Source organism: Aulostomus chinensis, chromosome 1 (genome assembly GCF_037954235.1).
Source record: "Aulostomus chinensis isolate RoL2024-O1b breed Wild chromosome 1, RoL_Achi_v1.0, whole genome shotgun sequence".
Taxonomy (NCBI): Eukaryota; Metazoa; Chordata; class Actinopteri; order Syngnathiformes; family Aulostomidae; genus Aulostomus; species Aulostomus chinensis.
Window position 1 is genome coordinate 47163694 of NC_141320.1, and position 72089 is coordinate 47235782.

Here is a 72089-nt window from a genome sequence, read left to right on the forward strand (position 1 = left end):
TGCAAAGGTGATGTGATGAGAGTTGCTATGAACCTAAGAAATGACGCTACAGTGATGTAGGGAGAGTTGCTACTAACCTAAGATATAATGCTACAGTAATGTAGTGAGAGTTGCTACTAATTTCAAAATGATGCGAAAGTGATGTAATGAGAGTTGCTATTAACCTAAGAAATGATGCTACAGTGATGTTGGGAGAGTTGCTACTCATCTCAAAATGATGCGAAAGTGATGTAATGAGAGTTCCTACTATCCTCAAAATGATGCCACAGTAATGTAGTGAGAGTTGCGACGAAACTCAAAATGATGCTACAGTCATGAAGTGAGAATTGCTACAAACCTCAAAATGATGCTGACAGTCATGTAGTGAGAGTTGCTACTAACCTCAAAATGATGCTTACATTGATTTGGTGAGAGTTGCGACTATCCTCAAAATGATGCGACAGTGATGTAGTGAGAGTTGCTACTCATCTCAAAAGTATTCCAAAGTGATGAAATGAGAGTTGCTATTAACATATTAAATAAGGCTCCAGTGATGTGGTGACAGTTGCTACTATGCTCAAAATGATGCTGACAGTAATGTAGTGAGAGTTGCTACTAATTTCAAAATGATGCCAAAGTGATGTAATGAGAGTTGCTACTATCCTCAAAATGATGCTACAGTGATGTGGTGAGAGTTGCTACTATGCTCAAAATGATGCTACAGTCATGTAGTGAGAGTTGCTACAAACCTCAAAATGATGCTGAAAGTCATGTAGTGAGAGTTGCTACTAATTTCAAAATGATGCTAAAGTGATGTAATGAGAGTTGCTCCTCTCCTCAAAATGATGCTACAGTGATGTAGTGAGAGTTGCAACTCATCTCAAAATGATGCTACAGTCATGAAGTGAGAATTGCTACAAACCTCAAAATGATGCTGACAGTCATGTAGTGAGAATTGCGACTAACCTCAAAATGATGCTTACATTGATGTCGTCAGAGTTGCTACGAATCTCAAAATGATGCTAAAGTGATGTAATGAGAGTTGCTACAAACCTAAGAAATGATGCCACAGTAATGTAGTGAGAGTGGCGACGAAACTCAAAATGATTCTTCAGTGATGTGGTGAGAGTTGCGACTCATCTCAAAATGATGCTAAAGTGATGAAATGAGAGTTGCTACTTACCTAAGAAATAATGCTACAGTGATGTGGTGACAGTTGCTACTATGCTCAAAATGATGCTGACAGTGATGTAGTGAGAGTTGCTACTAATTTCAAAATGATGCTAAAGTGATGTAGTGAGAGTTGCTACTAATTTCAAAATGATGCTTACATTGATGTCGTCAGAGTTGCTACGAACTTCAAAATGATGCTAAGGTGATGTAATGAGAGTTGCTATGAACCTAAGAAATGACGCTACAGTGATGTAGGGAGAGTTGCTACTAACCTAAGATATAATGCTACAGTAATGTAGTGAGAGTTGCTACTAATTTCAAAATGATGCGAAAGTGATGTAATGAGAGTTGCTATTAACCTAAGAAATGATGCTACAGTGATGTAGTGAGAGTTGCTACTATCCTCAAAATGATGCTACAGTGATGTAGTGAGAGTTGCTACTCATCTCAAAATGATGCTACAGTGATGTGGTGAGAGTTGCTACAAACCTAAGAAATGATGCCACAGTAATGTAGTGAGAGTTGCGACTCATCTCAAAATGATGCTAAAGTGATGAAATGAGAGTTGCTACTTACCTAAGAAATAATGCTACAGTGATGTGGTGACAGTTGCTACTATGCTCAAAATGATGCTACAGTCATGTAGTGAGAGTTGCTACAAACCTCAAAATGATGCTGAAAGTCATGTAGTGAGAGTTGCTACTAATTTCAAAATGATGCTAAAGTGATGTAATGAGAGTTGCTCCTCTCCTCAAAATGATGCTACAGTGATGTAGTGAGAGTTGCAACTCATCTCAAAATGATGCTACAGTCATGAAGTGAGAATTGCGACTAACCTCAAAATGATGCTTACATTGATGTCGTCAGAGTTGCTACGAATCTCAAAATGATGCTAAAGTGATGTAATGAGCGTTGCTACAAACCTAAGAAATGATGCCACAGTAATGTAGTGAGAGTGGCGACGAAACTCAAAATGATTCTTCAGTGATGTGGTGAGAGTTGCGACTCATCTCAAAATGATGCTAAAGTGATGAAATGAGAGTTGCTACTTACCTAAAAAATAATGCTACAGTGATGTGGTGACAGTTGCTACTATGCTCAAAATGATGCTGACAGTGATGTAGTGAGAGTTGCTACTAATTTCAAAATGATGCTAAAGTGATGTAATGAGAGTTGCTACTTATTTCAAAATGATACTTAAGTGATGTGGTGAGAGTTGCTACAAACCTAAGAAATGATGCCACAGTAATGTAGTGAGAGTTGCGACTCATCTCAAAATGATGCTAAAGTGATGAAATGAGAGTTGCTACTTACCTAAGAAATAATGCTACAGTGATGTGGTGACAGTTGCTACTATGCTCAAAATGATGCTGACAGTGATGTAGTGAGAGTTGCTACTAATTTCAAAATGATGCTAAAGTGATGTAGTGAGAGTTGCTACTAATTTCAAAATGATGCTTACATTGATGTCGTCAGAGTTGCTACGAACTTCAAAATGATGCTAAGGTGATGTAATGAGAGTTGCTATGAACCTAAGAAATGAAGCTACAGTGATGTAGGGAGAGTTGCTACTAACCTAAGATATAATGCTACAGTAATGTAGTGAGAGTTGCTACTAATTTCAAAATGATGCGAAAGTGATGTAATGAGAGTTGCTATTAACCTAAGAAATGATGCTACAGTGATGTCGTGAGAGTTGCTACTATCCTCAAAATGATGCTACAGTGATGTAGTGAGAGTTGCTACTCATCTCAAAATGATGCTAAAGTGATGTAATGAGAGTTGCTACTTATTTCAAAATGATACTTAAGTGATGTGGTGAGAGTTGCTACAAACCTAAGAAATGATGCCACAGTAATGTAGTGAGAGTTGCGACTAAACTCAAAATGATGCTTACAGTGTTGTGGTGAGAGTAACGACTCATCTCAAAATGATGCTAAAGTGATATAATGACAGTTGCTACTAACCTAACAAATAATGCTACAGTGATGTGGTGAGAGTTGCTTATAATTTCAAAATGATGTTAAAGTGATGTAATGAGAGTTGCTACTAACCTAAGAAATAATGCTACAGTGATGTCGTGAGAGTTGCTTATAATTTCAAAATGATGCGAAAGTGATGTAATGAGAGTTTCTACTAACCAAAGAAATGATGCTACAGTGATGTGGTGAGAGTTGCTACGATGCTCAAAATGATGCTAGTCATGTCGTGAGAGTTGCTACTAATTTCAAAATGATGCTGAAAGTCATGTAGTGAGAGTTGCTACTATCCTCAAAATGATGCTACAGTGATGTAATGAGAGTTGCTACTATCCTCAAAATGATGCGACAGTGATGTGGTGAGAGTTGCTACTCATCTCAAAAGTATTCTAAAGTGATGAAATGAGAGTTGCGATTAACATAATAAATAAGGCTCCAGTGATGTGGTGACAGTTGCTACTATGCTCAAAATGATGCTGACAGTAAAGTAGTGAGAGTTGCTACTAATTTCAAAATGATGCCAAAGTGATGTAATGAGAGTTGCTACTCATCTCAAAATGATGCTTACAGTGATGTGAGCTTCATAAAGACCCAGGCCACTATTTGTGGTCATGCATCATTGTAGCTGACCAATGGTCCAACTTCATCAGTCAGTCAGTCAGAGACATTAGCATTTGTCGGCCTGGCCTGCTGCCAAAGACTAACTCTGCTTTAGTTGATTTACCTGTGCAGCCATGTCACGCTCCTCTCGGCCACCTCCACGGTCAGACGCCAGGTTAAACCAGCCAATGGCGTAAGAATCACTCTCAGAATCTGAAGCGCTCGTAGCTGCAGGGTTTTTCCACACAGCTTCTGTTGAGAGACAAAGTCCATCACTTGATTAACTCTCACCAACAGAAATGTGCAGTTTTCCACTCAGGACAGCTGCTGCATGCTGCTGTTTGTAAAAAGAAGGTCCAGTGGATCCGTTCAGTTCTACATTATTCAGCAGAGAGATGTCACCATTGAATAATGACCATATTTCCTAAAATTATAGCTCAACCACAGAGGGACCAGGCTACTAGAATGACCTCTGTTTACTAGAAGTGCTTCTCCTATGGTGGTGAACTCCTCAGCTGTCAGTGGAGTCAAATCTGTCTTAGAGAGGCCAGAGGTTCCCACACTGGTTCCCTCTCATCATGCAGCCCTGACAGCTGTGTGTGCTGTTCCAGCGTGTTGGCACCTCACTGATGAGTTTCAGGGTTGGCCCTCCCATCTGTTGCTGCACCTGAGCCAGCTTCTCCTTGGCTGTAGTGCTGATCTGAAGGATGTGACAGTGTTCCTGGCTTTGTGTCTGATGATGGAAGTGGGGATCTGATCACAGGATTTTCTGACTCCTAGATTCAGACGATGTGCAGTGCAGACTGAGTGGTGAATTTGGAGCTGTCTAGTGGATGCTGTCATGTTTGGTGCTGCATCGCTCACAAGACACTTGACTTTGTTGGTGATGGCCCAGTCCTCCATCATGCCTCTTTGGACTGGGGCCAAACTGTCAGCAGGGTGACTTTGTGGAAAGTCTTGCACTCCCAACACATTCATTCTCACGAATGCAGTGACAGGTCAGAGCCAAGGGAGCCTCCATGTCCACAGATGTCCACATGGCAGCTGGACTTCCTTTTTCACTCCTTCCTGTTCCTCCTGGTACTTTTTGGCCACCGTTTGTTTGATGGTCTGAAAATGACACCCAGAGTAAATCAATACATTGAAATTCAAGATGAAATAAACTGGAGATATCAACGACTGCTTTAGATCATTTCCACACAAACCTTTCTGGTTGGCAAACATATGAGGCTCAAGGACCTGAACCAGTTCCCTGAACCCTTCCCTCTCAACAGTGCTGAGGGGCTGGCAGTCCTTCAGGATCAAATTCAGCAGAGCCTCATCCAGCATCTGCTTCCTGGAAGCTGGATGGTTAAAGATGAAGGAGAGAAGAAATGAATAGGAATTAATTCTCAATGAAGCAACTGTGAGTCAGTTGGAGAGTGGCTGTATACCTGAGTTCATCCCGGTGGATCTGGGACTTCATTCTCATGCCTGGCCCCATCATGCCTCAGCACTGAAGAGGTGCTTTTGTTGAGATGAGACGCTTCTGTCCAACAAATGAGACATTCAACCTGCAGAAAAGAACATGAGTACTCAGCTAAAAGTTCCTTTCTTCATGGTGACTGGTGTTTCTTAGTCTTAGACCACCAGGTTTCCAATGAGGTGTATCGGATACGTTGTTGTGTGCCGCTGAAATCCGTCCAATTCCGGCGTTGTTTCCTCATGAAATATGTTTGCCTTAAAGCTCATTAAAGTGTTGAACCACAATATCGTTCACCATAACTTAGTCAACTTCAAGATAACCTACTTCTACATTCCAGTCCCGGCTGCTCCTGTTCTGCTGCAGTCCAGAAAACAACAACCCGATACAATTGGCGCTCCTTCCCACAGCTCCGGCCCGGATCCGCATGGTTCCGCTGACTGACTGTGAGACGCGCTCCCTCCAGAGAGGCACAGCCCGATGGGGGTCCTTATCTGGCACGGGGGCGTAAAACAGGTGCGACTGGAAAGCCTGGTTTATTCTGAGTCGAGGGAACGCATTGCTCTGCAATTCACCGCAAGGCCGCGAGGGGGTGTGGCTTTGTCTTTGTATTGTTTACGGGGCTCTTGTCGGATTCCTCGGTTTTCTTCCGGTCACAGACGACAATTGTTGGCCATTTGTCAGTCTTTGTAGTGCCGCCAATAATCCTTTCTTCATCTTGGTCCATTTTTTCTTGGAGCTTTCACCACAGAAACTTTGAAAATGGCGGTGTTGTGTTGCGACTGAACCGGAAATGACGTTCTGAGCGGACCAATCACAGTCCTCGACGTTGACGTCACCCTGCGTCGACGCGATGCGTAGGCAGGATTTTTTGGAGGCGCGTGTCAGGCTACGGCGTACGGTCTGCGTCGACGGCGTAGTTACGAATACTACGCAACACAGAAGCATAAATCAGGCTTTATAGTCCAACAGGAAGTTAGCATGTCAGGGATGAGACACGCTTATCGTCCAACAGGAAGTTAGCATGTCAGGGATGAGACACCCTGATAGTCCAACAGGAAGTTAGCATGTCAGGGATGACACCCTTATAGTCCAACAGGAGGTTAGCATGTCAGGGATGAGACACCCTGATAGTCCAACAGGAAGTTAGCATGTCAGGGATGAGACACCCTGATAGTCCAATAGGATGTTAGCATGTCAGGGATGAGACACCCTTATAGTCCAACAGGAGGTTAGCATGTCAGGGATGAGACACCCTGATAGTCCAACAGGAAGTTAGCATGTCAGGGATGAGACACCCTGATAGTCCAACAGGAAGTTAGCATCTCCATGGTTCCCTTGACCAGAAGCCAGTGGGATCGATACATTCTGACATCTTGATTGACATTTGTCCTTCTCTGAGCTAAATAGCTGGCAATCATTTGAAAAAAAAACCTTGATTTACTTTTTCTATTTTGATCTTCAGCTTATTTGCATACTTTTGTTAAAATTCTCCCCTTTTTGTGTTTGTTTGTTTTTTGCTGCTGTTTTTAGCACAAAGTCCACCTGGTGCCTAAAGACCAGTTCAGCATGGACTACGTTGAACCTTCAGTCCGCTACATCAGCACCCATGGACGGTTCCCCCCTGACAGGTGGATTCTGGTGAGGAATATTAGTGGGACAGCACTCTTGTTAGAACGGTTCTGATCCACCTTCCCTCCCCCTGTAGCTCCTCCTGTGTCCCCTCAGCGCTCTTGTTAGAAGGGTTCTGATCCACCTTCCCTCCCCCTGTAGCTCCTCCTGTGTCCCCTCAGCGCTCTTGTTAGAACGGTTCTGATCCACATTCCCTCCCCCTGTAGCTCCTCCTGTGTCCCCTCAGCGCTCTTGTTCGAAGGGTTCTGATCCACCTTCCCTCCCCCTGTAGCTCCTCCTGTGTCCCCTCAGCGCTCTTGTTAGAACGGTTCTGATCCACCTTCCCTCCCCCTGTCGCTCCTCCTGTGTCCCCTCAGCGCTCTTGTTAGAACGGTTCTGATCCACCTTCCCTCCCCCTGAAGCTACTCCTGTGTCCCCTCAGCGCTCTTGTTAGAAGGGTTCTGATCCACCTTCCCTCCCCCTGTAGCTCCTCCTGTGTCCCCTCAGCGCTCTTGTTAGAAGGGTTCTGATCCACCTTCCCTCCCCCTGTAGCTCCTCCTGTGTCCCCTCAGCGCTCTTGTTAGAAGGGTTCTGATCCACCTTCCCTCCCCCTGTAGCTCCTCCTGTGTCCCCTCAGCGCTCTTGTTAGAAGGGTTCTGATCCACCTTCCCTCCCCCTGTAGCTCCTCCTGTGTCCCCTCAGCGCTCTTGTTAGAAGGGTTCTGATCCACCTTCCCTCCCCCTGTAGCTCCTCCTGTGTCCCCTCAGCGCTCTTGTTAGAACGGTTCTGATCCACCTTCCCTCCCCCTGTAGCTCCTCCTGTGTCCCCTCAGCGCTCTTGTTAGAAGGGTTCTGATCCACCTTCCCTCCCCCTGTAGCTCCTCCTGTGTCCCCTCACGTTTCCAAACTCCCTCCCACTGGCTGGTGCTGAAGGAGGGCCAGAGCTCCTCCTACAGGAGCCCATCCTGGACTCCCCTGCTGCAGCTCCTCCACTGACCTCCCACCAGAGAGATGAGCCCCCTGGTTCAGAGGTGACAGACCACCTCTGGGAGCAGACAACAGAGACCACATCAGGCTGGACTCCGTGCAGGTACGGAGGCTGATGGCCTGAGTGAGTGAGTTTACGACGCTCCCACCACTGCTGCTGGATTGATTTAACACATCTGGAATATTTAGATTTATTCTGGGTCAACATCTGCATCTGTTGAAGTCCTCAGTCTCCATGCAGGTGGTGTTGTTCCAGATAAAAGGTCTCAATAACAGCATCACTCCAGGTGAAACCATTCCAAAGAAGGCTAAGTGGAGCTGGCATATCAGCCTCAATGGAAGCCTGCTGCTGCTGCCAAGCTCTCCATGTCATCATGGAAAAGTTGATTGTTCAACTCAATGTTTTTCCCATTGGGAGGAGATTTGTTGTTCCACCATGAAGTCTTTTCTGGTGATGAGTTTGTGTGTTGTAGTAGCATGAAGATATCTTGTTATCATGATCAACTCCTCTGGCCTGGTGGAAGAACGCTGCTGTGTTTGGATTCAGACGAGTCAAATCTGAACCAGGGACTTGTAGTTTTATCCTCTGTCTCCGGACTCATAAAATGGAGACCGGCCCAGTTTGACACTTTTGAACTCCTCCATGATGTTCAAATCTCATGACTGAGATTCGTGATTGGAAACATCGGCGGTTCAGGAAAGAAAACATGTACCATTGAACATCGCTCTCATCCTTCTACTCAGAACGCTGCGGTGGACTCCACCGTGTCCAGGCTTTGGGCAGATACGTCTTCATCCTCCACCACCACCAGCCGCTCCACCCCACCCACCCTGTGCAGGTCTACATTACCAGGGTCGGATCTGGCAGGGTGGAGGATCTTTGATTCATCTTAGCTTTCCTGCTCCGGCTGTTTGAGAAACATTCAAATGGAGATGGTTGTTTGTGTCTTTCAGGCCACGCCAACGCCTCCTTCTGTCCCCACGCTTACGGCTGCCGAAACGTGCCGGTGTCTGAAAACCAGATCATTCTGGATGTGCCGGACCACCAGGTCCTCCTCACCTGCAGGTTCCTGCAGGCAGAGCCCTGTGGTGGTAGGTTTCCTGCTCCTCTACTGGACTGATACCCTCTCCCTTTCCCGACACGTATCTGCTGTTTCTACTCTGTGCCTCCTTCTCCTCTGTCAGGCCTGGACTTCTTCCTTCTGTCTCTCCAGGATTACGTCCTGGTGGTGCCTGAGAGCAGCTCCAGCTCCAGCTCCCTGAACCAAGAACCACTGGAGAAATCTGACCACTTCATCAGCAAGTGTGGCCTCAACAGCTTTCATGTCATGTTGGTGTCTCTCAGCCTGAGTTGGTCCCTGTTCTGTATCCCTGAATGTTCTAGAGGAACTAAACTGGGCCTGACTGGGACACTTCTATCTGCTCAGATTTGGGTTGTGAATGCATTCAGATGTCATTTACAAGCATTGGAACTAAAGACCTGAGCCTCAAGAATATTTAGTTCTTGATTTACTTTCTCTTGCAGGGTTTCATTTTGTGCAAATTTTCTTTTGAAGATCTTTGTTTTTTTGTTGTCCTTCCATTTAGCAAGTTTGGCTAAGAACCTTTTCCCCACTAAACTAATTTTCCTAAAATGTCTCGCTAACGTTTCCTTTTTCTCTGTCGTCCCTCCTGTCCTTGGTCTCCATTCTGTCTCAGCTCAGCTGTGTCTCTTGGGCTCTCTTCAACAACGGCGCCCTGCCTTGTGCCTGCCATGAGGTTGGAGCTGAGAGTGACACCTGCGAGTCATTTGCTGGTCGGTGCCGCTGCAGGCCCCATGTGATTGGTCGAGACTGCTCCATGTGGGCCGCGGGCTGCAGGGGATTCCCCTCTGCAGACGTGAGTGTCAGATTGGATGAATGATGAGTAATAAGGGCTTTTAATGATGAGTGAAAGGACGGACCAAACCAACCTGTCCAACCATCAGAGGACAGTTTGTTGTTCTCGTTTCAACTCTTACTACATTACTGTCAGCATCATTTTGGGATCTTTAGCAATTCCTATTACATCACTGTCAGCATCATTTTGAGTTTATTATCAATTCTTACTACATCACTGTCAGCATCATTTTTGAATTCATTAACAATTCTTCCTACATAACTGTAGCATAATTTTGAGGTTTTTAGCAGCTCTTACTAGATTACTGTGAGCATCATTTTGAGGTTATTCGAAAATTTCACTCCATTACTGTTAGCATCATTTTGAGTTCATTAGCAATTCTTACGCCAGCACTGTCACATCATTTTGAGATCAAAAGCAATTCTTCCGACATCAATGTAGCATTATTTTGAGGTTAGTAGCAGCTCTTACTACATTACTGTCAGCATCATTTTTAGGTTACTCGCAACTTTCACTATATAACTGTTTGCATCATTTCGAGTTCATTAGCAATTCTTACTACATCACTGTCCCATCATTTCAGATCATAAGCAACTCTTACTACATCACTGTCACATCATTTTGAAATTCGTAGTAACTCTTACTGCATTACTGTTGTATTATTTTAAGGTTCGTAGCAACTCTAACCACATGACTGTCAGCATCACTTTGAGGTTGTTCAAAACACTTACTACATTACTGTAAGCATCACTGAGTTAATTAGCAACTATCACTACATGACTGTCAGCATCACTTTGAGGTTGTTCGAAACTCTTACTACATTACTGTAAGCATCACTGAGTTAATTAGCAACTATCACTACATTACTTTTAGCATAATTTTGAGATCATTAGCAATTCTTCCAACATCACTGTCGCAATATTTTTAGGTTCGTAGCAACTTTTACTACATTACTGTCGCATTATTTTTAGGTTCGTAGCAACACTTAGTACATGACATTCAGCATCACTTTGAGGTTATCCGAAACGTTCACTCCATTACTTTTAGCATCATTTTGAGTTCATTAGCAATTCTTACCACATCACTGTCGCATCATTTTGAGATCATTAGCAATTCTTCTGACATGACTGTCGCATTATTTTGAGGTTTGTAGCAACTCTTACTACATGACTGACAGCATACTTTGAAGTTGTTCGAAACACTTCCTACATTACTGTAAGCGTCACTGAGTTTATTAGCAACTATCACTACATTACTGTTAGCATCATTTTGAGTTTATTAGCAATTCTTACGACATCACTGTAGCATTAAATTGAGTTCATTAGCAACTCTTACTACATGACTTTCAGCATCACTTTGAGGTTATTCGAAACACTTACTACATTACTGTAAGCATCACGGAGTTGATTAGCAACTATCACTGCATTACTTTTAGCATCATTTTGAGTTCATTAGCAATTCTTCCAACATCACTGTCGCAATATTTTTAGGTTCGTAGCAACTTTTACTACATTACTGTCGCATTATTTTTAGGTTCGTAGCAACACTTAGTACATGACATTCAGCATCACTTTGAGGTTATTCGAAACGTTCACTCCATTACTTTTAGCATCATTTTGAGTTCATTAGCAATTCTTACCACATCACTGTCGCATCATTTTGAGATCATTAGCAATTCTTCTGACATGACTGTCGCATTATTTTGAGGTTTGTAGCAACTCTTACTACATTACTGTAAGCATCACTGAGTTTATTAGCAACTATCACTACATTACTGTTAACATCATTTTGAGTTTATTAGCAATTCTTACGACATCACTGTAGCATTAAATTGAGTTCATTAGCAACTCTTACTACATGACTTTCAGCATCACTTTGAGGTTGTTCGAAACTCTTACTACATTACTGTAAGCATCACTGAGTTTATTAGCAACTATCACTACATTACTGTTAGCATCATTTTGAGTTTATTAGCAATTCTTACGACATCACTGTAGTATTAAATTGAGTTCATTAGCAACTCTTACTACATGACTTTCAGCATCACTTTGAGGTTATTCGAAACACTTACTACATTACTGTAAGCATCACGGAGTTGATTAGGAACTATCACTACATTACTGTTAGCATCATTTTGAGTTCATTAGCAATTCTTCCGACATCACTGTCGCAATATTTTAGGTTCGTAGCAACACTTACTACATGACTGTCAGCATCACATTGAGGTTGTTCGAAACACTTACTACATTACTGTTAGCATCATTTTGAGTTCATTAGCAATTCTTCCAACATAACTGTCGCCTTTTTTTGAGGTTCGTAGCAACTCTTATTACATGACTGTCAGCATCACTTTGAGGTTATTCAAAACTTTCACTCAATTACTGATAGCATCATTTTTAGTTTATTAGCAATTCTTACGACATCACTGTCACATCATTTTGAGGTTACTCGCAACTCTTACTACATTACTGTTGCATTGTTTTGAGGTTAGTAGCAACTCTCACTACATGACTGTCAGCATCACTTTGAGGTTATTTAAAACTCTCACTCCATTACTGAAAGCATCATTTTGAGATCATTAGCAATTCTTACGACATTACTGTCGCATTATTTGGAGGTTCGTAGCAACTCTTACGACATTACTGTTGCATTGTTTTGAGGTTAGTAGCAACTCTTATTACATTACTTTTGCATCATTTCAAGGTTCGTAGCAACTCTTACTACATTACTGTTAGCATCACTTTTAGTTTATGAGCAACTATCACTACATTACTGTTAGCATCATTTTGAGATCATTAGCAATTCTTACGACATTACTGTCGCATTATTTGGAGGTTCGTAGCAACTCTTACGACATTACTGTTGCATTGTTTTGAGGTTAGTAGCAACTCTTATTACATTACTTTTGCATCATTTCAAGGTTCGTAGCAACTCTTACTACATTACTGTTCGCATCATTTTTAGTTTATTAGCAATTCTTACGACATCACTGTAGCATTAAATTGAGGTTAGTAGCAACTCTTGCTACATGACTGTCAGCATCACTTTGAGGTTGTTCGAAACTCTTACTACATTACTATAAGCATCACTGAGTTCATTAGCAACTATCACTACATTACTGTTGGCATCATTTTGAGTTCATTAGCAATTCTTCCAACATCACTGTCTCATTATTTTGAGGTTCGAAGCAACTCTGACTACATGATTGTCAGCATCACTTTGAGGTTATTCGAAACGTTCACTCCATTACTGTTAGCATCATTTTGAGTTCATTAGCAAATCTTACTAAATCACTGTCGCATCATTTTGAGATCTTTAGCAATTCTTCTGACATCATTGTCGCATCATTTTGAGTTCATTAGCAACTCTTACTACATGACTGTCAGCATCACTTTGAGGTTGTTCAAAACTCTTAGTACATTATTGTAAGCATCACTGAGTTTATTTGCAACTATCACTACATTACTGTTAGCATCATTTTGAGTTCATTAGCAATTCTTACGACATCACTGTCGCAATATTTTGAGGTTCGTGGCAACATTTACTACATGACTGTCAGCATCACTTTGAGGTTATTCGAAACTTTCACTCCATTACTGTTAGCATCATTTTAAGTTCATAAGCAATTCTTACTCCATTACTGTAACATGACTTTGAGATCATGAGCAATTCTTCCGACATCACTGTCGCATTATTTGGAGGTTCGTAGCAACTCTTCCTATATTACTGTTGCATTGTTTTGAGGTTAGTCGTAACTCTCACTACATGACATTCAGCATTACTTTGAGGTTATTCGAAACTTTCACTTCATTACTGACAGCATCACTGAGTTTATTAGCAACTATCACTACATTACTGTTCGCATCATTTTGAGTTTATTAGCAACTATCACTACATTACTGTTCGCATCATTTTGAGTTTATTAGCAACTATCACTACATTACTGTCAGCATCACTTTGAGTTTATTAGCAATGCTTCCAACATCACTGTCGCATTATTTTGAGGTTGGTAGCAACACTTACTACATGACTGTCAGCATCACTTTGAGGTTATTCGAAACTTTCACTACATTACTGTTAGCATCATTTTGAGTTCATTAGCAATTCTTCCGACATCACTGTAGCATTATTTTGTGGTTAGGAGCAACTCTTACTACACGACTGTCATCATTACTTTGAGGTTGTTCGAAACACTTACTACAATACTGTTAGCACCTTTTTTAGTACATTAGCAATTCTTAATCCATTACTGTCACATCATTTTGCGATCATTAGCAATTCTTCCAACATCACTTTCGCATTATTTTGAGGTTCAAAGCAACTCTTACTACATGACTGTCAGCATCATTTGAAATTGTTCGAAACAGTTACTACATTACTCTAAGCCTCACTGAGTTAATAAGAAAACTATCACTACATTACTTTTAGCATAATTTTGAGTTCATTAGCAATTCCAACGACATCACTGTAGCATTATTTTGAGATCTTTAGCAATTCTTCTGACATCATTGTCGCATCATTTTGAGGTTAGTAGCAACTCTTACTACATTACTGTTAGCATCACTTTGAGGTTGTTCGAAACTCTTACTACATTATTGTAAGCATCACTGAGTTTATTAGCAACTATCACTACATTGCTGTTAGCATCATTTTGAGTTCATTAGCAATTCTTACGACATCACTGTCTCAATATTTTGAGGTTCGTAGCAACTCTTACTACATTATTGTCGCATTATTTTGAGGTTCATAGCAACACTTACTACATGACTGTCAGCATCACTTTTAGGTTTTTCGAAACACTTACTACATTACTGTTAGCATCATTTTGAGTTCATTAGCAACTATCACTACATTACTGTGAGCATCATTTTCAGTTCATTAGCAATTCTTCCGACATCACTGTAGCATTATTTTGTGGTTAGTAGCAACTCTTACTACACGACTGTCATCATTACTTTGAGGTTGTTCGAAACACTTACTACAATACTGTTAGCACCTTTTTTAGTACATTAGCAATTCTTAATCCATTACTGTCACATCATTTTGCGATCATTAGCAATTCTTCCAACATACTTTCGCATTATTTTGAGGTTCAAAGCAACTCTTACTACATGACTGTCAGCATCATTTGAAATTGTTCGAAACAGTTACTACATTACTCTAAGCCTCACTGAGTTAATAAGAAAACTATCACTACATTACTTTTAGCATAATTTTGAGTTCATTAGCAATTCCAACGACATCACTGTAGCATTATTTTGAGATCTTTAGCAATTCTTCTGACATCATTGTCGCATCATTTTGAGGTTAGTAGCAACTCTTACTACATTACTGTTAGCATCACTTTGAGGTTGTTCGAAACTCTTACTACATGACTGTAAGCATCACTGAGTTTATTAGCAACTATCACTACATTGCTGTTAGCATCATTTTGAGTTCATTAGCAATTCTTACGACATCACTGTCGCAATATTTTGAGGTTCGTAGCAACTTTTACTACATTACTGTCGCATTATTTTGAGGTTCATAGCAACACTTACTACATGACTGTCAGCATCACTTTGAGGTTATTCAAAACTTTCACTCAATTACTGATAGCATCATTTTTAGTTTATTAGCAATTCTTACGACATCACTGTCACATCATTTTGAGGTTACTCGCAACTCTTACTACATTACTGTTGCATTGTTTTGAGGTTAGTAGCAACTCTCACTACATGACTGTCAGCATCACTTTGAGGTTATTTAAAACTCTCACTCCATTACTGTTAGCATCATTATAAGTTCATTAGCAATTCTTACTCCATTACTGTAACATTGTTTTGAGGTTAGTAGCAACTCTCACTACATGACAATCAGCATTACTTTGAGGTTATTCAAAACTTTCACTTCATTACTGACAGCATCACTGAGTTGATTAGCAACTATCACTTCATTACTGTTCGCATCATTTTGAGTTTATTAGCAATTCTGACTACATGACTGTCAGCATCACTTTTAGGTTTTTCGAAACACTTACTACATTACTGTTAGCATCATTTTGAGTTCATTAGCAACTATCACTACATTACTGTTAGCATCATTTTCAGTTCATTAGCAATTCTTCCGACATCACTGTAGCATTATTTTGTGGTTAGTAGCAACTCTTACTACACGACTGTCAGCATTACTTTGAGGTTGTTCGAAACACTTACTACAATACTGTTAGCATCTATTTTAGTACATTAGCAATTCTTAAACCATTTCTGTCACATCATTTTGCGATCATTAGCAATTCTTCCAACATCACTTTCGCATTATTTTGAGGTTCAAAGCAACTCTTACTACATGACTGTCAGCATCATTTTAAATTGTTCGAAACACTTACTACATTACTCTAAGCCTCACTGAGTTAAGAAGAAAACTATCACTACATTACTTTTAGCATAATTTTGAGTTCATTAGCAATTCCAACGACATCACTGTAGCATTATTTTGAGGTTAGTAGCGACCCTTACTACATGACTGTCAGGATTACTTTGAGGTTGTTCGAAACTCTTACTACATTACTGTAAGCATCACTGAGTTTATTAGCAACTATCACTACATTACTGTTGGCATCATTTTGAGTTCATTAGCAATTCTTAAGACATCACTGTCGCATCATTTTGTGATCATTAGCAATTCTTACTACATCACTGTCGCATTATTTTGAGCTTCGTAGCAACCCTTACTACATGATTGTCAGCATTACTTTGAGGTTATTAGCAACTATCACTACATTACTGTTAGCATCATTTTGAGTTCATTAGCAATTCTTCCGTCATTACTTTCGCATTATTTTGAGGTTATTCGCAATTCCTACGACATCACTGTCGCCTTATTTTGAGGTTCGTAGCAACTTTTACGACATGACTGTCAGCATCACTTTGAGGTTATTCGAAACTTTCTCTACATTACCGTCAGCATCATTTTGAGTTCATTATCAATTCTACCGACATCACTGTAGCATTATTTTGAGGTTCGTAGCAACACTTACCACATGACTGTCAGCATCACTTTGAGGATATTCGAAACGTTCACTCCATTACTGTTAGCATCATTTTGAGTTCATTAGCAATTCTAACTAAATCACTGTCGCATCATTTTGAGATTATTAGCAATTCTTACGACATCACTGTCGCATCATTTTGAGATCATTAGCAATTCTTACGACATCACTGTCGCATTATTTTGATGTTACTCGCAACTCTAACCACATGACTGTCAGCATCACTTTGAGGTTGTTCGAAACTTTCACTACATTACCGTCAGCATCATTTTGAGTTCATTAGCAATTCTTACGACATCACTGTCGCATCATTTTGAGATCATTAGCAATTCTTCCTACATCACTGTCGCATTATTTTGAGGTTACTCGCAACACTAACCACATGACTGTCAGCATCACTTTGAGAATATTCGAAACGTTCACTCCATTACTGTTAGCATCACTTTGAGTTCATTAGCAATTCTTACTACATCACTGTCGCATCATTTTGAGATTATTAGCAATTCTTACGACATCACTGTCGCATCATTTTGAGATCATTAGCAATTCTTACGACATCACTGTCGCATTATTTTGATGTTACTCGCAACTCTAACCACATGACTGTCAGCATCACTTTGAGGTTGTTCGAAACTTTCACTACATTACCGTCAGCATCATTTTGAGTTCATTAGCAATTCTTACGACATCACTGTCAGCATCATTTTTGAATTCATGAACAATTCTTCCTACATCACTGTAGTATTACTTTGAGGTTATTAGCAGCTCTTACTACATTACTGTCAGCATCACTTTGAGTTCATTAGCAACTATCACTACATTACTGTTAGCATCATTTTGCGTTTATTAGCAACTCTTACTACATCACTGTCAGCATTATTTTTAGGTTACTCGCAACTCTAACCACATGACTTTCAGCATCACTATGAGGTTCGTAGCAACTCTTACTGCATGATTGTCAGCATCACTTTGAGGTTATTCAAAACTTTTACTCCATTACTTTTTGCATCATTTTGAGTACATTAGCAATTTTTAATCCATTACTGTCGCATCATTTTGAGATCATTAGCAATTCTTCTGACATCACTGTCACATTATTTTGAGGTTCGTAGCAACTCTTACTGCATTACTGTCGCATCATTTTGAGATAATTAGCAATTCTTACGACATCACTGTCGCATTATTTTGAGGTTAGTAGCAACTCTTACTACATGACTGTCAGCATCATTTGAAATTGTTCGAAACAGTTACTACATTACTCTAAGCCTCACTGAGTTAATAAGAAAACTATCACTACATTACTTTTAGCATAATTTTGAGTTCATTAGCAATTCCAACGACATCACTGTAGCATTATTTTGAGATCTTTAGCAATTCTTCTGACATCATTGTCGCATCATTTTGAGGTTAGTAGCAACTCTTACTACATTACTGTTAGCATCACTTTGAGGTTGTTCGAAACTCTTACTACATTATTGTAAGCATCACTGAGTTTATTAGCAACTATCACTACATTGCTGTTAGCATCATTTTGAGTTCATTAGCAATTCTTACGACATCACTGTCTCAATATTTTGAGGTTCGTAGCAACTCTTACTACATTATTGTCGCATTATTTTGAGGTTCATAGCAACACTTACTACATGACTGTCAGCATCACTTTGAGGTTATTCGAAACTTTCACTCCATTACTGTTAGCATCATTATAAGTTCATTCGCAATTCTTACTCCATTACTGTAACATTGTTTTGAGGTTAGTAGCAACTCTCACTACATGACATTCAGCATTACTTTGAGGTTATTCGAAACTTTCACTTCATTACTGACGGCATCACTGAGTTGATTAGCAACTCTCACTACATTACTGTTCGCATCATTTTGAGTTTATTAGCAACCCTTACTACATGACTGTCAGCATCACTTTTAGGTTTTTCGAAACACTTACTACATTACTGTTAGCATCATTTTGAGTTCATTAGCAACTATCACTACATTACTGTGAGCATCATTTTCAGTTCATTAGCAATTCTTCCGACATCACTGTAGCATTATTTTGTGGTTAGTAGCAACTCTTACTACACGACTGTCATCATTACTTTGAGGTTGTTCGAAACACTTACTACAATACTGTTAGCACCTTTTTTAGTACATTAGCAATTCTTAATCCATTACTGTCACATCATTTTGCGATCATTAGCAATTCTTCCAACATACTTTCGCATTATTTTGAGGTTCAAAGCAACTCTTACTACATGACTGTCAGCATCATTTGAAATTGTTCGAAACAGTTACTACATTACTCTAAGCCTCACTGAGTTAATAAGAAAACTATCACTACATTACTTTTAGCATAATTTTGAGTTCATTAGCAATTCCAACGACATCACTGTGGCATTATTTTGAGATCTTTAGCAATTCTTCTGACATCATTGTCGCATCATTTTGAGGTTAGTAGCAACTCTTACTACATTACTGTTAGCATCACTTTGAGGTTGTTCGAAACTCTTACTACATGACTGTAAGCATCACTGAGTTTATTAGCAACTATCACTACATTGCTGTTAGCATCATTTTGAGTTCATTAGCAATTCTTACGACATCACTGTCGCAATATTTTGAGGTTCGTAGCAACTTTTACTACATTACTGTCGCATTATTTTGAGGTTCATAGCAACACTTACTACATGACTGTCAGCATCACTTTGAGGTTATTCAAAACTTTCACTCAATTACTGATAGCATCATTTTTAGTTTATTAGCAATTCTTACGACATCACTGTCACATCATTTTGAGGTTACTCGCAACTCTTACTACATTACTGTTGCATTGTTTTGAGGTTAGTAGCAACTCTCACTACATGACAATCAGCATTACTTTGAGGTTATTCAAAACTTTCACTTCATTACTGACAGCATCACTGAGTTGATTAGCAACTATCACTTCATTACTGTTCGCATCATTTTGAGTTTATTAGCAATTCTGACTACATGACTGTCAGCATCACTTTTAGGTTTTTCGAAACACTTACTACATTACTGTTAGCATCATTTTGAGTTCATTAGCAACTATCACTACATTACTGTTAGCATCATTTTCAGTTCATTAGCAATTCTTCCGACATCACTGTAGCATTATTTTGTGGTTAGTAGCAACTCTTACTACACGACTGTCAGCATTACTTTGAGGTTGTTCGAAACACTTACTACAATACTGTTAGCATCTATTTTAGTACATTAGCAATTCTTAAACCATTTCTGTCACATCATTTTGCGATCATTAGCAATTCTTCCAACATCACTTTCGCATTATTTTGAGGTTCAAAGCAACTCTTACTACATGACTGTCAGCATCATTTTAAATTGTTCGAAACACTTACTACATTACTCTAAGCCTCACTGAGTTAAGAAGAAAACTATCACTACATTACTTTTAGCATAATTTTGAGTTCATTAGCAATTCCAACGACATCACTGTAGCATTATTTTGAGGTTAGTAGCGACCCTTACTACATGACTGTCAGGATTACTTTGAGGTTGTTCGAAACTCTTACTACATTACTGTAAGCATCACTGAGTTTATTAGCAACTATCACTACATTACTGTTGGCATCATTTTGAGTTCATTAGCAATTCTTAAGACATCACTGTCGCATCATTTTGTGATCATTAGCAATTCTTACTACATCACTGTCGCATTATTTTGAGCTTCGTAGCAACCCTTACTACATGATTGTCAGCATTACTTTGAGGTTATTAGCAACTATCACTACATTACTGTTAGCATCATTTTGAGTTCATTAGCAATTCTTCCGTCATTACTTTCGCATTATTTTGAGGTTATTCGCAATTCCTACGACATCACTGTCGCCTTATTTTGAGGTTCGTAGCAACTTTTACGACATGACTGTCAGCATCACTTTGAGGTTATTCGAAACTTTCTCTACATTACCGTCAGCATCATTTTGAGTTCATTATCAATTCTACCGACATCACTGTAGCATTATTTTGAGGTTCGTAGCAACACTTACCACATGACTGTCAGCATCACTTTGAGGATATTCGAAACGTTCACTCCATTACTGTTAGCATCATTTTGAGTTCATTAGCAATTCTAACTAAATCACTGTCGCATCATTTTGAGATTATTAGCAATTCTTACGACATCACTGTCGCATCATTTTGAGATCATTAGCAATTCTTACGACATCACTGTCGCATTATTTTGATGTTACTCGCAACTCTAACCACATGACTGTCAGCATCACTTTGAGGTTGTTCGAAACTTTCACTACATTACCGTCAGCATCATTTTGAGTTCATTAGCAATTCTTACGACATCACTGTCGCATCATTTTGAGATCATTAGCAATTCTTCCTACATCACTGTCGCATTATTTTGAGGTTACTCGCAACTCTAACCACATGACTGTCAGCATCACTTTGAGAATATTCGAAACGTTCACTCCATTACTGTTAGCATCACTTTGAGTTCATTAGCAATTCTTACTACATCACTGTCGCATCATTTTGAGATTATTAGCAATTCTTACGACATCACTGTCGCATCATTTTGAGATCATTAGCAATTCTTACGACATCACTGTCGCATTATTTTGATGTTACTCGCAACTCTAACCACATGACTGTCAGCATCACTTTGAGGTTGTTCGAAACTTTCACTACATTACCGTCAGCATCATTTTGAGTTCATTAGCAATTCTTACGACATCACTGTCAGCATCATTTTTGAATTCATGAACAATTCTTCCTACATCACTGTAGTATTACTTTGAGGTTATTAGCAGCTCTTACTACATTACTGTCAGCATCACTTTGAGTTCATTAGCAACTATCACTACATTACTGTTAGCATCATTTTGCGTTTATTAGCAACTCTTACTACATCACTGTCAGCATTATTTTTAGGTTACTCGCAACTCTAACCACATGACTTTCAGCATCACTATGAGGTTCGTAGCAACTCTTACTGCATGATTGTCAGCATCACTTTGAGGTTATTCAAAACTTTTACTCCATTACTTTTTGCATCATTTTGAGTACATTAGCAATTTTTAATCCATTACTGTCGCATCATTTTGAGATCATTAGCAATTCTTCTGACATCACTGTCACATTATTTTGAGGTTCGTAGCAACTCTTACTGCATTACTGTCGCATCATTTTGAGATAATTAGCAATTCTTACGACATCACTGTCGCATTATTTTGAGGTTAGTAGCAACTCTTACTACATGACTGTCAGCATCACTTTGAGGTTGTTCGAAGCGCTTACTACATTATTGTAAGCATCACTGAGTTTATTAGCAATTCTTACTACATCACTGTTGCATTATTTTTAGGTTATTAGCAACTCTTACTACATCACTGTAGCATTATTTTGAGGTTCGTAGTGTGGCAAGGCGAGCGGTGGGGAACAGTTGCCGACAACGCCACCTGGGGGCTTTCACCCAGGATATAAACAAAATTTCAAAATGATCAGGCTTCCATTTGAACAAAGGCACGCAGTTCGAGAGACACAACAGGACAGTACAGTGATTCCCAATTATAAAAATACTTTTATTAGAAAAATAGTTTAAAATTAGCAACAGACTAAATGAATACCAATGGATATAATAAGGAGTGCAAGAGGAATTTCCGAAAGGAAAAGGGGACAGGGCTGGGGCTTACCACGACAGCGGTAACGAAAAGGGGAGGAATCCAAAAAAAACTACACTGCACCCGTGACACAGCAAACCAAAAAAACACGTATAAGGAACCACCACCAGGGGGACCGCTGCCGCTCTGGGCCCTCAACACCTGTCAAAGAAAAGAAAAGAACACCATCAAAAACATGAAATCAAGGCAACCCTCACACACGAACTAAATATCGCTACCCCAAATAACCCAACAGAAACTATTTTAAATCCAAATGATCAAAATTAAGGAAATGTCTGCCCCTCTAATTAAAACCAGGCTCCAAGGGGGATGGCTCAGCGCCGATGAGGGTCGGGATGCCCTCTCTTGGCCCACGTTGAGGCTCTTATAAAGGCCGTAGTGCACGGCTTTAACCGCCGTCACTGGGAGCAGAGCCGTTATGAGCCGAATCAGCAAGAATCCAGAATGAAGACGAGGAGAAGAGAAGAGGAAGAATCAAAACAACAGCGAGGCTCACAGCAGCAATTGACGGCTGCGCACTGCAAAATAAACAAGTTCACCTAATTAAAATGTGGATGAAGGGCATGACAGAATAACAAAAGCTAAGAATAAACATTTCCTACCGGAGAGCAGAATCGTGGCGTCAGACGAGGCAGGAGGAGGAAGCCCGCAGCCCAGACTACACAAACGATGGCCGGGAGAGGATAATCAGAACACCACAGACCATCGGCAGCTTGATATGAAAGGCAGACAACTACGCGTCTTACCCACAGAAAGCGCACCACGCACACACCGGCCCAAGGGAGACAGCCCAGCTCCAGGTAACACCACACCGCTGGACGGAGCAAAACTGGAGTAAACAGGGGGCCGATGACACTGAATAATTGAGCAGAGCAAGCATGCATACCTTTGTTTGTAACCGATCTGCTGACCAGCGAGACGCCACCACGCACGGCTGTAGGCTCCGTAAAGGAGGGAGAGGAAGCGGAAAGGACGGAGAAGGGTCGGACCAGGTCTACTGCTAGGTGACCACTCACTATCGTCTGCCACACTGCCCCTCATGGTGGGGAGTGTAGCGCTATCCTGACACAACACTCACACACACACACACTCACACACACACACACACACACACTCACTCCCAGTCACTAACCCATATTGTCACCACTTAAACACCACTGGAGTATTGACAGAGATTCCACATGTTGGTCAACCAGAGAAGCTCCAACTGGTGAAGGTCATCCAACCCTGCATGAAGGTCAACCTGAGGATGGTTTTGATCCATCAACCTCTGGGTTCTGGGCCCACCTCTCTTCCTCTGCTCTACCATTTATTAAATAGGCCTTGATTTAGTATTATTTATTTCTATTATAATTATTATTAATTATTTTATTGACTTCACCCTGATAACCAGGAGGTAACGTGGTAGTCAGAGCAGCGGTGCTCAGGTCTGTGGACTCAGAGGAGGATTATGTCTGGATCTTTTCTTTTGATGTCCTGCTGTCTGCTCTTTGCTTTTGGAGCTTCCTTCAACAACTACCAGGCCTCCTGGGTACTGTAGGAAACATGGTCAAGTTCTTCTGACTTCTCCAGGAACGTCCTGCTCACATTGGTCTGTCTTCATTTTGACTCCTCCCACTGCCACAATGACCAGCCTTTATACTCTTGGTGACTGGGGCCCTGGTTGCTGCAGGCCTCAACACCAGCCTGTGGTTGAGAGCAGGGCAGAACAGAACTGACAGTATCTCCCATGCAGGACCTGGGTCAGCGCCTGGTGCCAGCTGGGGCACCGCTTTAACCTGGACCCCTAGAAGATCTTCTCCAGGAACTGGCCTTTTTGGTTCCATCAAGGCCTGAGAGGATGGTGAAGAGTGATCCTCCACCAGGCAGCACAGTCAGCAGCAGCCATTTTGTTCCACTAGAATCAAGTATGATCGTGACAGACTGGTGAGTACTTGCTAACTAACACTTCCTTTTTTTACTGCTATTCTTCCATGAATGTGCTCATGTTGGCTGCTCCCCAACCACAGTTTCAAAGCCATGATGACATCTTTCATCAACAATCAGACTTATTTTTTCTCTATTAGGACAAATAAGGTTTCAACTGACACGGCTGGCCAACGTCCTGGAGTTCATTCAGCCTGGAGAACCAGGTGCTGGTTCCTTCTTTTACCAGGCAGGAACAGGCAGCAGATCCAAGATCAGTAGGTGCGGATGTCTGCTTTGACTGGTAGGAGGAAAGAGAGCAGGAGAGCTGGTCAGAGACAAAGACAGATCATGAAGAAGGAGTGCTGTATTCTGCTAGCACATGCTAGTGACAGTCAGAGATCAGGAGTCTCAGCAGGGAAAGATTCATCTCTTATTTCAGAGGATCGTTGGACGTTCACTGGAAGACAGTGACGTGTGGTGAGGTTCATGGCTGGTGAGGCACCGACTCCATCACAATCAGATCTGTCAACATGAAAAAAAACCTGCATTTGATAATAAAAAACAGTCAAAAAATGTTCTCCATGTTTTGGCTTCTGTCTGCCACAGCTTCTTCAGCGCTCTGGATACTTTAGCGTGAACCTCCTGCTTCCATTGAAAATCCAATTTAGAAAATTGTTTTAGCTTAGAATTGGAATCCTCCATTGTGCCATTACGGCCACTCAGGAGAAAAACAATAACTGAATGACTGCACTTGACTTTCCTAACAGTAAATTGTAGCTCGCTGTCACTTCTTCTTCTGCAGTGGACCGGAGGAGGCGCAAGCAGAATCCCTGGGCTCACTAGCGCCTCCTCCATGAGGCAGGAGAACTGCGTGCCTCACCCGGCACCTTTTCGCAGCCGTTTTATGATCGCTCAGCACAAGAAACACGTTACACTCAGTGTATACAAAAACACTCTACATGATATTCACCAGCTAAACTATAGAAATGTAGTTTGTTTAGCAGAAGTATTTGAACATTTTAATAGCGCCATAGAAAGAGACAGCAATACGGGCTCCCTGCATAGCGCGCAGCACAGTTTGCCGAGTCATTGAGCAATGCCTGGTGAGGCTCAGCTGCCTGGTGCCTCACCGCACGTCTCTTCTCAGTATTTGAACGATAAATATGAAAAATCTGTGATTTTGAATAAAAAATAACTTAAAACTGGTTGAGTTAAGCAGCTCACAGTAACTGCCTCAGTCACACAGCAGATAGACTCCTTTCTATAACAAGATAAGCAGTAGAAAATGGATGGAAGTGATGATGAACTGATGAACAGGTGATTTGTCCAAAAGTCAACATCAGATTCATTTGCAACCTGTGGAAGCAGTTTCATCTTGAGGTTCCAGGTAAGAACAGCCAGCTGTGGGCTGACACACATCTCTTCAGGAGCACTTCTATGCTCCAAACTTGCCAGGTTGAATTGTGTCTGTATTCTGAGGGCAGCAGGAGGACGGAGGAGTGAGGACACATACATTTGGAACTGAGAGCAGCTGTGTGTGGGATTTCCCCAGCAAAGATAAAACCAGCTCCTTCATGCTGGCTATGAAGGCTCACAGTCACACTGAGCCTGCTACAAATACTTTGATATGCAACAGACTGGTTTCTCTTCTGGTAGTTTGTGATCAACTGTTGTCACATTTATGGATCAATTTAGCTGTTAAGATGAAGGCTCCAAAGGATCAGCTGGAGATGCCGGGGATTGAACCCAGGGCCTCATACATGCGAAGCATGCGCTCTACCACTGAGCTACACCCCCTCTGTCAGAGTCACTGTTTAACTGATCAAACACAAATTTTAGGGATAAAAAGGAAGTCAGCCTGTGATCTCAAAGGCTCTGTGATCTCAGGAGTTTCACTGTGATGTCAGCCCACACAACCTTAGACCACAGAGGCAAGTCAGGCTCCAGGAAGCTGAGGCTGCTCCGTTCTCAGTCCAGTCCAGAGTGAAGGTTTCCCTCTCAGAAGCTTTCCAATCCAGCCCAGATCCTCTCTGACTAGCAGGAGTCTTTGACCAGGAAATGAGAACTATATTGAACGTCTGCTCATCCTCAGAATGAAGTAAAAGTATTTGTGTTCCTAAAATAATCTCCAGATGCTAAGATCAATTATTAACATTGATTGACAACTCTAAACTGAGCCACCATCACTATACAGTTGCAACTGAAATATTTAGAAATATTTCAAGGAAGCAGCAGGCCCTCATCCGCCCCGGTCCACTCGACTGTGTCCCCTGAGACAGATGACAGCTCGCTTCTGGCAGAGGCAGTTAGGTTGAGGACCGTTGCTGATGTCATCAACTGATGTCTCCATCACCAAAGGTGACAGACAGGATGGTCATGGACATAAAACAGAGGCCTAAGAATGAGAAAGAATGGTTGTCCTGACTGAAGTTTAGCTTGAGCTTTTTAATTTGTTACTAAAGAAAGTATTGGTACAAGTAAAGGCAGGCGAACTTTCCACAAATATTCAGAATTAACTTTGACAACCAAAACATGAACCAAGATGACAAAATAGTGAACATGAAAAAGGAACCAGTCCCACCTTCTTGTGTGTTCCTGCTGAAGTAAATGTTTATGAAGATTTGTTGTGTTCTTTTTCCAAAGGTCCAGCCAGCATTGCAGGTCTCAGGAGAAGGAGCCACTTCAGCAGGATCTGTGGGACAAATCCCCCCACGGTGAGACCTGTCCAGCTCCCTGCAGCTCTGCAAGTGTTGCCAACTCTTCATTCCAGCTGTTTGGTTGAATCCCATTTTTTCACCTTTGAACCTTTTGAACACTGATGAGGAGGTGAGGCTGGAGGCAAAACCACAACCTCACGTCATCTCACAGGATGAACCAAAATGCCAGACACTTCCTGTTACTGCTCTAGCACCACCTGTCTCCCCTCCATGTCTTTACCATCTATGCAGCTTCCTGCTGTCCCTGGACCCTCACAGGTGATCGCTCCACCTGGAGCCTCACAGATGGGTTCTAACCTCCCAATACCTGCAGCCCAGCCTCAACCCACTCAGACACAGTCACCCATTCAAGCTGGGCCTGGTACCACACTCCTGTACAGACAGAGAGAAAGAAGACACACGGGATCCTTTGAAGAAAATGTAATAAAGACAGGAAGCCCCCATCACATTGTCAGTGTTTCAGTGACTGGCATTGGGAAGAGACTGAGACAAAGTCAGTTATGAATGGAGGGCTGAGTTGGAGCAGAGGGGGGCAGGATCCTGGGGGTGGACTGTCTTTAGGGGGCTGAGGTGTCTGGTGGTCTTGGTGGACCCTCTGCATCTCAAGCTGAGACCACAGAGTCCTGTGTTGTTGAGTCATTGTCTATAGTCTCTGTTGTTGGAGAGCTCAGTGTGGTCCCTGATGGTCTAGTGGCTAGGATTCGGCGCTTTCACCGCTGCGGCCCGGGTTCGATTCCCGGTCAGGGAATGAGTTATTTAGAGGGAGAGGTGATCAGGTGGTCCACATGATGGTGGAGGTGATGAACTGTGAATCCATCATGGCTCCACTCTCACCCCCATTGTAGTGTTCTTGGTTCACTCTGCCATGGCCCCATGTTGAAGGGTGACTGTCTCATTCAGGTTCAACCCTTTGTTAGACTCTATTAAGTCACTGACTCCCAAACTCTGTAATCCTCCTTAGTAGCTTTGGATCCTTGCAGCACAGAAAGTCTGTTCACTGATGTAGGAACTGGAAAACTTAGAGCTCCAGTCCTTCGTTCCTTCCTCCACTGAGCAGAACAAACACAGAACAGAGAGCAGTTCCTCCTACAGTTCTCAGAGAGTCTGAGGGCACCAAAGAAAGGAGGGAAATGCAATCAATGTTGAATTATTTTACATTTCTTATATTTGATCAAAGATAGAACTTAATAAGCGTCCATCAACCTGCAGGACAAACTCCTTCACTGTGTGGGAGGTTCAGAGTCCCTGGTTTGATTGCAGCTTTGACCTGAGCAGGTGTTCATCCTCATCTCAGTAACAGGGGGACACTTTATCACAGCAGTGGACAAACATCAGCATTCATCACCCAGCAGCTCCACTGATCAACAGAACAAGCTGAAGTATTCTGAGAATGAGGGCATGGATCCCTCTACCTCTCACATGCTAAGCTAGCACTCTACCATTGGAGCTAAGTCCCTGCTAAGGAGCAGCAGATGATGGAGGTTGACCTTCATGCAGGGTTGGATGACCTTCACCAGTTGGAGCTTCTCTGGTTGACCAACATGTGGAATCTCTGTCAATACTCCAGTGGTGGTTTAAGTGGTGACAATATGGGTTAGTGACTGGGAGTGTGTGTGTGTGTGTGTGTGTGTGTGTGTGTGTGTTTGTGTTTGTTTTTGTGTTTGTATGCAGATTTTTCCCTGGAACAACGGATTTTATTTGAAGCAAGAAAGCAAGAGACCCCAGATCAAAGTCAGAATTGATGATGATGTCATCAGGGGGCTTTGATAGTGTATTTATTTGTACCTAGAATTCTGTCTTTGATCTCAGGAGGACATGAAAGAAACCCAACTGAGGAAAGTAGAGGAGAACATTCAGCTTCATTAGAAACACTTGAACTGTGTTGAATTTTTAATATATATATATATATAGATATAGATAGATAGATAGTTAGATATATATATAGATATAGATATAGTATAAATCCTTCTTTAAATATCTTTTCTGTCTAAAAATCCTTATTTCTGTCCTCCACTCTTTATTATGCTATCTCTTGCTACCCCGGGACCAGAGTTCAATTTTCGTACCACCAACATGGAAATGTGTGGTTTGACAATCAAGATCCTTGAATCCTTGAATCCTTGAATCCAAACGTCTACAGAAACATAAAAACTGCAGCATCAAAAACGATAAGGAGAGTGATTTTCATTTCAATGTTTTATTCAAACGTCCCACAAAAGAAAGGAGTTTACTGTTCAGTCCACAAACAAACTCCAACTCTGCTTTCAAGAACTCATCACCCTGGTGAAGCTCTGGTCTCCATGGCAACAAAGCACACGCCTTCATAAAAGCTGTGAACCACTCAGGAGCCAGCCTGCATTTGTGTGTGGAAAGAGATAGAAACCCCAAAAGATGGTGCACATTAGTCTCTCTCCTCAGCTTCAGTGTTCAGACACAGCAGTGTGTGTGTGTGTGTGTGTGAGCAACAGCTTAACACAGGAGAGGAAACCCTAACACTGATCATTGAATGTACAGCCACACTTCAACTCAATGAATGCTCTGCACAGAAGAATCCAGCTTCATTCCTGGATCAACAAGTCTTCTTCCAGCGAGTCAAACTCAATAAAAAAAGCAAACAAATCCAAGCAAAGGACAAGGAACTCCAGCATTTTCCCTCCCTGATGACATCCACTCAGTTTTTAAAGGTGAATGTGGTGCAGACGGTGCAGTTTGGCTGCAGGTCTTGGACAAGGCTCTGAGATGCTGGCTGCTCCACAAGAGAGAAGGGCTGGAGACCAGGAACTAGAAAGCTGAGGACTGCACTGTCCACACTCCTCTGAGACCTGCTTCCTTTCTTCAAGCGTCATCAAGACGTCCCAGCCTCAGATTTTCTGATTGGAGACAATGATGACCACAAGTACAACGAAAAAAAGACAAGACAAAACAAACGCCAAGTCCATCCAAATCCATTGATTGATTGATTGATTGATTGATTGCTGCAGTTCTAATGTGGAGTTTCAAACTCAGAGAACCACTGCCGTAAAACACAGAAGAGGAAGAAGAAGGATTTTTATCCATAACTGAGATAAAAATTGAAAAGTTCAAAATAACATGAAAAATGGCAAATAATGTGTTGTTGTTTGTTGCCTTCAATCATTGCAGGAACAACATGAGATGGAAAAACAAGTCTTTAATCTATTTAAAGTAGAAAGATGTCTGTAGACAACATCCACTCCAAACAGTCAAACACAAGGGTGGTGATCAAGTAGAGCCTCTACATGGAAACAAACTCTTTAAAAGAGAACAGAAAGTTTATTAAAAGACAAGTTTATAAGGACAGTTAAAGGTGTGTAGACGGCTGTTTACACTTTAATTCAGCTGTAGAAGAAGAAGACCTTCACTGTGAAAACTCATCCTGTGTTACAGCCGCCCCTCCAGGACGGTCAGGGACCAACTTCAGTCCTGGTCCCGATACACCGGAAATCCAAGCAATCCCTCACATAGGAACCATGTATTTGTTAAAGCAGCGCTCGCTGTGTCTGTGTAGGAGCCGGTACTGAGCGTATACTGCATGTGTACTACTACTAAAGGTACTTCACCAGAGGCTCCAGCTGATGTCCCATATTTCTCCATCAGCTGGATGACATCACTGATATCAGAGACTCCACCCACTCATTTATTTTCACACATCTAAAAGACAATTCAGTGTTTGATCAGGATCAAAACTTCATTATAAAGATCAGTACTTGGTGCCAAGTGGATCTTTGATGGTGACCTCAGAGAAATCAGATCAGCCCTCACACCCTCCTGTCCAATGGTGGCTCCATGATTTCAGCTTCATCCTGTCTCTTTCCTGATGTGTTTTCCCCTCTGCTTTCAAAAACTCTTTACACCCACAACCCTCAAGTCTGGCCTCCACCACCATGATTAGTTTCAGTTTCTCCTCAGCTTCAGTCACACAACACAGGATGGACAAAGGAAGTTTCTCTGTTGCGTCATCCCACCTTTTCCTTTGTTAACTAACTCAGCAAGACTGATGTCTCTCAGCTGTGTGTTCTCATCATTGTTCTCCATGTAGACACGTTGTCTACACTGACCATAATCCACTCATCTTCCTTCATTCGTTGCAGTGTCCCAACCAGAGACCAGTCAGGTGGTCTCTGTTCCTGCAGTCATACTGGATAGTTCCTGTGTGAAGGGGACCAACAAAGTGGTGGTGGACGTGTTGGCTAGAGTTCCTCAGTGTGGAAATTGATAGTGAACTGTTTTCCTGTCTCTGGTTCTCCTCTTGTCTTTTCCTAGCCTCCTACATCATTGCTTTCTGGGTGCACCGGTCAATGCGGTATCTTGCAACAAGAGATGCTGGACCACCGGAGCAGCCACTGGTTCACCTCCTGATAGGTTTACCTCATCTGTACAGAACAATGGGTGATGTACATGGTTTGAGGGGGTTTGGTTAATCATCATTTTGGCTTTTTTTTTTAAACAAATACATTTAAGGTACTTTGGTGACCCCTTTCTTGTGTGTGTGTGTGTGTGTGTGTGGGGGGGGGGTATAAAGGTCCTGTGGCTGGTGCCTTTCATGCTGTTTCTGGTGTTGCAGCAGGTATCTGGAGGGTGGGGGGCTGTTCGTTCCTCCTAGTTGAAGCACCTGGGCCCGGTGCTCTCTACATACAGAACCCGCCTTGCTGGCCAGGAGCCTCTCTTCCTCCTCATCCATTGTCACTTTGATTTTCAGCAGACAACATCTCTTCCTTCCACCTCCCTTACACACATGCACACATGAACCCACACCACTGACTCTACTGACACACATCACATTGTTGTCTGAGTTCAATTTTGGTTTATCGTTCTTTTCACTAAATAAATTCATTATTTGGCCTTCAACCTGCGTCCCCCACTCTTGTCATGCTTCAAAGCCACTTCTTGCAAAGGTGGTTTCTTCCCAGTGTGCGTTCTCATGTGTCTTTTCAGATCTCCCTTAACTGAGAATCTTTTACCACAAACTGAGCAGGGATATGGTTTCTCCCCGGTGTGCGTTCTCATGTGTCTTTTCAGATTCCCCTTTTCTGAAAATCTTGTGCTACAAACTGAGCACGGGAATGGTTTCTCCCCAGTGTGTGTTCTCATGTGTCTATTCAGATATCCCTTTTCTGAAAACCTTCCGCCACAAACTGAGCAGGGAAACGGTTTCTCCCCAGTGTGCGTTCTCATGTGTGTTTTCAGATCTCCCTTAACTGAGAATCTTTTGCCACAAACTGAGCAGGGATGTGGTTTCTCCCCAGTGTGCATTCTCATGTGTGATTCTAAATGTGCCTTAATTGAGAATCTTGTGCCACAAACTGAGCATGGGAATGGTTTCTCCCCAGTATGCGTTCTCATGTGTCTTTTCAGATGCCCCTTTTCTGAAAATCTTGTGCCACAAACTGAGCACGGGAATGGTTTCTCCCCAGTGTGTGTTCTCATGTGTCTATGCAGATATCCCTTTTCTGAAAACCTTCCACCACAAACTGAGCAGGGGAACGGTTTCTCCCCAGTGTGTGTTCTCATGTGTGTTTTCAAATGTTCCCTGACAGAGAATCTTTTTCCACAAACTGAGCATGTGAATGGTTTCTCCCCAGTGTGTGTTCTCATGTGTATATCCAAACCACCTCTGTAATTAAAACCTTTACTGCATGTTGAGCACCTAAAGGGACGCTCATCCTCACTGACTTCTGTCTCAGATTCAGAAGGACCAAAGGTCACGTTCCTGATGATCTCTGATCCTCTTTCAGTCTTTACTTTTTGCTCTTTTGAGCTGCAATGACTCACTTCCTGTCCTGGGCTCAGTTTCTGAAACAAATTCCTCCTTGAGCCAAGGGGTTCCTTGTGCTCAGAGGTGGCCGTGTTATCAGGTCTGACCCAATCATCCTCACTGACTTCAGTCTCAGCTTCAGAAGAGTCTGACATCTGGTCGTCAGTCTCAGGTTGTACAAATGGATCTGGATCTACCTTGCTGGCTGGTTCTGGTCCTGGTCCTCCACACTCTTCTCCATCAGCTTCTGTTTTCAGAGGATGAACTGGGCTGCTGCTCAGAGACTCTTCTTTCAAGTTCTCCTCAGTTTGACTCTGATGAAGCTGTGGGAACTGAGGTTTCTCTTCGTCCCCTTCACTCTTCACAGGGACCAGAGTGAAGGGGAACGTGGTGAAATCAGCCTCCTCCTGCCCTTGAAGCTGCGCTCCCTCCTCACTGGTCCAGAGCTCCTCCCACTCCTCTTTAATGTGGGGGGGCTCTGGGTGCTGCAGCTCAGGGGGAACCTCTTCTTTAATCACCAGCAGCTGCTCCACATCTGCAGGACACAAACAGCAACATCAGAAATCTCTTCATTTGACTCTGAAACAGCGGAGCAACAGACAGAAACAGAAATCAACTCAATGAAAAGAGACGTCCTGCTACTGACGACCAGTCAGCAAAGTGGGAACAGAAACGCTGGCTTCAGATGCTTGGATCAACGTTGTGTCACCCAGGTCAAAGGTCACTGGTCCCCTCTACTGAATGGTTTTGGTCCATTCATAATCACATTCACGAGTTGGAATGTTAATGTGTCCAGTCAGCAAACTGGACAAAAATCGGAATCGAATCGTGAGAGAGTCAATGATTCCACCCCTGTTACTTAGTATTGGTGTTTCTCTCCCACACAAATACCCAAAGCAGTAGCAATCCAGTGAACAGGTTGGAGGGTCTCAGCAAGATGGCGGCGGCAGGGATGCATCCCAGAAACCTGACGGCGCCACCTACATGTTGATCAGGAAGCAGCCAAGATGGCACCCAGCAGGTCCTGAGCCTGGTGAGGTTTCACGGTTCTAAAAACACCAAATCACCATCAACTATTAAACACTTCCATGTTGTTCCACTCCTGCTCAGTCAGAACACAAGGACCCAGATTATGGACACAACAAGACAGGAGACACTTGCTGGCTAGCATTAGCAGGAGTACCGCCTCCCAGTGTCCTGGTCAGTGTGTGGGGTCCAGTGACGTCCTCTCCACTGGGAAAAGTGGGACAATTCTTGATTCAATTTCTCAGAAACAGAAATCAACTCAATGAAAAGAGACATCCTGCTACTGACAACCAGTCAGCAAACTGGGAATAGAAACGCTGGCTTCAGATGCTGGGATCAACGTTGTGTCACCCAGGTCAAAGGTCATAGGTTCCCTCTGCTGAATGGTTTTGTCCATTCATGATCACATCTGCTGGTCAGAATGTTCATTTCTAGAATGAGACCCTGTAGGAGAATGAGAGTTCAGTCCCTAGAACCAGAGGGAACCTGTACCGATGCTAAACATGTCAGCCCACCTACACTCACAGCCAGGGAGGTGCTGGTCACTGGGAGAAGTGGAATGATTCCCTAATGGCCGGTCCAGCCCAGGCCAACGGGGCAGTGGAGAAAAAAAGGTTGTTTTTAATGGGCTGATATAATTTCCAGTCTACAGGATCATCTTTTAACAAGGTAGCACCGTAGCAGCCTACAGAAGAACGACACAAGGACACCAACATGCACAGCATGCTGGGCCAGCCTGTCACACACGCCTCAGTTAGCAGGAGTTAGCAACACAGTGTGAATGTCCCCTCAGCTTGGTCTTGTCTTGGTTCAGTCCAATGGTAACATGCTTCTGATGCCTGTCAATGGGAGTGTTCTTAACATTGACCACTGACAGTGACTCACACCTCAGGTTCCAGCCCTGGAATGACGATTCCTGAGATCCACTGATGCGTCAGGTCTTTGTTTCTTTCACTTCATGATCCTCATGGCGCCATCAAAAAATAACACAACACAAAAAACACCTACACAGGAAATACTTAGCTCTCTGGCACACATAACGTCTGGGCCAATATTAATATTAATATTTATATATAAAAAAGAATAAATGGCACACAAACAAGCAACCGGCGGCGCTCCCACGCCCCGGGTGCCTCCCTGAATTTTAACTACATTCTAGTCATCCACACCATCACATCTACACTCCCACGCACAACACACACCCTGCACCCATGTTGGGATGGGGGGGCAGCTGGGGCGGGGAGTGAGTCCATTGCTGCCCCTTTTGCTAACTGCACCAGCGCGGGCCTGGGTTGGGCCTGTGGCCTGGGGGGTGGGGTTCCTGGGGCTCCCTGTGTTCAGGGGGTTTCTGGGTGCCCTGGTGGTTTGGTCCTGACCTGCCTGCTATCCTGGACTGGGGGTGTGATGTTCTGGTCCCCCACATCAGCTACAGTCAGCTACCCACTGCATTCAAGACAAACCGTAGCACACACACACACACACACACACACACACACACATCTGGTCTCAAAATACACGCCTCTCTGGCTACAAAGACAGGTCAGTGAGAGTTTTTCTCGACTGATAACTTCTGTTGTTCTGTGTTGTAGAACTGTAATACTCTGAGAAGAAATACCTGCTGGCTCTACTCTCTCTCTCTCTCTCTCTCTGGTCTATTTTTATAGTTTGTCTCTTGGTGACCAGTAGAATTTCCGATCGAACTCTCGATAAATCTCTGTTGTTATTGTTGTTACTGGTTTTTGTTTGTTTGTTTTTCTCCTATTGTTGCCCCCACCCCCCTTGTCCTCCCTGTCCTGTCCCTGCTCTCTCTTCCTGTCCTCTCCTGAGCCTCAGTCCGGTAGCTTCATCAATGAACCAACACATTCCTAATAAAGTTCAACACAGATGGTGATAGGAGGAGTTTATCAGGTTCCTCCGTAACAGAGTAGAACTGCTTCAGTCCAACAAAGCACCAGGAACATGGATGCTGCTGCTGAACAGGACAGGGTAAAAACTACAAAAGAAGGCTGGACAACAATCCACAGAAAAACTAGTTTACCCTTTGATTTTGACCTTTGAATTTTTACATTTTACCTTTCAGACGTTCACACACAACCCGGAAATGGCTTTTTACACCTAAAATCCCCTACAATGCTCTCTGAGGGCCTCTGCAGCTCCACTTCTTGGACTGAATTCTGGGCCCAGCAGGTCCCTGCGGGACTCACCTGCTCTGTCCAGCCTGACTCGGGGCTTCAGCACGGCATCGAGCAGCAACCTCTGCCGGCGGTTCTCCCGCTCGTACTCCGCCACGGTTTCCTCCAGCAGAGCCACGATCTGCTCCGCGGCCGCCGCCAGCCGCTCGGTGAGCAGCGCTCTCAGCACCGGGACTCCAGCCGCTGAGTCTCCTTCTCCCAGCTGCAGCAGGAAGTCTTCAGCGGCGGCGAGGATCCGCTCCTGGACCGACACCCGCAGCAGCTGCGCGGCGCACATGTTGAGGTTCTACCGGCGCCACTCAGCCTTCAGGAGACAAAGACCGAGGCCGGGGCTTCACGGACTTCTCCTTCTTTCCTCGTTGTGTTCAAAGCTTCCCGCTTCTTCTTCTCGTTTTGTGAAGCGCGTATTGATGACGTATGTGGTGACGTCCGAAGCCTCGCCAGCCAACAGTGACCACGTGACTGATTCAGGACCTGCTTCTCCGGCTTGGCGTGAGATTCTAAATGTAAAGCAGTGAAACGCCGTGGTTTCCTCCCTCCTCGTCCAAAAGCGTTCGCTATTTGATCAAAGGAAGGAGAAACAAGTGATTCCATGTTGTGGAGGCTGAACTCAGAGTTGAGAGAACTTTCATTCTGATCTGAGAGCAGCAACAAAGCCACTGAGAAAAACTGAACCACTGTCAGAGTCGGCACAGCATCAGCAGTCAGGCTGTGTTCACACTGGGAGAAACCATCGGACAGAAACCTCCCTCAGTCACACTGAAGGAACCTGAACTGACTGTTGCAGCTGGGACACACACACACACACACACACACACACACACACACACACACACACACACACACACAGCAGGAAACATGAACAGAGAGATAAAAGCACAGGATGCCTCCTCCTCCTCCTTCCAGAGATCAACTGATCTCCAGATTGACTTCAGTTCTTTGATCAGAATTCTTCTTCCTCCTTGATAGATTTATTGATACTTTGTCATAGACGGTCCATTCCTATTGGAGGATGTTAAAGAGCAGAAGAACCAGGTTCCCATGTATGGAACTACAATATTTATATACTGTATTGCAGTCGTTTCCAATATCCATCCATCCATTGTCTTCCTCTTATTCCTGTTAAGGGTCATGGGGGTGGAGCCTATCCCAGATTCTACAGGCGAGAGGCAGGGTTCACCCTGGACAGGTCACCAGTCCATCACAGGACCAACACATAGAGACAGACAACCATTCACACTCACAGTCACACCTACAGTCAATTTAGAGTATCAATCAGCCTCGTCCCCTCTTGATGTCTTTGGACTGTGGGAGGAAGCTGGAGTACCAGAGAGAACCCACACAGGAACAGAGAGAACATGGAGACTCACACAGAAAGAAAGATCCTGTGCTCCAGCCGGGACTGGAACCTGGAACCTTCTTGCTGTGAGGTATTTTTATCTCACAAGTGGAAAAATGGAGAACGTTCATGTCATTACATGTCGTTCTCCATTGGGTCACTAGGGGGCAGCACCTACCTGCATCACCAATATGAGCCTTCAGTCTGTCAGGGGGTAGAATTCAGTCACCACCAATGACATCAGAGTCAGAGTTTAGACATCAAAGACAGACATTAAAGCCTCTCTGATAAAACAAAAATATCCTGCAATATTTTTTCCAAAGTGAGACCCTCTTTATTCTCTAGTTTAATCTGCTGCAATAATAATGAGCATCTTTGTCAGTCTACTGATGAATGTCAGATATCTTTGATGACCAAACCTGGACGTTTGTCTCAGTTTGACTGGAAGTCTCATTCATTCATTTCTCCTCCATGATTTCCTGCAATGATTTCCTGGTTCTGCTCCATTCAGGTTCAGAGAGCTGAGATTAAAATCACTCAGGAATAAAAGAGGAGACACCAACAAGTCAGCATGGAAGAGGAGCAGCTTTTCAAACTGGTCACCCTGGCTGCTGGTCTGGGCCTCCCTTTGCCTCGGTGCTCCTTGAACCAGTGAAGGTCCTGGTCCAGTCTTCTCCACTGAGTCCTGGTCAACAGGGAGCACCTCCCCACCAGAGAGGTGCAGGGCAAAGGAAAGGAAAACTCCAACCAGAATGAACGCTGCACTAAAAACTGCCCTCCATTTCTTGAGGGGAACGTTGGGTCTTCCTCAGACAAATGGCAGTCAGCAGTGGCTCAACATCTGAACTGAGCCCAGACCTGGTCAGCTGATCATTCACCAGCTCAGCCCCTCCCACTCATGACGAAGACCTTGAAAACCCCAACATCACCTCCTCCACCTCAGTCTGGCGTGTATGGATGGAGGGCTGTGATGTCAGCAGCGATGACATCACTGACACAAACACTGATCTCTGACTGGTCTGGTCTGAGTGGGATTCAGTGACATCACACAACCTGCACCAGATGAAGGGGCGGGGCATCCAGGAGCTGTGACATCACTGGTGACTCTTGTTGGGCCGCCTTCTCGGCCAAAGTGGAGGAGAACAGGACCCAAATACAGACGGGGGAGAGGAGCGTTCAACAAAAGGAGGCTTGAATGATGAAAAGACAAAGAACAACAAAGGAACTCAAAGCACCAACAGAGGAGAAAAGACAAAGTAGCAAACAAAAGCCAAACTTCCACTGGAAACTTGGAGGAGCTGGAACAGGAGGGGGAGAACATGAGGCTGAGAACCCTGGAGAATGAGAGGTGGACAAATCCACCAGCGCAGCATCAGGAGAGCAAAGAAACCAGAAGGAGCTTTGAGGAGCTGCTGACATGCAGCCAGGGAGCGTCTGCCTGAGATGGGAGGAGCTGCTCATCCACCCAGATGGAGAAGCAGCCATCTTGCTCTTCTGACGCCGACCGGCAGAAGGAACAGAGGAGGTGAGGGGCCTCACGTTGTCATGGCAACATGGAAACATTCCACTCTGTCAGTGGTGCCTCCATCAGGCGCACTTTGTCTTTGTGAAGATCAAAGTGAAAGGAAAAAATAAAATAAAACAATGAAGGCTGCATGAACTGAGTGACACACTTGAGGATGACATCAGCGAAATGTGTGATGTCACACTGCTGAGTCGTGAGGTCACCACCAGAGAACAAATGAGTGATGAGATGCTGATTATTGACTCTCTACTTTAAATGATCTCACTCTCTTCCAGCTTGAAGAAGTTGGAGGATGAACGAAGTCAAGAACTGGAAAAATGGAGAACGTTCACGTCATTACATGTTGTTCTCCATTGGGTCACTAGGGGGCAGCACCTACCTGCAACTCCTGGGAGCCCTCAGTCTCACCTCATTTTCAGGCTCCAACTAAAATGAAGCTTCAACTCTTCTGAATCCTCTCCACCTGTCAGGTCTGTTTGAAACTTCCAGGTTTGATCAACATCCCAGTCTGAACACATCTACAGGTCAGCAGTGACCACAGCGCCACCTACTGGCAGCAGGAAATGACAGATTTGACACTGAGATGTCCTCATGTAGCCTGTTCATGGTGTCCTGCTCAGATGTGGTCAGACCCACCCTGAGAGTTTGGGGAGAACCCTTGAAGCCTGGGACTTCAGGTCCAACGCTGAGACCACGGCGTGATGGAGAGTTCTGATGATTCATCAGCACAATCAGACTCTGATAACTCCTCCCTCCCTGGTTGATCTGAGTCAAAGTTCCCATGTCTGATCTACTTCCTGTCCTGATGACATCACTACTGCAGGTGAACAGTTAGCATTGCTCTGTTTGATGAAGCTGCGTTCAGGGAATGAGGAAGTTTCCCTTTGTGTCACTGCTTCTCTACTAATCTGATCTCTGATCAGTTCACCAAGAAGAGTCTGGGGTCAGGGGCTTGATGAGTAGAGCTGTTTAGTCAGGAGAAGGCTGCTCTGATTGGTTCCTGACACTGAAACAAGACCTTCATATATTTATGATGACATCACCAATAGGAGCCTTCAGTCTGTCAGGGGGTAGAATTCAGTCAGCACCAATGACATCAGAGTCAGAGTTCAGACATCAAAGTATATTGGAAAATATACTGCAGTATAATAAATATTAGATTTCCATGTATGGGAACCTCACTCTCAAAAGTAAAAAGTATTCTTTGTGCTGGTCCAGGCCAAGATGGTGGTGTATGTGAGCTGCAGGAGGAGGGTGGGTTCTGTTCCTGTGTGTGGAACTCATCAGATCCAGGATCCAGGATCCAGCTGGACTTCAGCTTTCATCAAATATCAGGAGATTTGGACTCATTTAGAAATGTGTGGTGCCACCAGAGAGTCCTGAGTCCTGTGGAAGACGACAAGCTGTTGTTGGTGAACCTGCAGAAGATAAAACGTGTGTGTGTGTGTGTGTGTGTGTGTGTGTGTGTACATACGTTCATGTCTGTGTAGGTCCATGTGTGTATCGTTCAGCATGAGTGTCTATAAACTGATCTTTTGATTGAAAGGAAGGGTGATTTTGTTGAGAATGTGATCATTCAAAGTACACAGTGAAATGCTTTAATATATAAGAGCAGCAAATAAAACTGATTTTAAAAAATTAAAAATCTCTCTCTCTCTCACACCGTTGGTCAAGGCAGACACAAAGATCATGAGAATCTGGATCTTGTGTTTGGCTTCAGTGAAACCAAACCAGATGAACCAACAAGTGTTCATTCTGGTGGTTTTTCAAACTTTCCAAAGCTGCTTTTATTTTGGCTGTTGAAACTTAGGAACGGTGAGTTCTCTCTTCTTCTTATCTTTAGTTCTGAAACCGTCTGTTGTCACGGTCCAGCAGCGATGCCTCTCGGTTGCTATGGTTACTGAGCTCAGAGAGAAATGAGAGACCGAAGACGAGTTTCCTCCAAAAGTCTCCTCAGCAGAGTCGTGTGAGGACGAGCAGCAGAAGTCTCAGCCTCCTGTCCCTTTTAGAGCTGCTCAGTCTCTCTCTGCAGGGTCCAGTCGTCCCTCCCTGCTGCTGCTGCTGGTTTTTCTTGAAGTTCATTGAAAATCCAAGCAGAAGCACAGTTGATGTGAGTGACATCATCAGAGAGAAGCTGCTAATCTGATGAAGGACCACAATCAGGATGAAGAATTGGTGATGAAGATCACAACGTCATCAGCAGAAAATCTGAATCCTAGTTCTTCTAGTTCTAGTTCTTCTCATCAAGCCTGTGTGTGTGTGTGTGTGTGTGTGTGTGTGTGTGTGTGTGTGTGTGTGTGTGTCAGCAGCTCCCAGCTGCAGCAGTCAGTTCAGTTTCACTTCAGTGTGACTGAGGGAGGTTTTTGTACGATGGTTTTTCACAGTGTGAACACCCCCTGACTGTTGATGCTGTGAAGACTCTGACAGTGATAAACGGCTGCATCTTCAGCCTGAACTCCACTGATGGTCAGAGTGAAGCCAGAGTTTGATCCACTGCCTGAAAAACGAGCTGGAGTCCCTGATGTTCTCGAGGTGGCCCAGTAAATGAGAAGTTTAGGAGGTTCTCCTTCTCTCTGCTGGTACCAGGATAAACGGTTCCCACTATAAACATCCTGACTGGTTGAACATGGGAGGGAGACGGAGGCTCCTGGAGCAGATCTCACTGCTGCAGGCTGAGTCACGGTGACCTATGTTGTGCGCTGAAGAGCGAATTGGTCAAAAATAATGATAATTGATAATTATGAATATAATTATCAATTAATAAATAAATTAATAAATAATATTAATATTAATTATTCGGGGCACCACCCTGATGAGTTCAGGGAAACTAACATACGACCAAACTTGTAACAGTTACCAGTCTCTAACAGAGTTTATCTACTAACAGTCAATATTCTGTAACATTAACGACCAAGGGACAGCTCTGATGTTGGAGGATGAGATCAAAGCACTGCTATTGCTGAGACACGTGACCACAAGTTGGTACACAAAAGACACTACGACTCCTCTCTTATAATAAAAATATATTTATTAACACAGTGCATCAATCAATCAGCAACACGTTGGTACAACTGTTATCTAACCAAAAGACACAAGTGATAATATGTGTGTGTGTGTGTGTGTGTGTGTAAACATGTGTGTGAGGGAGTAAGGAAGGGGAGGGGGGGGAGTCTGGTTGCCTAGCAACCACGTCGCGTCACAGCGAGGCTAACAGCTAGGCTAGTTAGCTGAGGCCAGCTAGCCGCTAGTTAGCACCGTGGAGGTAGAACTTATGGAATGTTAATAACTCAGCGTAGCGCTTAGCAAGAGAGAGAGAGAGAGAGAGAGAGAGAGAGAAAGAGAGAGAGGACAAAGGTAAACCCAAAAATGTGTGTGTTAACACACTTGTGCAGTATTAATAACCGGTAACACCTTCTTGAGAGGTCACGGTTATTAATAACTAACATCAATAAATAATGTATAATTCTATGTAATTTCTGCTAATTACAGGACTTCGTCACATAAACAGAGCATTCACAAACATCATACAACACACTGAGCTATTTCTCTGCCCAGAAAATGCCTCGTTAAGGGAATCCTTACTTGACCCGGTGGAGCGGTAAGGGATTCAGTTTCCATGTTCCGGAGCGCAGTTCAGCTCAACTCGGAGGGCAGCAGAGCGGCGGCGGGGCAGCCTGCAGGGTCAGCTGGAGTTACTGGTGGGAAGGATGAAGAAGCTGGGATGAGCTTTCTTTCACCAGGGACCAGTTCACGCGGACTGCGTGGCTCGACGGTGGCTTCTCTGGATGCTGTGACAGGAGGCAGAGAGGTGTCCTTCTGGAGTCTCTGTCATCACTGCACTGCCCACTTGAGGTCCAAGTGGAGAACCAGAGAGATTGAAGACCACTGGAGAGGTTGAACCTTCTGAAGACGCTGAAAACCACCAAAGAGAAGAAAACCACCGAAGAGAAAGAATCTTCTCCGCACTGAATTTTTTATGTGTGAGACAGATGATGTCACTTCTCGTGGGATGGTACTGGCTCTCAGCCAATAGCATTTTGACAGGCAACTTCCGGTCAGACTGACTCACAGGTTCTTGGAGGGTGGGGGCCGTGGCCAGAATCATCACCCCTTTTTACAACCCTTTGTTCAAGAACATGTGGCCATTTGAATTCAGGCTTTGAAAAGGGGTGTTAGGCCTCACAGGCCGAAAGCCTTTCTTCAGCTGGACTAACTGCCACATCTCTGAATTAATCTCTTGGTCTGGTTGAGTTGGGAAAAGAGTTGCTTAAAACCTCAAAATGATGCTACAGTGATGTAGTGAGAGTTGCTACGAACCTCAAAATGATGCTACAGTGATGTAGTGAGAGTTGCTACGAACCTCAAAATGATGCTACAGTGATGTAGTGAGAGTTGCTACAAACCTAATAAATGATGCTACAGTGATACAGTGAGAGTTGCTACAAACCTCAAAATGATGCAGACAGTAATGTAGTGAGAGTTTCTACTAACCTCAAAATGATGGTCCACAGCAGCCCAGCCTGGAGGGAATTCAGCTGGAAGTTAAGAGTAAGATATTTTAAAACTCCTTTGATAATAGCTAGTTACGACAGCAACTGTTCCCCCCTGTGCTGGAGAGGTTGTGGCATAACAGGGGACTTTTCCCACATCTTCTGGGACTGTCCTAAATTGGTAAAATTCTGGGAAGAGGTGAAACGACAAATAAGTGAGATTTTAAAAATAAATAGACCAATTGAACCACAGCAACTGACTTTGGGTACAGCATCAATAATTGATTTAGGGAAAAAACAGGTGTTTTTGCTAAGGGTTCTTCTGTTAATTGCACATAAAATGATCACAGTAAATTGGCTCAAACACCACCCACCCACCCTGGACCAGTGGTACCAAAGGCTTAAGGATGTAAACTGCATGGAACGCATAACAGCAACCCTACGACTTCAGACTGACTTATATCTTGAAAAATGGGCACCCGTTATAATGTATTTGGAGAGATGAGAATATTGTCTCTATTTAACTGGGCTGGATGGTATTTTTATTCCTTGTTTTATTTTATGTTATTTTATTTTATTTTTCTCCCTCTTACTATTGTGGACATAATTAGACCTGCAAAGAATATTGTGTATTGAGTACCTTGTCATAGGGTTTTGGAATGATGTGTGTGACTCTGTCAAGGAACCTGTTCTAATAAATGTTCCAAAAAAAAAAAAAAATGATGGTCCATTGATGTAGTAAGAGTTGCTACTAACCTAAGAAATGATGCTAAAGTGATGTAATGATAGTTGCTAATAACCTAAGAAATGATGCTACAGTGATGTCGTGAGAGTTGCTACTCACCTCAAAATGATGCGAAAGTGATGTAATGAGAGTTGCAAAAAACCCAAGAAATTATGCTAAAGTGATGTAATGAGAGTTGCTACTAACCTAGGAAATGGTGCTACAGTGATGTGGTGAGAGTTGCAACGAACCTAAGAAATGATGCTAAAGTGATGTAATGATAGTTGCTACTAACCTAGGAAATGGTGCTACAGTGATGTAGTGAGAGTTGCTACGAACCTCAAAATGATGCTGACAGTGACGTAATGACAGTTGCAACAAACCTAATAAATGATGCTACAGTGATGTAATGATAGTTGCTACTAACCTAGGAAATGGTGCTACAGTGATGTAGTGAGAGTTGCTACGAACCTCAAAATGATGCTGACAGTGACGTAATGACAGTTGCAACAAACCTAATAAATGATGCTACAGTGATGTAATGAGAGTTGCTACAAACCTAATAAATGATGCTACAGTGATGTAATGAGAGTTGGTACTAACCTAAGAAATGATGCTGACAGTAATGTGGTGAGTTGCTTAAAACCTCAAAATGATGCGACAGTGATGTAGTGAGAGCTGCGACTAACCTCAAAATGGTGCTACAGTGATGTAGTGAGAGTTGCTTAAAACCTCAAAATGATGCGACAGTGATGTAGTGAGAGCTGCGACTAACCTAAGAAATGATGCTACAGTGATATAGTGAGAGTTGATACGAATCTCAAAATGATGCTACACTGATGTGGTGAGAGTTGCTATGATGCTCAAAATGATGCTGACAGTAATCTAGTGAGAGTTGCTTAAAAACTAAAATTGATGCTACAGTGATGTAATGAGAGTTGCTAAAAACCTAATAAATGATGCTACAGTGATGTAATGAGAGTTGCTAAAAACCTAATAAATTATGCGAAAGTAATGTAATGAGAGTTGGTACTAACCTAAGAAATGATGCTAAAGTGATATAGGGAGAGTTGCTACAAATCTCAAAATGATGCTACCCTGATGTGGTGAGAGTTGCTATGATGCTCAAAATGATGCTGACAGTAATGTGGTGAGAGTTGCTACTCACCTAAGAAATGATGCGAAAGTGATGTCGTGAGAGTTGCAACAAACCGCAAAATGATGCTACAGTGATGTAATGAGGGTTGTTATTTACCTAAGAAATGATGCTACAGTGATGTGGTGAGAGTTGCTACGAATCAGAAAATGATGCTAAAGTGATGTAATGAGATTTGCTACAAACCTAAGAAATGATGCTACAATGATGTCGTGAGAGTTGCGACTATCCTCAAAATGATGCGACAATGATGTATTGAAAGTTGCTACGATCCTCAAAATGATGCAACATTGATGTGGTGAGAGTTGCTACTAATTTCAAAATTCATGCTAAAGTGGTGTAGTGAGAGTTGCTAGGAACCGCAAAATGATGCTCCAGTAATGTCGTGAGAGTTGCGACTATCCTCAAAATGATGCGACAGTGATGTAATGAGAGTTGCTACAAATGTCCAAATGATGCTAGAGTGATGTGGTGAGAGTTGATAGTAATTTCAAAATCATGCTAAAGTGATGTAATGAGAGTTGCTACTTACCTATGAAATGATGAGACAGTGATGTGGTGAGAGTTGCTACGAACCTCAAAATGATGCTACAGTGATGTAATGAGAGTTGCTACTTACCAAAGAAATGATGCTACAGTGATGTAGTGAGAGTTGATACAAATGTCCAAATGATACTAGAGTGATGTAATGAGAGTTGCGACAAACGTAAGAAATGATGCTACAGTCATGTGCTGAGAGTTGATATTAATTTTAAAATAATGCGAAAGCGGTGTAATGAGAGTTGCTACTTCCCTAAGAAATAATGCTACAGTGATGTAATGAGGGTTGCTATTTACCTAAGAAATGATGCTACAGTGATGTAGGCAGAGTTGCTACGATGCTCAAATTGATGCTTCCAGTAATGTCGTGAGAGTTGCGACTATCCTCAAAATGATGCGACAGTGATATAGTGAGAGTTGCTACGAACCGCAAAATGATGCTCCAGTAATGTCGTGACAGTTGCAACTATCCTCAAAATGATGCCAAAGTGATGTATTGAGAGTTGCTACAAATGTCCAAATGATGCTAAAGTGATGTAATGAGAGTGGCTACAAACCTAAGAAATGATGCGACAGTGATGTAATGAGAGTTTCTACAAATGTCCAAATGATGCTCGAGTGATGTGGTGAGAGTTGATAGTAATTTCAAAATCATGCTAAAGTGATGTAATGAGAGTTGCTACTTACCTATGAAATGATGAGACAGTGATGTGGTGAGAGTTGCTACGAACCTCAAAATGATGCTACAGTGATGTAATGAGAGTTGCTACTTACCAAAGAAATTATGCTACAGTGATGTGGTGAGAGTTGCTACGAACCTCAAAATTATGCTACAGTGATGTGATGAGAGTTCCTACGAATCTCAAAATGATGCGACAGTGATGTAGTGAGAGTTGCTACGGTCCTCAAAATGAGGTGGCAATGATGTAGTGAGAGTTGATACTAATCTCAAAATGATGCTGACAGTGATGTAGTGAGAGTTGATATTAATTTTAAAATAATGCTAAAGCGGTGTAATGAGAGTTGCTACTTCCCTAAGAAATAATGCTACAGTGATGTAGGCAGAGTTGCTACGATGCTCAAATTGATGCTTCCAGTAATGTAGTGAGAGTTGCTACAAACCTCAAAATGATGCTAGAGTGAAGTCATGGGAGTTGCTACCAACCTAAGAAATGATGCTACAGTGATGAAATGAGAGTTGCTACAAATGTCAAAATGATGCGACAGTGATGTAGTGAGAGTTGATACGAATCTCAAAATGATGCTGACAGTGATGTGGTGAGAGTTGCTACATACCTAATAATTGATGCGACAGTGATGTGGTGAGAGTTGCTAGGAACCTCAAAATGATGCTACAGTAATGTCATGAGAGTTTCTACGAACCTCAAAATGATGCTCCAGTGATGTAATGAGAGTTGCTACAAACCTAAGAAATGGTGCTACAGTGATGTGGTGAGAGTTGCTACGAACCTCAAAATGATGCTTCAGTGATGTAATGACAGTTGCTACGAATCTCAAAATGATGAGACAGTGATGTCGCGAGAGTTGCGACTATCCTCAAAATGATGCGACAGTGATGTAGTGAGAGTTGCAACGATTCTCAAAATGATGCGACAGTGATGTAGTGAGAGTTGATACTAATCTCAAAATGATGCTGACAGTGATGTGGTGAGAGTTGCGACTATCCTCAAAATGATGCGACAGTGATGTAGTGAGATTTGCAACGATTCTCAAAATGATGCTACAGTGATGTAGTGAGAGTTGATACTAATCTCAAAATGATGCTGGAGTGATGTAATGAGATTTGCTACAAACCTAAGAAGTGATGCCACAGTGATGTGGTGAGAGTTGCTACGATCCTCAAAATGATGCTACAGTAATGTAATGAGAGTTGCAACGAATCACAAAATGATGCTAGAGTGATGTAATGCGATTTGCTACTAACCTAAGAAATTATGCTACAGTGATGTGATGAGAGTTGCTACAAATGTCAAAATGATGCAACAGTGATCGAGTGACAGTTGCTACGATCCTCAAAATGATGCTACAATGATGTGGTGAGAGTTGCTACGAATCAGAAAAAGATGCTAGAGTGATGTCATGAGATTTCCTACAAACCAAAGAAATGATGCTACAGTGATGTGGTGAGAGTTGATCGTAATTTCAAAATGAAGCTGACAGTGATGTGGTGAGAGTTGCAAATATCCTCAAAATGATGCGACAGTGATGTAGTGAGAGTTGCTCCGATCCTCAAAATGATGCTAAAGTGATGTAATGAGAGTTGCGACAAACCTAAGAAGTGATGCTACAGTGATGTGGTGAGAGTTGATACTTATTTCAAAATAATGCTAAAGTGGTGTAGTGAGAGTTGCTACGAACCGCAAAATGATGCTACAGTGATGTAATGAGAGTTGCTACTTACCTAAGAAATGATGCGACAGTAATGTCGTGAGAGTTGCGACTATCCTCAAAATGATGCGACAGTGATGTAATGAGAGTTGCTACAAACGTAAGATATGATGCAACAGTGATGTAATGAGAGTTGCTACAAACCTCAAAATGATGCTACAGTGATGTAATGAGAGTTGCTACTTACCTAAGAAATGATGCTACAGTGATGTGGTGAGAGTTGCTACGAATCTCAAAATGATGAGACAGTGATGTCGCGAGAGTTGCGACTATCCTCAAAATGATGCGACAGTGATGTAGTGAGAGTTGCAACGATTCTCAAAATGATGCGACAGTGATGTAGTGAGAGTTGATACTAATCTCAAAATGATGCTGACAGTGATGTGGTGAGAGTTGCGACTATCCTCAAAATGATGCGACAGTGATGTAGTGAGAGTTGCAACGATTCTCAAAATGATGCGACAGTGATGTAGTGAGAGTTGGTACTAATCTCAAAATGATGCTGACAGTGATGTGGTGAGAGTTGCGACTATCCTCAAAATGATGCGACAGTGATGTCGTGAGATTTGCAACGATTCTCAAAATGATGCTACAGTGATGTAGTGAGAGTTGATACTAATCTCAAAATGATGCTGACAGTGATGTGGTGAGAGTTGATAGTAATTTCAAAATCACGCTAAAGTGATGTAATGAGAGTTGCTACTTACCTAAGAAATGATGCTACAGTGATGTGGTGAGAGTTGCGACTATCCTCAAAATGATGCGACAGTGATGTAATGAGAGTTGCTACGATCCTCAAAATGAGATGGCAGTTATGTAGTGAGAGTTGATACTAATCTCAAAATGATGCTGGAGTGATGTCATGAGATTTGCTACAAACCTAAGAAGTGATGCCACAGTGATGTGGTGAGAGTTGCTACGATCCTCAAAATGATGCTACAGTAATGTAATGAGAGTTGCAACGAATCACAAAATGATGCTAGAGTGATGTAATGCGATTTGCTACTAACCTAAGAAATTATGCTACAGTGATGTGATGAGAGTTGCTACAAATGTCAAAATGATGCGACAGTGATCGAGTGAGAGTTGCTACGATCCTCAAAATGATGCTACAATGATGTGGTGAGAGTTGCTACGAATCAGAAAAAGATGCTAGAGTGATGTCATGAGATTTCCTACAAACCAAAGAAATGATGCTACAGTGATGTGGTGAGAGTTGATCGTAATTTCAAAATCATGCTAAAGTGATGTAATGAGAGTTGCTACTTACCTAAGAAATGATGCTACAGTGATGTCGTGAGAGTTGATACGAATCTCAAAATGAAGCTGACAGTGATGTGGTGAGAGTTGCAAATATCCTCAAAATGATGCGACAGTGATGTAGTGAGAGTTGCTACGATCCTCAAAATGATGCTAAAGTGATGTAATGAGAGTTGCGACAAACCTAAGAAGTGATGCTACAGTGATGTGGTGAGAGTTGATACTTATTTCAAAATAATGCTAAAGTGGTGTAGTGAGAGTTGCTACGAACCGCAAAATGATGCAACAGTGATGTAATGAGAGTTGCTACTTACCTAAGAAATGATGCGACAGTAATGTGGTGAGAGTTGTTACACACCTCAAAATGATGCTACAGTGATGTAATGAGAGTTGCTAGGAATCTCAAAATGATGCTCCAGTAATGTCGTGAGAGTTGCGACTATCCTCAAAATGATGCGACAGTGATGTAATGAGAGTTGCTACAAACGTAAGAAATGATGCAACAGTGATGTAATGAGAGTTGCTACGAACCTCAAAATGATGCTACAGTGATGTAATGAGAGTTGCTAAAAACCTAAGAAATGATGCTACAGTGATGTGGTGAGAGTTGATCGTAATTTCAAAATCATGCTAAAGTGATGTAAAGAGAGTTGCTACAAACCTAAGTGATGCTACAGTGATGTGGTGAGAGTTGATAGTAATTTCAAAATATTGCTAAAGCGGTTGAATGAGAGTTGCTACTTCCCTAAAAAATGATGCTACAGTGATGTAGTGAGGTTTGCTACGAACCGCAAAATGATGCTACAGTGATGTAATGAGAGTTGCTACGAATCTCAAAATGATGCTAGAGTGATGTAATGAGATTTGCTACAAACCTAAGAAATGATTCTACAGGGATGTAATGAGAGTTGCTACAAATGTCCAAATGATGCTAGAGTGATGTAATGAGAGTTGCGACAAACCTCAGAAATGATGCTACAGTCATGTGCTGAGAGTTGATCGTAATTTCAAAATCATGCTAAAGTGATGTAATGAGAGTTGCTACTTACCTAAGAAATGATGCTACAGTCATGTGCTGAGAGTTGCTACGAACCTCAAAATGATGCAACAGTGATGTAATGAGAGTTGCTACTTACCGAAGAAATGATGCTACAGTGATGTGGTGAGAGTTGCTAAGAACCTCAAAATGATGCTACAGTGATGTGATGAGAGTTCCTACGAATCTCAAAAATTATGCTACATTAATGTCGCGAGAGTTGCGACTATCCTCAAAATGATGCTACAGTGATGTAGTGAGAGTTGACACTAATATCAAAATGATGCTGACAGTGATGTGGTGAGAGTTGCTACGAACCTCAAACTGATGCTACAGTGATGTCATGGGAGTTGCTACTAACCTAAGAAATGATGCTACAGTGATATCATGAGAGTTGCTCCAAATGTCAAAATGATGCGACAGTGATGTAGTGAGAGTTGCTACGATCCTCAAAATGATGCTACAGTGATGTGGTGAGAGTTGATCGTAATTTCAAAATCACGCTAAAGTGATGTAATGAGAGTGGCTACATACCTAAGAAATGATGCTACAGTGATGTAATGAGAGTTGCTACGAATCTCAAAATGATGCTAGAGTGATGTGGTGAGAGTTGATAGTAATTTCAAAATCATGCTAAAATGATGTAATGACAGTTGCTACTTACCTATGAAATGATGCTACAGTGATGTGGTGAGAGTTGCTACGAACCTCAAAATTATGCTACAGTGATGAAATGAGAGTTCCTACGAATCTCAAAATGATGCTACAGTAATGTCGCGAGAGTTACGACTATCCTCAAAATGATGTGACAGTGATGTAGTGAGAGTTGCTACGGTCCTCAAAATGAGGTGGCAATGATGTAGTGAGAGTTGCTACGGTCCTCAAAATGAGGTGGCAATGATGTAGTGAGAGTTGATACAAATCTCAAAATGATGCTACAGTGATGTAGTGAGGTTTGCTACGAACCGCAAAATGATGCTAGAGTGATGTAATGAGATTTGCTACAAACCTAAGAAATGATGCTACAGGGATGTAATGAGAGTTGCTACAAATGTCCAAATGATGCTAGAGTGATGTAATGAGAGTTGCGACAAACCTCAGAAATGATGCTACAGTCATGTGCTGAGAGTTGATAGTAATTTCAAAATCATGCTAAAGTGATGTAATGAGAGTTGCTACTTACCTAAGAAATGATGCTACAGTCATGTGCTGAGAGTTGCTACGAACCTCAAAATGATGCAACAGTGATGTAATGAGAGTTGCTACTTACCTAAGAAATGATGCTACAGTGATGTGGTGAGAGTTGCTACGAACCTCAAAATGATGCTACAGTGATGTAATGAGAGTTCCTACGAATCTCAAAAATTATGCTACATTAATGTCGCGAGAGTTGCGACTATCCTCAAAATGATGCTCCAGTGATGTGGTGAGAGTTGCTACTATCCTCAAAATGAGGTGACAGTGATGTAGTGAGAGTTGACACTAATATCAAAATGATGCTGACAGTGATGTGGTGAGAGTTGCTACGAACCTCAAACTGATGCTACAGTGATGTCATGGGAGTTGCTACTAACCTAAGAAATGATGCTACAGTGATATCATGAGAGTTGCTCCAAATGTCAAAAATATGCGACAGTGATGTAGTGAGAGTTACTACGATCCTCAAAATGATGCTACAGTGATGTGGTGAGAGTTGATCGTAATTTCAAAATCACGCTAAAGTGATGTGGTGAGAGTTGCTACGAACCTCAAAATTATGCTACAGTGATGTGATGAGAGTTCCTACGAATCTCAAAATGATGCTACAGTAATGTCGCGAGAGTTACGACTATCCTCAAAATGATGTGACAGTGATGTAGTGAGAGTTGCTACGGTCCTCAAAATGAGGTGGCAATGATGTAGTGAGAGTTGATACAAATCTCAAAATGATGCTGACAGTGATGTAGTGAGAGTTGATAATTTTAAAATTATGCTAAAGCGGTGTAATGAGAGTTGCTACTTCCCTAAGAAATAATGCTACAGTGATGTAGTGAGGTTTGCTACGAACCGCAAAATGATGCTACAGTGATGTAATGAGGGTTGCTATTTACCTAGGAAATGATGCTACAGTGATGTGGTGAGAGTTGTTACGAACCGCAAAATGATGCTACAGTGATGTAATGAGAGTTGTTACTTACCTAAGAAGTGATGCTCCAGTAATGTCATGAGAGTTGCGACAATCCTCAAAATTATGCGACAGTGATGTAATGAGAGTTGCTACAAATGTCCAAATGATGCTCAAGTGATGTAATGAGAGGTGCTACAAACCTAAGAAATGATGCTACAGGGATGTAATGAGAGTTGCTACAAATGTCCAAATGATACTAGAGTGATGTAATGAGAGTTGCGACAAACGTAAGAAATTATGCTACAGTCATGTGCTGAGAGTTGATAGTAATTTATAAAATCATGCTAAAGTGATGTAATGAGAGTTGCTACTTACCTAAGAAATGATGCTACAGTGATGTAGTGAGAGTTGCTACGAACCGCAAAATGATGCCACAGTGATGTAATGAGGGTTGCTATTTACCTAAGAAATGATGCGACAGTGATGTAGTGAGAGTTGCGACTAACCGAAGAAATGATGCGACAGTGATGTAGTGAGAGTTGCTACGATGCTCGAAATGATGCTAAAGTGATGTAATGAGAGTTGCGACAAACCTAAGAAATGATGCTACAGTGATGTGGTGAGAGTTGATACTAATTTCAAATTCATGCTAAAGTGGTGTAGTGAGAGTTGCTACGAACCGCAAAATGATGCTCCAGTAATGTCGTGAGAGTTGCGACTATCCTCAAAATGATGCGACAGTGATGTAATGAGAGTTGCTACAAATGTCCAAATGATGCTAAAGTGATGTAATGAGAGAGGCTACAAACCTAAGAAATGATGCTACAGTGATGTAATGAGAGTTGCTACAAATGTCCAAATGATGCTAGAGTGATGTGGTGAGAGTTGATAGTAATTTCAAAATCATGCTAAAGTGATGTAATGAGAGTTGCTACTTACCTATGAAATGAGACAGTGATGTGGTGAGAGTTGCTACGAACCTCAAAATGATGCTAAAGTAATGTCGTGGGAGTTGCTACTATCCTCGAAATGATGCAACAGTGATGTAGTGAGAGTTGCTACGAACTTCGAAATGATGATACAGTGATGTAATGAGGGTTGCTATTTACCTAAGAAATGATGCTACAGTGATGTGGTGAGAGTTGCTACGAACCTAAAAATGATGCTACAGTGATGTGGTGAGAGTTGCTACGAACCGCAAAATGATACTACAGTGATGTAATGAGGGTTGCTATTTACCTAAGAAATGATGCTACAGTGATGTGGTGAGAGTTGCTACGAACCTCAAAATGATGCTACAGTGATGTAATGAGGGTTGCTATTTAACGAAGAAATGATGCTACAGTGATGTGGTGAGAGTTGCTACGAATCTCAAAATGATACTACAGTGATGTGGTGAGAGTTGGTACGAACCGCAAAATGATGCTACAGTGATGTAATGAGGGTTGCTATTTACCTAAGAAATGATGCTACAGTGATGTGGTGAGTGTTGCTACGAATCTCAAAATGATGCTACAGTGATGTAATGAGGGTTGCTATTTACCTAAGAAATGATGCTACAGTGATGTGGTGAGAGTTGCTACGAACCTCAAAATGATGCTACAGTGATGTAATGAGAGTTGCTACGAATCTCAAAATGATGCTAAAGTAATGTCGTGAGAGTTGCTACTATCCTCAAAATGATGCTAAAGTGATGTAATGAGAGTTGCTACAAACCTAAGAAGTGATGCTACAGTGATGTAATGAGAGTTGCTACAAATGTCCAAATGATGCTAGAGTGATGTGGTGAGAGTTGATAGTAATTTCAAAATCATGCTAAAGTGATGTAATGAGAGTTGCTACTTACCTATGAAATGAGACAGTGATGTGGTGAGAGTTGCTACGAACCTCAAAATGATGCTAAAGTAATGTCGTGAGAGTTGCTACTATCCTCGAAATGATGCAACAGTGATGTAGTGAGAGTTGCTACGAACTTCGAAATGATGCTACAGTGATGTAATGAGGGTTGCTATTTACCTAAGAAATGATGCTACAGTGATGTGGTGAGAGTTGCTACGAACCTAAAAATGATGCTACAGTGATGTGGTGAGAGTTGCTACGAACCGCAAAATGATACTACAGTGATGTAATGAGGGTTGCTATTTACCTAAGAAATGATGCTACAGTGATGTGGTGAGAGTTGCTACGAACCTCAAAATGATGCTACAGTGATGTAATGAGGGTTGCTATTTAACGAAGAAATGATGCTACAGTGATGTGGTGAGAGTTGATACGAATCTCAAAATGATACTACAGTGATGTGGTGAGAGTTGGTACGAACCGCAAAATGATGCTACAGTGATGTAATGAGGGTTGCTATTTACCTAAGAAATGATGCTACAGTGATGTGGTGAGTGTTGCTACGAATCTCAAAATGATGCTACAGTGATGTAATGAGGGTTGCTATTTACCGAAGAAATGATGCTACAGTGATGTGGTGAGAGTTGCTACGAACCTCAAAATGATGCTACAGTGATGTAATGAGAGTTGCTACGAATCTCAAAATGATGCTAAAGTAATGTCGTGAGAGTTGCTACTATCCTCAAAATGATGCTAAAGTGATGTAATGAGAGTTGCTACAAACCTAAGAAGTGATGCTACAGTGATGTGGTGAGAGTTGCTACGAATCTCAAAATGATGCGACAGTGATGTAGTGAGAGTTGCTACGAACCTAAGAAGTGATGCTACAGTGATGTAATGAGAGTTGCTACTAATCTCAAAATCATGCTACAGTAATGTCGTGAGAGTTGCTACGAATCTCAAAATGATGCTAAAGTGATGTTATGAGAGTTGCTCCAAACCTAAGAAGTGATGCTACAGTGATGTGGTGAGAGTTGCTACAAATGTCCAAATGATGCTCAAGTGATGTAATGAGAGGTGCTACAAACCTAAGAAATGATGCTACAGGGATGTAATGAGAGTTGCTACAAATGTCCAAATGATACTCAAGTGATGTAATGAGAGTTGCTACTTACCTAAGAAATGATGCTACAGTGATGTAGTGAGAGTTGCAAGGAACCGCAAAATGATGCCACAGTGATGTAATGAGGGTTGCTATTTACCTAAGAAATGATGCTGCAGTGATGTGGTGAGAGTTGCTACGAACCTAAGAAATGATGCTACAGTAATGTTAGAGTTGCTACTAACCTAAGAAATGATGCGACAGTGATGTAGTGAGAGTTGCGACTAACCGAAGAAATGATGCGACAGTGATGTAGTGAGAGTTGCTACGATGCTCGAAATGATGCTAAAGTGATGTAATGAGAGTTGCGACAAACCTAAGAAATGATGGTACAGTGATGTGGTGAGAGTTGATACTAATTTCAAAATTCATGCTAAAGTGGTGTAGTGAGAGTTGCTAGGAACCGCAAAATGATGCTCCAGTAATGTCGTGAGAGTTGCGACTATCCTCAAAATGATGCGACAGTGATGTAATGAGAGTTGCTACAAATGTCCAAATGATGCTAAAGTGATGTAATGAGAGAGGCTAAAAACCTAAGAAATGATGCTACAGTAATGTAATGAGAGTTGCTACAAATGTCCAAATGATGCTAGAGTGATGTGGTGAGAGTTGATAGTAATTTCAAAATCATGCTAAAGTGATGTAATGAGAGTTGCTACTTACCTATGAAATGAGACAGTGATGTGGTGAGAGTTGCTACGAACCTCAAAATGATGCTAAAGTAATGTCGTGAGAGTTGCTACTATCCTCGAAATGATGCAACAGTGATGTAGTGAGAGTTGCTACGAACTTCGAAATGATGCTACAGTGATGTAATGAGGGTTGCTATTTACCTAAGAAATGATGCTACAGTGATGTGGTGAGAGTTGCTACGAACCTAAAAATGATGCTACAGTGATGATGTGAGAGTTGCTACGAACCGCAAAATGATACTACAGTGGTGTAATGAGGGTTGCTATTTACCTAAGAAATGATGCTACAGTGATGTGGTGAGAGTTGCTACGAACCTCAAAATGATGCTACAGTGATGTAATGAGGGTTGCTATTTAACGAAGAAATGATGCTACAGTGATGTGGTGAGAGTTGCTACGAATCTCAAAATGATACTACAGTGATGTGGTGAGAGTTGCTACGAACCGCAAAATGATGCTACAGTGATGTAATGAGGGTTGCTATTTACCTAAGAAATGATGCTACAGTGATGTGGTGAGTGTTGCTACGAATCTCAAAATGATGCTACAGTGATGTAATGAGGGTTGCTATTTACCGAAGAAATGATGCTACAGTGATGTGGTGAGAGTTGCTACGAACCTCAAAATGATGCTACAGTGATGTAATGAGAGTTGCTACGAATCTCAAAATGATGCTAAAGTAATGTCGTGAGAGTTGCTACTATCCTCAAAATGATGCTAAAGTGATGTAATGAGAGTTGCTACAAACCTAAGAAGTGATGCTACAGTGATGTGGTGAGGGTTGCTACGAACCTCAAAATGATGCTACAGTGATGTGGTGAGAGTTGCTACGAATCTCAAAATGATACTACAGTGATGTGGTGAGAGTTGGTACGAACCGCAAAATGATGCTACAGTGATGTAATGAGGGTTGCTATTTACCTAAGAAATGATGCTACAGTGATGTGGTGAGTGTTGCTACGAATCTCAAAATGATGCTACAGTGATGTAATGAGGGTTGCTATTTACCGAAGAAATGATGCTACAGTGATGTGGTGAGAGTTGCTACTATCCTCAAAATGATGCTACAGTGATGTAATGAGAGTTGCTACGAATCTCAAAATGATGCTAAAGTAATGTCGTGAGAGTTGCTACTATCCTCAAAATGATGCTAAAGTGATGTAATGAGAGTTGCTACAAACCTAAGAAGTGATGCTACAGTGATGTGGTGAGAGTTGCTACGAATCTCAAAATGATGCGACAGTGATGTAGTGAGAGTTGCTACGAACCTAAGAAGTGATGCTACAGTGATGTAATGAGAGTTGCTACTAATCTCAAAATCATGCTACAGTAATGTCGTGAGAGTTGCTACGAATCTCAAAATGATGCTAAAGTGATGTTATGAGAGTTGCTCCAAACCTAAGAAGTGATGCTACAGTGATGTGGTGAGAGTTGCTACAAATGTCCAAATGATGCTCAAGTGATGTAATGAGAGGTGCTACAAACCTAAGAAATGATGCTACAGGGATGTAATGAGAGTTGCTACAAATGTCCAAATGATACTAAAGTGATGTAATGAGAGTTGCTACTTACCTAAGAAATGATGCTACAGTGATGTAGTGAGAGTTGCTAGGAACCGCAAAATGATGCCACAGTGATGTAATGAGGGTTGCTATTTACCTAAGAAATGATGCTGCAGTGATGTGGTGAGAGTTGCTACGAACCTAAGAAATGATGCTACAGTAATGTTAGAGTTGCTACTAACCTAAGAAATGATGCGACAGTGATGTAGTGAGAGTTGCGACTAACCGAAGAAATGATGCGACAGTGATGTAGTGAGAGTTGCTACGATGCTCGAAATGATGCTAAAGTGATGTAATGAGAGTTGCGACAAACCTAAGAAATGATGGTACAGTGATGTGGTGAGAGTTGATACTAATTTCAAAATTCATGCTAAAGTGGTGTAGTGAGAGTTGCTAGGAACCGCAAAATGATGCTCCAGTAATGTCGTGAGAGTTGCGACTATCCTCAAAATGATGCGACAGTGATGTAATGAGAGTTGCTACAAATGTCCAAATGATGCTAAAGTGATGTAATGAGAGAGGCTAAAAACCTAAGAAATGATGCTACAGTGATGTAATGAGAGTTGCTACAAATGTCCAAATGATGCTAGAGTGATGTGGTGAGAGTTGATAGTAATTTCAAAATCATGCTAAAGTGATGTAATGAGAGTTGCTACTTACCTATGAAATGAGACAGTGATGTGGTGAGAGTTGCTACGAAACTCAAAATGATGCTAAAGTAATGTCGTGAGAGTTGCTACTATCCTCGAAATGATGCAACAGTGATGTAGTGAGAGTTGCTACGAACTTCGAAATGATGCTACAGTGATGTAATGAGGGTTGCTATTTACCTAAGAAATGATGCTACAGTGATGTGGTGAGAGTTGCTACGAACCTAAAAATGATGCTACAGTGATGTGGTGAGAGTTGCTACGAACCGCAAAATGATACTACAGTGATGTAATGAGGGTTGCTATTTACCTAAGAAATGATGCTACAGTGATGTGGTGAGAGTTGCTACGAACCTCAAAATGATGCTACAGTGATGTAATGAGGGTTGCTATTTAACGAAGAAATGATGCTACAGTGATGTGGTGAGAGTTGCTACGAATCTCAAAATGATACTACAGTGATGTGGTGAGAGTTGGTACGAACCGCAAAATGATGCTACAGTGATGTAATGAGGGTTGCTATTTACCTAAGAAATGATGCTACAGTGATGTGGTGAGTGTTGCTACGAATCTCAAAATGATGCTACAGTGATGTAATGAGGGTTGCTATTTACCTAAGAAATGATGCTACAGTGATGTGGTGAGAGTTGCTACGAACCTCAAAATGATGCTACAGTGATGTAATGAGAGTTGCTACGAATCTCAAAATGATGCTAAAGTAATGTCGTGAGAGTTGCTACTATCCTCAAAATGATGCTAAAGTGATGTAATGAGAGTTGCTAGGAACCGCAAAATGATGCTCCAGTAATGTCGTGAGAGTTGCGACTATCCTCAAAATGATGCGACAGTGATGTAATGAGAGTTGCTACAAATGTCCAAATGATGCTAAAGTGATGTAATGAGAGAGGCTAAAAACCTAAGAAATGATGCTACAGTGATGTAATGAGAGTTGCTACAAATGTCCAAATGATGCTAGAGTGATGTGGTGAGAGTTGATAGTAATTTCAAAATCATGCTAAAGTGATGTAATGAGAGTTGCTACTTACCTATGAAATGAGACAGTGATGTGGTGAGAGTTGCTACGAACCTCAAAATGATGCTAAAGTAATGTCGTGAGAGTTGCTACTATCCTCGAAATGATGCAACAGTGATGTAGTGAGAGTTGCTACGAACTTCGAAATGATGCTACAGTGATGTAATGAGGGTTGCTATTTACCTAAGAAATGATGCTACAGTGATGTGGTGAGAGTTGCTACGAACCTAAAAATGATGCTACAGTGATGTGGTGAGAGTTGCTACGAACCGCAAAATGATACTACAGTGATGTAATGAGGGTTGCTATTTACCTAAGAAATGATGCTACAGTGATGTGGTGAGAGTTGCTACGAACCTCAAAATGATGCTACAGTGATGTAATGAGGGTTGCTATTTAACGAAGAAATGATGCTACAGTGATGTGGTGAGAGTTGCTACGAATCTCAAAATGATACTACAGTGATGTGGTGAGAGTTGGTACGAACCGCAAAATGATGCTACAGTGATGTAATGAGGGTTGCTATTTACCTAAGAAATGATGCTACAGTGATGTGGTGAGTGTTGCTACGAATCTCAAAATGATGCTACAGTGATGTAATGAGGGTTGCTATTTACCTAAGAAATGATGCTACAGTGATGTGGTGAGAGTTGCTACGAACCTCAAAATGATGCTACAGTGATGTAATGAGAGTTGCTACGAATCTCAAAATGATGCTAAAGTAATGTCGTGAGAGTTGCTACTATCCTCAAAATGATGCTAAAGTGATGTAATGAGAGTTGCTACAAACCTAAGAAGTGATGCTATAGTGATGTGGTGAGGGTTGCTACGAACCTCAAAATGATGCTACAGTGATGTGGTGAGAGTTGCTACGAATCTCAAAATGATGCGACAGTGATGTAGTGAGAGTTGCTACGAACCTAAGAAGTGATGCTACATTGATGTAATAAGAGTTGCTACTAATCTCAAAATGATGCGACAGGAATGTCGTGAGAGTTGATACGAATCTCAAAATGATGCTAAAGTGATGAAATGAGAGTTGCTACAAACCAAAGAAGTGATGCTACAGTGATGTGGTGAGAGTTGATAGTAATTTCAAAATAATGCTAAAGCGGTGTAATGAGAGTTGCTACTTCCCTAAGAAATGATGCTACAATGATGTAGTGAGAGTTGCTAAGAACCTCAAAATGATGCAACAGTGATGTGGTGAGAGTTGCTACGAACCTCAAAATGATGCTACAGTGATGTGGTGAGAGTTGCTACGAACCGCAAAATGATGCTACAGTGACATAATGAGGGTTGCTATTTACCTAAGAAATGATGCTACAGTGATGTGGTGAGAGTTGCTACGAACCGCAAAATGATACTACAGTGATGTAATGAGGGTTGCTATTTACCTAAGAAATGATGCTACAGTGATGTGGTGAGAGTTGCTACGAACCTCAAAATGATGCTACAGTGATGTTGTGAGAGTTGCTACGAATCTCAAAATGATGCGACAGTGATGTAGTGAGAGTTGCGACGAACCTAAGAAGTGATGCTACAGTGATGTAATGAGAGTTGCTACTAATCTCAAAATGATGCTACAGTAATGTCGTGAGAGTTGCTACGAATCTCAAAATGATGCGTAAGTGATGTAATGAGAGTTGCTACAAACCTAAGAAGTGATGCTACAGTGATGTGGTGAGAGTTGCTACGAACCTCAAAATGATGCTACAGTGATGTGGTGAGAGTTGCTATGAATCTCAAAATGATGCGACAGTGATGTAGTGAGAGTTGCGACGAACCAAAGAAGTGATGCAACAGTGATGTAATGAGGGTTGCTATTTACCTAAGAAATGATGCTACAGTGATGTGGTGAGAGTTGCTATTTACCTAAGAAATGATGCTACAGTGATGTGGTGAGAGTTGCTACGAACCTCAAAATGATGCTACAGTGATGTGGTGAGAGTTGCTATTTACCTAAGAAATGATGCTACAGTGATGTGGTGAGAGTTGATCGTAATTTCAAAATCACGCTAAAGTGATGCAATGAGAGTTGCTACTTTCCTAAAAAATGATGCTACAGTGATGTGGTAGTGAGTTGCTACAATCCTCAAAACGATTCTAAAGTGATGTAATGAGAGTTGCTACAAACCTAAGAAATGATGCTACAGTGATGTGGTGAGAGTTGCTACGAACCTCAAAATGATGCGACAGTGATGTCGGGAGAGTTGCTACGATCCTCAAAATGATGCTAAAGTGATGTAATGAGAGTTGCGACTAACCTAAGAAGTGATGCTACAGTGATGTAGTGAGAGTTGATAGTAATTTCAAAATAATGCTAAAGCGGTGTAATGAGAGTTGATACTTCCCGAAAAGAAATGACTCGACAGTGATGTAGTGAGAGTTGTTACGAACCTCAAAATGATGCGACAGTGATGTAATGAGAGTTGCTACAAATGTCCAAATGATGCTAAAGTGATGTAATGAGAGAGGCTAAAAACCTAAGAAATGATGCTACAGTGATGTAATGAGAGTTGCTACAAATGTCCAAATGATGCTAGAGTGATGTGGTGAGAGTTGATAGTAATTTCAAAATCATGCTAAAGCGGTGTAATGAGAGTTGCTACTTCCCTAAGAAATGATGCTACAATGATGTAGTGAGAGTTGCTAAGAACCTCAAAATGATGCAACAGTGATGTGGTGAGAGTTGCTACGAACCTCAAAATGATGCTACAGTGATGTGGTGAGAGTTGCTACGAACCGCAAAATGATGCTACAGTGACATAATGAGGGTTGCTATTTACCTAAGAAATGATGCTACAGTGATGTGGTGAGAGTTGCTACGAACCTCAAAATGATACTACAGTGATGTAATGAGGGTTGCTATTTACCTAAGAAATGATGCTACAGTGATGTGGTGAGAGTTGCTACGAACCTCAAAATGATGCTACAGTGATGTTGTGAGAGTTGCTACGAATCTCAAAATGATGCGACAGTGATGTAGTGAGAGTTGCGACGAACCTAAGAAGTGATGCTACAGTGATGTAATGAGAGTTGCTACTAATCTCAAAATGATGCTACAGTAATGTCGTGAGAGTTGCTACGAATCTCAAAATGATGCGAAAGTGATGTAATGAGAGTTGCTACAGACCTAAGAAGTGATGCTACAGTGATGTGGTGAGAGTTGCTACGAACCTCAAAATGATGCTACAGTGATGTGGTGAGAGTTGCTATGAATCTCAAAATGATGCGACAGTGATGTAGTGAGAGTTGCGACGAACCAAAGAAGTGATGCAACAGTGATGTAATGAGAGTTGCTACTCATCTCAAAATCATGCAACAGTAATTTCGTGAGAGTTGCTACGAATCTCAAAATGATGCTAAAGTGATGTAATGAGAGTTGCTACAAACCTAAGAAGTGATGCTACAGTGATGTGGTGAGAGTTGATAGTAATTTCAAAATAATGCTAAAGCGGTGTAATGAGAGTTGCTACTTACCTAAGAAATGATGCTACAATGATGTAGTGAGAGTTGCTACGAACCTCAAAATGATGCTACAGTGATGTAATGAGGGTTGCTATTTACCTAAGAAATGATGCTACAGTGATGTGGTGAGAGTTGCTATTTACCTAAGAAATGATGCTACAGTGATGTGGTGAGAGTTGCTACGAACCTCAAAATGATGCTACAGTGATGTGGTGAGAGTTGCTATTTACCTAAGAAATGATGCTACAGTGATGTGGTGAGAGTTGATCGTAATTTCAAAATCACGCTAAAGTGATGCAATGAGAGTTGCTACTTTCCTAAAAAATGATGCTACAGTGATGTGGTAGTGAGTTGCTACAATCCTCAAAACGATTCTAAAGTGATGTAATGAGAGTTGCTACAAACCTAAGAAATGATGCTACAGTGATGTGGTGAGAGTTGCTACGAACCTCAAAATGATGCGACAGTGATGTCGGGAGAGTTGCTACGATCCTCAAAATGATGCTAAAGTGATGTAATGAGAGTTGCGACTAACCTAAGAAGTGATGCTACAGTGATGTAGTGAGAGTTGATAGTAATTTCAAAATAATGCTAAAGCGGTGTAATGAGAGTTGCTACTTCCCTAAGAAATGATGCGGCAGTGATGTAGTGAGAGTTGCTACGAACTTCAAAATGATGGTACAGTGATGTAATGAGGGTTGCTATTTACCTAAGAAATGATGCCACAGTGATGTAGTGAGAGTTGCTACGAACCGCAAAATGATGCCACAGTGATGTAATGAGGGTTGCTATTTACCTAAGAAATGATGCTGCAGTGATGTGGTGAGAGTTGCTACGAACCTAAGAAATGATGCTACAGTAATGTTAGAGTTGCTACTAACCTAAGAAATGATGCGACAGTGATGTAGTGAGAGTTGCGACTAACCGAAGAAATGATGCGACAGTGATGTAGTGAGAGTTGCTACGATGCTCGAAATGATGCTAAAGTGATGTAATGAGAGTTGCGACAAACCTAAGAAATGATGGTACAGTGATGTGGTGAGAGTTGATCCTAATTTCAAATTCATGCTAAAGTGGTGTAGTGAGAGTTGCTAGGAACCGCAAAATGATGCTCCAGTAATGTCGTGAGAGTTGCGACTATCCTCAAAATGATGCGACAGTGATGTAATGAGAGTTGCTACAAATGTCCAAATGATGCTAAAGTGATGTAATGAGAGAGGCTAAAAACCTAAGAAATGATGCTACAGTGATGTAATGAGAGTTGCTACAAATGTCCAAATGATGCTAGAGTGATGTGGTGAGAGTTGATAGTAATTTCAAAATCATGCTAAAGTGATGTAATGAGAGTTGCTACTTACCTATGAAATGAGACAGTGATGTGGTGAGAGTTGATAGTAATTTCAAAATCATGCTAAAGTGATGTAATGAGAGTTGCTACTTACCTATGAAATGAGACAGTGATGTGGTGAGAGTTGCTACGAACCTCAAAATGATGCTAAAGTAATGTAGTGAGAGTTGCTACTATCCTCGAAATGATGCAACAGTGATGTAGTGAGAGTTGATAGTAATTTCAAAATAATGCTAAAGCAGTGTAATGAGAGTTGCTACTTCCCTAAGAAATGATGCGACAGTGATGTGGTGAGAGTTGCTACGAACCTCAAAATGATGCTACAGTGATGTAATGAGGGTTGCTATTTAACGAAGAAATGATGCTACAGTGATGTGGTGAGAGTTGCTACGAATCTCAAAATGATACTACAGTGATGTGGTGAGAGTTGGTACGAACCGCAAAATGATGCTACAGTGATGTAATGAGGGTTGCTATTTACCTAAGAAATGATGCTACAGTGATGTGGTGAGTGTTGCTACGAATCTCAAAATGATGCTACAGTGATGTAATGAGGGTTGCTATTTACCTAAGAAATGATGCTACAGTGATGTGGTGAGAGTTGCTACGAACCTCAAAATGATGCTACAGTGATGTAATGAGAGTTGCTACGAATCTCAAAATGATGCTAAAGTAATGTCGTGAGAGTTGCTACTATCCTCAAAATGATGCTAAAGTGATGTAATGAGAGTTGCTACAAACCTAAGAAGTGATGCTATAGTGATGTGGTGAGGGTTGCTACGAACCTCAAAATGATGCTACAGTGATGTGGTGAGAGTTGCTACGAATCTCAAAATGATGCGACAGTGATGTAGTGAGAGTTGCTACGAACCTAAGAAGTGATGCTACATTGATGTAATAAGAGTTGCTACTAATCTCAAAATGATGCGACAGGAATGTCGTGAGAGTTGATACGAATCTCAAAATGATGCTAAAGTGATGAAATGAGAGTTGCTACAAACCAAAGAAGTGATGCTACAGTGATGTGGTGAGAGTTGATCGTAATTTCAAAATAATGCTAAAGCGGTGTAATGAGAGTTGCTACTTCCCTAAGAAATGATGCTACAATGATGTAGTGAGAGTTGCTAAGAACCTCAAAATGATGCAACAGTGATGTGGTGGGAGTTGCTACGAACCTCAAAATGATGCTACAGTGATGTGGTGAGAGTTGCTACGAACCGCAAAATGATGCTACAGTGACATAATGAGGGTTGCTATTTACCTAAGAAATGATGCTACAGTGATGTGGTGAGAGTTGCTACGAACCGCAAAATGATACTACAGTGATGTAATGAGGGTTGCTATTTACCTAAGAAATGATGCTACAGTGATGTGGTGAGAGTTGCTACGAACCTCAAAATGATGCTACAGTGATGTTGTGAGAGTTGCTACGAATCTCAAAATGATGCGACAGTGATGTAGTGAGAGTTGCGACGAACCTAAGAAGTGATGCTACAGTGATGTAATGAGAGTTGCTACTAATCTCAAAATGATGCTACAGTAATGTCGTGAGAGTTGCTACGAATCTCAAAATGATGCGTAAGTGATGTAATGAGAGTTGCTACAAACCTAAGAAGTGATGCTACAGTGATGTGGTGAGAGTTGCTACGAACCTCAAAATGATGCTACAGTGATGTGGTGAGAGTTGCTATGAATCTCAAAATGATGCGACAGTGATGTAGTGAGAGTTGCGACGAACCAAAGAAGTGATGCAACAGTGATGTAATGAGAGTTGCTACTCATCTCAAAATCATGCAACAGTAATTTCGTGAGAGTTGCTACGAATCTCAAAATGATGCTAAAGTGATGTAATGAGAGTTGCTACAAACCTAAGAAGTGATGCTACAGTGATGTGGTGAGAGTTGATAGTAATTTCAAAATAATGCTAAAGCGGTGTAATGAGAGTTGCTACTTACCTAAGAAATGATGCTACAATGATGTAGTGAGAGTTGCTACGAACCTCAAAATGATGCTACAGTGATGTAATGAGGGTTGCTATTTACCTAAGAAATGATGCTACAGTGATGTGGTGAGAGTTGCTATTTTCCTAAGAAATGATGCTACAGTGATGTGGTGAGAGTTGCTACGAACCTCAAAATGATGCTACAGTGATGTGGTGAGAGTTGCTATTTACCTAAGAAATGATGCTACAGTGATGTGGTGAGAGTTGATCGTAATTTCAAAATCACGCTAAAGTGATGCAATGAGAGTTGCTACTTTCCTAAAAAATGATGCTACAGTGATGTGGTAGTGAGTTGCTACAATCCTCAAAACGATTCTAAAGTGATGTAATGAGAGTTGCTACAAACCTAAGAAATGATGCTACAGTGATGTGGTGAGAGTTGCTACGAACCTCAAAATGATGCGACAGTGATGTCGGGAGAGTTGCTACGATCCTCAAAATGATGCTAAAGTGATGTAATGAGAGTTGCGACTAACCTAAGAAGTGATGCTACAGTGATGTAGTGAGAGTTGATAGTAATTTCAAAATAATGCTAAAGCGGTGTAATGAGAGTTGCTACTTCCCTAAGAAATGATGCGACAGTGATGTAGTGAGAGATGCTACGAACTTCAAAATGATGGTACAGTGATGTAATGAGGGTTGCTATTTACCTAAGAAATGATGCCACAGTGATGTGGTGAGAGTTGCTACGAACCTCAAAATGATGCTACAGTGATGTGGTGAGAGTTGCTACGAATCTCAAAATGATGCGACAGTGATGTAGTGAGAGTTGCTACGAACCTAAGAAGTGATGCTACAGTGATGTAATGAGAGTTGCTACTAATCTCAAAATCATGCTACAGTAATGTCGTGAGAGTTGCTACGAATCTCAAAATGATGCTAAAGTGATGTTATGAGAGTTGCTACAAACCTAAGAAGTGATGCTACAGTGATGTGGTGAGAGTTGATAGTAATTTCAAAATAATGCTAAAGCGGTGTAATGAGAGTTGCTACTTCCCTAAGAAATGATGCTACAATGATGTAGTGAGAGTTGCTACGAACATCAAAATGATGCTACAGTGATGTAATGAGGGTTGCTATTTACCTAAGAAATGATGCTACAGTGATGTGGTGAGAGTTGCTATTTACCTAAGAAATGATGCTACAGTGATGTGGTGAGAGTTGCTACGAACCTCAAAATGATGCTACAGTGATGTGGTGAGAGTTGCTATTTACCTAAGAAATGATGCTACAGTGATGTGGTGAGAGTTGATCGTAATTTCAAAATCACGCTAAAGTGATGCAATGAGAGTTGCTACTTTCCTAAAAAATGATGCTACAGTGATGTGGTAGTGAGTTGCTACAATCCTCAAAACGATTCTAAAGTGATGTAATGAGAGTTGCTACAAACCTAAGAAATGATGCGACAGTGATGTGGTGAGAGTTGCTACGAACCTCAAAATGATGCTACAGTGATGTGGTGAGAGTTGCTACGAATCTCAAAATGATGCGACAGTGATGTAGTGAGAGTTGCTACGAACCTAAGAAGTGATGCTACATTGATGTAATAAGAGTTGCTACTAATCTCAAAATGATGCGACAGGAATGTCGTGAGAGTTGATACGAATCTCAAAATGATGCTAAAGTGATGAAATGAGAGTTGCTACAAACCAAAGAAGTGATGCTACAGTGATGTGGTGAGAGTTGATAGTAATTTCAAAATAATGCTAAAGCGGTGTAATGAGAGTTGCTACTTCCCTAAGAAATGATGCTACAATGATGTAGTGAGAGTTGCTAAGAACCTCAAAATGATGCAACAGTGATGTGGTGAGAGTTGCTACGAACCTCAAAATGATGCTACAGTGATGTGGTGAGAGTTGCTACGAACCGCAAAATGATGCTACAGTGACATAATGAGGGTTGCTATTTACCTAAGAAATGATGCTACAGTGATGTGGTGAGAGTTGCTACGAACCGCAAAATGATACTACAGTGATGTAATGAGGGTTGCTATTTACCTAAGAAATGATGCTACAGTGATGTGGTGAGAGTTGCTACGAACCTCAAAATGATGCTACAGTGATGTTGTGAGAGTTGCTACGAATCTCAAAATGATGCGACAGTGATGTAGTGAGAGTTGCGACGAACCTAAGAAGTGATGCTACAGTGATGTAATGAGAGTTGCTACTAATCTCAAAATGATGCTACAGTAATGTCGTGAGAGTTGCTACGAATCTCAAAATGATGCGTAAGTGATGTAATGAGAGTTGCTACAAACCTAAGAAGTGATGCTACAGTGATGTGGTGAGAGTTGCTACGAACCTCAAAATGATGCTACAGTGATGTGGTGAGAGTTGCTATGAATCTCAAAATGATGCGACAGTGATGTAGTGAGAGTTGCGACGAACCAAAGAAGTGATGCAACAGTGATGTAATGAGAGTTGCTACTCATCTCAAAATCATGCAACAGTAATTTCGTGAGAGTTGCTACGAATCTCAAAATGATGCTAAAGTGATGTAATGAGAGTTGCTACAAACCTAAGAAGTGATGCTACAGTGATGTGGTGAGAGTTGATAGTAATTTCAAAATAATGCTAAAGCGGTGTAATGAGAGTTGCTACTTACCTAAGAAATGATGCTACAATGATGTAGTGAGAGTTGCTACGAACCTCAAAATGATGCTACAGTGATGTAATGAGGGTTGCTATTTACCTAAGAAATGATGCTACAGTGATGTGGTGAGAGTTGCTATTTTCCTAAGAAATGATGCTACAGTGATGTGGTGAGAGTTGCTACGAACCTCAAAATGATGCTACAGTGATGTGGTGAGAGTTGCTATTTACCTAAGAAATGATGCTACAGTGATGTGCTGAGAGTTGATCGTAATTTCAAAATCACGCTAAAGTGATGCAATGAGAGTTGCTACTTTCCTAAAAAATGATGCTACAGTGATGTGGTAGTGAGTTGCTACAATCCTCAAAACGATTCTAAAGTGATGTAATGAGAGTTGCTACAAACCTAAGAAATGATGCTACAGTGATGTGGTGAGAGTTGCTACGAACCTCAAAATGATGCGACAGTGATGTCGGGAGAGTTGCTACGATCCTCAAAATGATGCTAAAGTGATGTAATGAGAGTTGCGACTAACCTAAGAAGTGATGCTACAGTGATGTAGTGAGAGTTGATAGTAATTTCAAAATAATGCTAAAGCGGTGTAATGAGAGTTGCTACTTCCCTAAGAAATGATGCGAAAGTGATGTAGTGAGAGTTGCTACGAACTTCAAAATGATGGTACAGTGATGTAATGAGGGTTGCTATTTACCTAAGAAATGATGCCACAGTGATGTGGTGAGAGTTGCTACGAACCTCAAAATGATGCTACAGTGATGTGGTGAGAGTTGCTACGAATCTCAAAATGATGCGACAGTGATGTAGTGAGAGTTGCTACGAACCTAAGAAGTGATGCTACAGTGATGTAATGAGAGTTGCTACTAATCTCAAAATCATGCTACAGTAATGTCGTGAGAGTTGCTACGAATCTCAAAATGATGCTAAAGTGATGTTATGAGAGTTGCTACAAACCTAAGAAGTGATGCTACAGTGATGTGGTGAGAGTTGATAGTAATTTCAAAATAATGCTAAAGCGGTGTAATGAGAGTTGCTACTTCCCTAAGAAATGATGCTACAATGATGTAGTGAGAGTTGCTACGAACCTCAAAATGATGCTACAGTGATGTAATGAGGGTTGCTATTTACCTAAGAAATGATGCTACAGTGATGTGGTGAGAGTTGCTATTTACCTAAGAAATGATGCTACAGTGATGTGGTGAGAGTTGCTACGAACCTCAAAATGATGCTACAGTGATGTGGTGAGAGTTGCTATTTACCTAAGAAATGATGCTACAGTGATGTGGTGAGAGTTGATCGTAATTTCAAAATCACGCTAAAGTGATGCAATGAGAGTTGCTACTTTCCTAAAAAATGATGCTACAGTGATGTGGTAGTGAGTTGCTACAATCCTCAAAACGATTCTAAAGTGATGTAATGAGAGTTGCTACAAACCTAAGAAATGATGCTACAGTGATGTGGTGAGAGTTGCTACGAACCTCAAAATGATGCTACAGTGATGTGGTGAGAGTTGCTACGGATCTCAAAATGATGCGACAGTGATGTAGTGAGAGTTGCTACGAACCTAAGAAGTGATGCTACAGTGATGTGGTGAGAGTTGCTACGAACCTCAAAATGATGCTACAGTGATGTGGTGAGAGTTGCTACGAATCTCAAAATGATGCGACAGTGATGTAGTGAGAGTTGCTACGGACCTAAGAAGTGATGCTACAGTGATGTAATGAGAGTTGCTACTAATCTCAAAATCATGCTACAGTAATGTCGTGAGAGTTGCTACGAACCTCAAAATGATGCTACAGTGATGTGGTGAGAGTTGCTATTTACCTAAGAAATGATGCTACAGTGATGTGGTGAGAGTTGATCGTAATTTCAAAATCACGCTAAAGTGATGCAATGAGAGTTGCTACTTTCCTAAAAAATGATGCTACAGTGATGTGGTAGTGAGTTGCTACAATCCTCAAAACGATTCTAAAGTGATGTAATGAGAGTTGCTACAAACCTAAGAAATGATGCTACAGTGATGTGGTGAGAGTTGCTACGAACCTCAAAATGATGCGACAGTGATGTCGGGAGAGTTGCTACGATCCTCAAAATGATGCTAAAGTGATGTAATGAGAGTTGCGACTAACCTAGGAAGTGATGCTACAGTGATGTAGTGAGAGTTGATAGTAATTTCAAAATAATGCTAAAGCGGTGTAATGAGAGTTGCTACTTCCCTAAGAAATTATGCGAAAGTGATGTAGTGAGAGTTGCTACGAACTTCAAAATGATGGTACAGTGATGTAATGAGGGTTGCTATTTACCTAAGAAATGATGCCACAGTGATGTGGTGAGAGTTGCTACGAACCTCAAAATGATGCTACAGTGATGTGGTGAGAGTTGCTACGAATCTCAAAATGATGCGACAGTGATGTAGTGAGAGTTGCTACGAACCTAAGAAGTGATGCTACAGTGATGTAATGAGAGTTGCTACTAATCTCAAAATCATGCTACAGTAATGTCGTGAGAGTTGCTACGAATCTCAAAATGATGCTAAAGTGATGTTATGAGAGTTGCTACAAACCTAAGAAGTGATGCTACAGTGATGTGGTGAGAGTTGATAGTAATTTCAAAATAATGCTAAAGCGGTGTAATGAGAGTTGCTACTTCCCTAAGAAATGATGCTACAATGATGTAGTGAGAGTTGCTACGAACCTCAAAATGATGCTACAGTGATGTAATGAGGGTTGCAATTTACCTAAGAAATGATGCTACAGTGATGTGGTGAGAGTTGCTATTTACCTAAGAAATGATGCTACAGTGATGTGGTGAGAGTTGCTACGAACCTCAAAATGATGCTACAGTGATGTGGTGAGAGTTGCTATTTACCTAAGAAATGATGCTACAGTGATGTGGTGAGAGTTGATCGTAATTTCAAAATCACGCTAAAGTGATGCAATGAGAGTTGCTACTTTCCTAAAAAATGATGCTACAGTGATGTGGTAGTGACTTGCTACAATCCTCAAAACGATTCTAAAGTGATGTAATGAGAGTTGCTACAAACCTAAGAAATGATGCTACAGTGATGTGGTGAGAGTTGCTACGAACCTCAAAATGATGCTACAGTGATGTGGTGAGAGTTGCTACGGATCTCAAAATGATGCGACAG

At 41.7% G+C, this 72089-nt stretch overlaps 1 protein-coding gene, 3 long non-coding RNA genes and 2 other non-coding genes across 10 annotated transcripts; 3 read left to right on the top strand and 3 right to left on the bottom strand.

Moving 5' to 3' along the window:
• Positions 1-7775: 7775 nt before the first annotated feature.
• LOC147271942 (uncharacterized) lies at positions 7776-9124 on the top strand. The gene is made up of 3 exons (XR_015115821.1): positions 7776-7893; positions 8745-8882; positions 9005-9124. It is a non-coding gene; the product is annotated as an uncharacterized LOC147271942 (long non-coding RNA).
• Positions 9125-26006: 16882 nt separating this feature from the next.
• trnaa-cgc (transfer RNA alanine (anticodon CGC)) lies at positions 26007-26078 on the bottom strand. Its single transcript has one exon. It is a non-coding gene; the product is annotated as a tRNA-Ala (tRNA).
• A 1596-nt stretch (positions 26079-27674) lies between these two features.
• On the top strand, positions 27675-27746 carry trnae-uuc (transfer RNA glutamic acid (anticodon UUC)). The gene has a single exon. It is a non-coding gene; the product is annotated as a tRNA-Glu (tRNA).
• Positions 27747-30103: 2357 nt separating this feature from the next.
• Positions 30104-36161, bottom strand: LOC147271945 (uncharacterized). The gene is made up of 2 exons (XM_086204177.1): positions 36002-36161; positions 30104-33306 (listed from the first exon to the last, which is right to left on the bottom strand). The coding sequence occupies exon 2, from the start codon at positions 32924-32926 to the stop codon at positions 31850-31852; it is 1077 nt and encodes a 358-aa protein (XP_086060303.1). The 5' UTR covers positions 32927-33306; positions 36002-36161; the 3' UTR covers positions 30104-31849.
• Positions 36162-36912: 751 nt separating this feature from the next.
• Positions 36913-38097, top strand: LOC147271946 (uncharacterized). The gene is made up of 3 exons (XR_015115822.1): positions 36913-37032; positions 37117-37419; positions 37840-38097. It is a non-coding gene; the product is annotated as an uncharacterized LOC147271946 (long non-coding RNA).
• Positions 38098-42122: 4025 nt separating this feature from the next.
• On the bottom strand, positions 42123-50444 carry LOC147271947 (uncharacterized). Of its 5 annotated transcripts, none has more exons than XR_015115914.1 (8): positions 49747-50444; positions 49443-49585; positions 48880-49304; positions 48360-48761; positions 48186-48264; positions 46061-48024; positions 43345-45898; positions 42123-43095 (listed from the first exon to the last, which is right to left on the bottom strand). It is a non-coding gene; the product is annotated as an uncharacterized LOC147271947 (long non-coding RNA). The 5 variants fall into 5 exon arrangements; XR_015115924.1 differs by having other exon boundaries at positions 48880-49347; XR_015115954.1 differs by adding an exon at positions 43171-43256 and having other exon boundaries at positions 48880-49585.
• Between the last annotated feature and the right edge of the window lie 21645 nt (positions 50445-72089).

Bases quoted from the DNA above. Each gene is read 5' to 3' on its own strand.
- LOC147271945 (XM_086204177.1), bottom strand. From the start codon at position 32,926: ATGTCAGACTCTTCTGAAGCTGAGACTGAAGTCAGTGAGGATGATTGG.